General features: G+C 41.8%; 5 protein-coding genes, 1 non-coding gene and 2 pseudogenes across 7 annotated transcripts in view; 5 read left to right on the top strand and 3 right to left on the bottom strand.

The window, feature by feature from the left end:
* Positions 1–4,387: 4,387 nt before the first annotated feature.
* On the bottom strand, positions 4,388–4,994 carry LOC129061533 (nuclear transcription factor Y subunit beta-like; annotated as a pseudogene).
* A 4,089-nt stretch (positions 4,995–9,083) lies between these two features.
* Positions 9,084–32,755, top strand: LOC129061496 (zinc finger protein 709-like). Its single transcript, XM_054562157.1, is given in 9 exon segments — positions 9,084–9,198; positions 9,957–10,215; positions 10,313–10,438; positions 12,267–12,396; positions 12,621–12,815; positions 30,156–30,282; positions 30,488–30,548; positions 30,944–32,592; positions 32,595–32,755. Coding segments are annotated over 9 exon segments (2,823 nt in total).
* A 6,708-nt stretch (positions 32,756–39,463) lies between these two features.
* On the bottom strand, positions 39,464–39,994 carry LOC129061497 (putative methyl-CpG-binding domain protein 3-like 3). The gene has a single exon (XM_054562158.1). It carries the CDS (start codon positions 39,992–39,994, stop codon positions 39,464–39,466), a length of 531 nt encoding a protein of 176 aa, XP_054418133.1.
* A 7,125-nt stretch (positions 39,995–47,119) lies between these two features.
* On the top strand, positions 47,120–47,994 carry LOC129061380 (40S ribosomal protein SA-like; annotated as a pseudogene).
* Positions 47,995–51,740: 3,746 nt separating this feature from the next.
* On the bottom strand, positions 51,741–51,871 carry LOC129061597 (small nucleolar RNA SNORA44). The gene has a single exon (XR_008528200.1). It is a non-coding gene; the product is annotated as a small nucleolar RNA SNORA44 (small nucleolar RNA).
* A 1,574-nt stretch (positions 51,872–53,445) lies between these two features.
* On the top strand, positions 53,446–63,989 carry LOC129061377 (putative KRAB domain-containing protein ZNF788). Of its 2 annotated transcripts, XR_008528190.1 has the most exons (4): positions 53,446–53,569; positions 62,862–62,988; positions 63,167–63,227; positions 63,883–63,989. XR_008528190.1 is itself a non-coding variant. In XM_054562008.1 (3 exons), exons 1-3 carry the CDS (start codon positions 53,567–53,569, stop codon positions 63,169–63,171), a joined length of 135 nt encoding a protein of 44 aa, XP_054417983.1. In that variant the 5' UTR covers positions 53,446–53,566; the 3' UTR covers positions 63,172–63,236. The 2 variants fall into 2 exon arrangements, 1 of the variants encoding a protein (XP_054417983.1); XM_054562008.1 differs by lacking the exon at positions 63,883–63,989 and having other exon boundaries at positions 63,167–63,236.
* Positions 63,185–65,542, top strand: LOC129061498 (zinc finger protein 709-like). The gene is given in 5 exon segments (XM_054562159.1): positions 63,185–63,227; positions 63,990–64,086; positions 64,258–64,905; positions 64,990–65,238; positions 65,414–65,542. Coding segments are annotated over 5 exon segments (1,128 nt in total). The 3' UTR covers positions 65,505–65,542.
* Positions 65,543–69,902: 4,360 nt separating this feature from the next.
* The window catches only part of LOC129061589 (zinc finger protein 564-like), a 12,393-nt gene continuing 10,790 nt past the window's right edge, over positions 69,903–71,505 (top strand). The window contains exon 1 of the mRNA XM_054562298.1: positions 69,903–70,026. Coding sequence (XP_054418273.1) covers positions 70,024–70,026 — 3 coding nt within the window. The 5' untranslated portion in view covers positions 69,903–70,023. The remainder of the gene's footprint in view (positions 70,027–71,505) is intronic.

Consider the following 71,505-nt stretch of genomic DNA (forward strand, 5'->3'; position numbering starts at 1 on the left):
AGTCTGCGGGGCACCCCTGGATCGCAGCATGCCTGAGTCCTCTGTGCTGCCTCCACGCAGCCCGCCTCTCCAAAGCAGCCAGGCAGGCCCTTTCTCCAACTGACAGCTGCCTCCAGTACCAGGCAGAAATTTCAGTGAGTGATGATGTCATCACTGATCAATTGGATTCCTACCATCTTAAACAGTTTCAGGAACTGGTTGGGTGTGAAAGTGAACAGAGCCCAGCAATATAGAAAGTCCTGCATTTTTGTAATTGACAAGAACAATTCCCCATAAAGATATAGACATCATTTATCTTCATTTTAACACTTGATAAAATTTTTGTAGAAGTAGGAAGAGGTTGTCACTGCAGATTTAAAAACAAGCCATGATATAAGTATATGCTGTTTACACCACACTGTGGATTTAAAGATACAAACAGATTGAAAGTAAAAACATGGGAAAGATGCACCCATAAGATAGATGGTGAGATGATACAAATATCAGCAAAATAGACTTGAAAACAAAAAATATTACTAAAGATATCGAGGGACATTATATAAAGCCTAAAATGGCCAAAGATTATGGCTTGCTTCTAAACAACATGAAAAACAATGGTAAAAATTATGCCAATTCTAGGAAAAATTCTCAAGTCCGTAACTTAACCTTTTATTAAACAGACTTGGAAAGGTAAGGTACTATATCCAAAGCAAGGAGGAAAAGAAATAATTAAAAATTGAGCAGAAATTTATGAAATGATGAATAGAAAGTCAAACACAGAAGTAGGCTCTATGGAAAGATTAACAAAATAAACAAATCTTAAGCTAGATTGATCTAGAGAAAAAGGGGAATGATTAAAATTCATACGATCTAAAAGAGGGATATGACTACCAAAAACACAGAAATGTAAAGAATTATAAAGGAATTCAAGGAACAATTCATGGTAACAAATTAGGTAAATAAGAAAGAGAAGAATTCCTAGAAAGGCCAAAATTACTGAAACAAACTTAAGAAAGATGGAAACATGAATAGAAGCTATAACAAGTGAGGTGGTTGAATTCGTAAACAAAGAAGCAAAAAAACACTAAGCAAGCCTAAGTTTACTTCACTTATTTGACAAAGTTGAGTACCATTTTACGATTAAAACGCTAAGCATACCAAAATAGAAGGAAAAATTTTAATCTTATGATGGAGAAACATCTATGGAAACCCCCCACCTGGTACTATATTTAATGGTAAGACTAGAAGGCTTTCCCCTGACATAAGGAACTGGAGGAGAACGTCTGGCCTTGCCCCTTCTGTTCTAAAATGTATTGGAAAGTTTAGTCAGAATCATTAGACAAAAAGAAAGAAAGAGAGAAATACATACATACATACATACATACATACATGCAGGTACATTAGGAAGATGTAAAATTATCCCTATTTCCAGACGAGGGAACTTGTGTTCTCAATATTTCGCCTCAGGATATGGCATATGGGTGTACTGATTATTTTGAATTAAAAGCACTTGAGAAACAACTAGTGCAAGTAGGGCAATCTGACCCTCCTTTGTCCTTCTGAAAGCAGATGAATCTCCTATGTGAAAGGTGCCTGTTGTGCCTCAGGAGGGTAGATAGCATTTTTATTATCAGAGACAGAAAATTTAGGATGTGAATGCTGTATAAAGCAGTCCCACTTCTGGGAATGTATCTGAAAAAACCAAAACACTAGTTCAAAAGAAAATAAACACCCCTATGTTTGTTGCAGCCTTATTTACAATCACCAAGATACAGAAGCAGCCCATGCGCCCATCAGTAGATGAGCGGATTAAACGTCTGTGGGACATTGGCACAATGGAATACTACCCAGCAGTACTGGTCAGGGTTGGACAGTCCTCATTTTTAAAAAAATTCTCTTTTCTTTTTGATGCTGTTTGGGTGCTTCCTGTTATTTTGTCCTCTAAATCACTGACTTGATCCTCTGCTTCATCTAACCTGCTTTTGATTTCTTCTACTGTAGCCTTCATTTCAGATAGGTATTCATTTCTGTCTTTTTTTCTTTTATGACTTCTATGTTCTTTTTAATGCTTACTATCTCTTTGTTTAAGTTCTCATTGAGGTTATCCATTCTTCCCCTAAGGTCCTTGGGCATCTTTATAACCATTGTTTTAAACTCTGAGTCTGGTATTTTGGTTGCTTCCATTTCACTGAATTCTTTTTTTTTTCTGGGGTTTTCTCTTGTTCTTTCATTTGGGGCATATTTCTTTGTCTCTCTATTTTGTCTGACTTTTTGTGCTTGTCTTTTTATATTAGGTAGAAATCAATTTGTTACAATACGATGACTTTGTGATGTAGCTGTCTTGTTGGGCTCAGCGGCAGAATCTTCAGATCACCTGAGCTCAGTGCTCCAGGAAATGTTTCTCGTGGACTATGTGCACCCCCCTGTTGTAGTTGAAAGTTGCCATTGGCGCTTTCATGGGTGGAATTGATGCCTCAGGCTGGCTGATTATAAGGAGAAACCTCCATCACTGTGTATGAGTCACTGTGCAGGGGTTGCTCCACCTTCCCTGAGGTGGGGCCGTCCCCAGCAGGGTCTGGTGCCTGCCTGAATCCTCCTTTGGGTGTGCGCCTATGTGGCTATTTGGGTCAAGCCCTGGTGTGGCCTGAAGTCCTCTTTTTTAATTTCTGAAAAAACCTTTCAAACTTTATTCCATAGCAGCCATACTGATTTGCATTTCTAATATACTTGTTATTTTTTGTCCTTTTGTTAACAGTCATTCCTTCAGGTGTGACTTTTTCATTTGCATTGCTTGATTAGTTGAACACTTTTTCATGTACCTATAGGCCATCTGCATGTTTTATTTGGAAAAAATGTCTATTTAGATCTTCCACCCATTTTTAATTGGATTGTTTTGTCAATTTGCTATGAAGTTATATAAGTTTTTAATATATTTTAATATTAAGCCCTATTTAGATATGATTTGCAAACATTTTCTACCATGCAATGATTTGAATTTTAATTTTATTAATGGCTTCCTTTGTAGTGGAGAAGCTTTTCAGTTTGAAATAATCCCACTTTTTTTTTTATTACTTCTGTTGTCTTTCCCTTTTGTTAAATTCAGAAAATTACCACCAATGTCTACGTCAAGAAGCTGCAGCCTGCTAGCATTTTTATAGTTTCCAGTCTTAACATTCAAGTCTTCATCCATTTTGAACTACTTTCTGTGTATGGTATAGATAGTGGTCCATTCTCATTCATTTGCATGTAGGTGTCCATTTCCCCCAACACCGTTTATTGAAGAGACTGTCCTTTGCCTATTGTATAGTCTTGGCTTTTTTGTTATAATTTATTTATTATTTATTTACATGATCTAAGTTTAGTTTATTGCAAAGATCAAGTCAGCACACTAGGCGTTGGCAGCTTCTATTTCACACTATTCATAGCACTCAATTCTTCACTTCATTTACTCACGCACGCAAAAAAAAAAAGTCAGTATACACACAATGATGTCTGATGTTTCTTGGTTTCCATAGCACAATAGGAAACTTGACATTTCAATTTAAAAGGTAAAATGGGGATATTTATCATCAGACTATAAAATTCCTTTTCTGGAAGAGGGATACTATGGTGTCGAAGACGTTTTGGAAAAATTATATGCAAAGTGAAAGGGGCACCATTTCAAGAACAGCAGGACTACATTAAACTTAAATAAATCCCAACACTCATAGTAAACAAATCTAGTCTTAACAAAATTTCTAATAAGCTACAATCATCTTAACAGGCATGACGAACAGTGTAAACACTGTTATGGTCACCAAGTTTAATAGAGCAGACAATAATTGCTTCTGCGTTTACACGTTCTTTTTTTCAATTACATTTTTTAAAAAATGGTGCTGCTTAAGCTATGAATGTTTTAAAAAAATTAATAAATGCATCAAATGCTAAAAATCTAGCCAGATTATCATGCAAGATATTATATAACCAAGACAAATTTATAATAAATGCAATGTGCATTCAAAGTGAACTCTATATTTTATTAAAAGGGCAAACATCATGAATTGACCTAGCTGCTTACTTGGATTACAAAAGTAACATGACTCAGTATGAAAATAAGAAACTATCTACAAATCTGACAGTAATAAATGGCAACATACAATGCATACAGGAGTCATACAGAGCAACAAACTCATACAAAACAAAAATATTTTAATACCTGTAAAATCCAAATTTTTCTTCAAAATCATTCATGAAAAAGATTTTCAAGTCAGAATGAACACCTCAATTAGTCAAGCATCAGGAAGCTACATTATAATTATTTAATATACAAAGAGACATCCTTTTACTGGTCCTTTCTTTCCAATGTCGCTGCTTTGGAATCATACAGACTCTTGCTTCTCTGTATTTCCCCCTCCATCATTTCTTCTGATCATGAGGACTGAATTGATTGAACACCAGAAACCTGTTGATACGATGTGTAAACTATAACATTTTGTTGTTGACCATATGCAGCTACTAAGCCAGCTGGTAGCTGGTTAGTAAATGCCTCCTTGTTAGCTCTTCACTTAGTCCATCTGCAGCTGTGGCTGCTCTGCCGCTTCCTTTCTCTTTTCACTGCCTCTCAATTTCGAAAGGTATAATTTTAGAGGTTCTACATAACTGTCAAAGGCTAAGGTAGACATGGTAAAAAGAATATTTTCTCCATTGATTGTCTTCTGTTTCTCTTGATGGCATCTTTCACTTGCTTCAGGTGTTAATAAAGCTGATGAACTCACACATTCTTGAACACGCTCTTTGGCATCTTTTGCAATCTTTCCCGTGTGAGATATGCATTTTTAATGATCCTTGCCACATTTGTAATAGGAAGATATGTGTCTTGTTCTCTGAAACTTTCTTTTGAACCATTTGTGTCTTTGTGATCATTCTGTCCTCAGTGTATCATCATGAGGCTGTATAACAAGACTTCCTCCAATATAGTCTGCAGAAAGTCCTGGTTGAGAAGCATCTGTGGTAGAACTGTCACCATCCATTTTCATGAAATACTGTCAGAACCGTGTTGTTAGTGGTGTTCAAGAACTCACTCCAGTCTGAATCGGGGCCTAATCTTTGCCCCATTTCAACCTCCAGTGCAGCCCTGCTTGGCTCCCATCTCCAATCGGCTGTTTGGCTGGACAGAAAATGGCTGCGAGGGAACCAGTCCCAGCGTGGGGCTCCGCTTCCAGCACTCAGCATCCGCTTTTTTTGTTATAATTAATTGACTATATATAGGTGTGGGTTTATTTCTGGGTTCTATTTTTGTTGTTGTTGATCCATGTGTCTAGTTTCTTTTTGTTTGTAAATAAGGATTGTAGTGCCATTGGCGGAATCCCAGCCTATGCCCAATCCTCGCTAGGGGAGGACCTGAGACTTACTGGCCCCTTAGATTTGCAGCTGGGCCCTGGAGCCCCTCTGGTTTGGTACGAGGACACTGCTCCACCTGGAAACTGAGTCTGGACTTCCCTGTGCACAGCTGTACCCCACTTGAGTTGGCAAGTTGGCTATGCAGAATCTTGAATAATTTGAATAATTTCAAGATTCTGCATAGCCAAAACAAATTTGGCTCTGGCTGGTGTGGCTCAGTGGATTGAGTGCCGGCCTGCGAACCGAAGGGTTGCTGATTTGATGCCTGGTTAGGGCACATGCTTGGGTTGAGGGTCAGGTCCCTTGTAGGGGGCACATGAGAAGTAACCACATATTGATGTTTCTCTCCCTCTCTTTCTCCCTCCCTTACCCTCTAAAACTAAATAAAATCTTAAAAAAAAAAAGAAAAAAAAAGAGCGCTGGCCTGAGAACCAAAGGTTTGCTGGTTTCATTCCTGGTTTAGGGCACATGCCTGGGTTGCAGGCCAAGTCCCCACTAGGGGATGTGGGAGAGGCAACCACACATTGAGGTTTCTCTCCCTTTCTTTCTCACTCCTTTCTCCTCTTTCTAAAAATAAAATCTTTAAAAGAAAGAAAATATTTTTTAAAAACTCACCAAACTTGGAACAGAATCTAGAGCCCAGATATAAACCTTCATATACATGGCAAAGTGTTTTTCTACAAGGGTGCCAAGACCACTTAATGGGGAAAGGACATACTTTCAACATATTGTATTGGGAAAAGTGGCAAACTGAAAGTAAGGCATGAGGATTCCGCGCATACAGGGACCAAGGCAGAGTCCCTGAGCGAGCTCAGTCCACAGGTGACCAGCCCTGAGTGGCATTGCTAATTTGGAATATTTTAACCATGGAAGGGGCAGTGTATTGTTCTTCCTGGGATAGACACTTACTCTGGATACAGATTTGCCTTCCCCACATCAATGCTTCTGTCAAAACCACGACGCATGGATTTGGAGATGTCCTATCCGCTGTCACGGTGTTCCACACAGCATTGTTTCTGATAAAGGAACTCATTGCATAGGAAATGAAGTGTGGCCATGAGCAAATGCTCATGGGATTCACTGGTCTTCCCATATTTCCCACCGTCCTGAGGCAGCTGGACTGATATGACAGCAGAATGGGCTTTGGAGGATAGTCAGTGTCCTCTGGGTCGCTTTGCCTTGCGGGTCTGGGGCGATGTTCTCCAGGAGGCTGTGTGCGCTCTAAATTAGAGTTCATCATATGGCACTGATTTTCCTGTAGCCAGGGTTTTCCAGGGATCGAGGGTGGAAACAGGAGTGGCGCCGTTCACTGTTGCCACTGTGACCCCCTAGTGATCCATTAGCAGCATTTTGGCTGCCCATCATGTGACTTTATGCTCTGCTGCCCTAGTGGCCTTAATTCCTGACCGAGTCTTCGACCAGGAGACACTTTGATTTCACCGAACTGGCAGCTAAGCCTGTCCCTGACCACTTTGGTGCCCTCAGGCCTTTGAATCAGCTGGCAAAGGATAAGATTTCAGTACTGACAGGGGTGACTAATCCCGATTACCAAGTGGAAATTGGTCAGCTGCTCCGCTATGAAGGTAAAAAAAAAACACAAAAAAACAAGGTCTGCCATTCAGAATATTTCTTAGGGTATCTTGGTAACACCATGCTCTATGATTAAAGTCAATGGAAAAATACAAGAAACCAATATCAGGATAACCTATCGCCCAAAGATTTCAGGAATAAAAGTTTGGGTCATTAAGTTAGGCAAAAAAACATGACTAGCTGAGATGCTTGCTGATATGAATAATGGAAGCAGTTACTGGTGGTTGCAGATCCCACCTGTGAAAAGCTACAACCGCCCCCCCCCCCACATGAATTATATATATAATTTACAGAAAGTGAAAAAAACTGGCGAACTAAATCTTTGCTGCAGATGTGGGCTCCTTCTTAACTCGCAGAGAACTTTGATCTTTTCACCCTGCAAGCCCGCCCCCTTAGCTCCTTGTTAACCTCCATTTCCACCTTTTCTCATGCTGCACTACCTCCAGGGCCCACCAGGGGGCAGACACTCCCACTAACAAGACCTTGACCTGGGCCGGGCTCTGGGCTACAGAAAAGCGGGGACTGGAACTGAGGCCAGAGGCTTTTCAGCCTAGTCCTCTCTGATGACAGATAGGGAGACTGAGGATGAAATCTGCCCAGTACCGAGAGCTCAGGGTTCAGTGCGGGGCTTTCTGCTTCCTAATAGTATCCTGACCCCTCATGCCCACCTTGAGACTCACCCCCTGACAGTCGTCCATCACACTGTCCAGCAGCTGCAGGTAAGTGAGGATGGTGCTCGAGGAGGAGGAGGAGGGCGCCCTGTGCCTTCAGTGCCGGGCGGTGAGGAGCAGCCACTCAGCCTTGGCCTCCTGCCCCCACCCCCACTCCAGGGTCCCCGCATGGACCTGCCTAGGACCCTTAGCAGCCTTTTCTTCATTTCGCCTTCTCTTCCCTTCCAGGGCACCAGAACCACTCCAGTCACCTCCAGGACCAGCTTTGAACAAATTCCAAAGTAAATGGTTCCTGCCTGCCCGCACCTCCGTCCCCCCGATTCATCCTGTATCCCGCTCTTCCAGGCCAAGAGCAATGCAGGCCTCCCAGGCTCCGTGGCACCAAGGCACCGGGCGCTGGGCTGGAGAGGGAAGGCCTGCTCTCTGAAGCGGGCCTCCAGCGGGGACCGAGGGGGGCCACTCCGGGGCCCTTCCCCCACAGGCACGCTTTTATTTAAAAGGCAAATCACTTTTATCTAAGTAGCCAGAAGATCCGACCAGCCTAGATGAGGGTTTCACTGGGTCCCCTGAGCCCGGAGGTCTCGTGGGACTGGGCAGGGGGCGCTCATGTTGCCACCTGGGGCCTCCATTCCCACTTCTACAAAGCAGATCTGTTTCTACCAGTGTTGGTTTCAGGACAAAGTTCTCCTGATGCAAAAGATGCACTTGAAAATCTCCCGTTTGGCTCAGCTCGGGGTCTGACGTTTAATGAATGTGGTTCCTGAAGCAGGACCGCTGACCTAAAGTCCGGGGAGAACCAGAGACCCCGCCAACCAGGTCAGGCCCCGCCCCCAGCCTGCTGCCTCCCAGGAGGTCCCAGCTGACTGAGGGCAGTGCCAGTGACACAGGGGCTCCTGGTCCACCCGGGAGCTCGGACGGAGAGCGGCCTACACACCAGGGCACTGTCCCAGGCCTTCTCCAGACGGCGAAGCGAGGGGCTTTGCCGACCAGATGCAACGACATGTGAGGAGGAGAAGTCCCCGAGGGCTCGGCTGAGAGGGGGGAACTAGAGCACGCTGCTGCCTGTGGCTTCTGTCCCCTCGCTGACTCCTCCTGTCCTGGATGACACAGAGAGCCGAGAGAGGGCACACCTGGGACCCGAGGAGTAACCCTCCCAGAAGGGAGAATTCTAGCTCAGCCCAAGGAAAGAGCCAGTAGGAGGTGAGCCTCCAGCAGTGGGGCTGGGAGTCAAGGGGGCCAGACCCCAGCCTCCAATCCTGAGAGCAGGGAAAGTGAATGTGAATTTCCCAGGGCTCCATAGATCCCTGGGCCACCTTGATCCACAGCTCCACCACCCTGTCCCTGTCCTGGGCCACCATACTTGGGTCCCCGAGAAGTGTAGTAATGACACAATTGGCCACGTTGTTGAAGAGGGAGACAGTGGCACAGATGGGGCACCAGGTGTTCATTGCCCCTGCTGGTCCCATGGGGACAGATGGAAGCCCAGCAGTGAAGGGGTGCCACCTTCTTGAACAGATCCTGAGAAGGACAGGGAGGGTCGCCAAACCTCATAGGACCGGCTCAGCATCCACAGTCCCCGGTGGGTCACTAGAGCCCATGAAGCTGAGCATGTGGCACGTGGAGTGAGCTTTGTGGGAATTTTTGTTTTGTTTTTCCTTTGTCCACTGAGGGCCCTGGCTGGAAAGGGAGAGTGACATTTGCACCAGCCCAGCTTCATTTCCTCTAAGTGCCAGATGGTGGCTCACCCCTGCCCGTTCTAAGCGGCAGCTTCCGCCCATTCTGATGACTCTTCTACTCAGACTCCCCCTTCAGATGCACATTCTTTTGTGGCAGCTAAAACCAGGGGCTTTGTTTGACTCTCATGTGGACAAGTATACACTGGGTGCCTAATAAGTGCCCAGGCTCTTGATGCCCCCTGGGCAAATGGGTGGCTGACCCAAGGACCAGGCAGCACCTCAGGGAGCCGCCCTCCCTCATGAGCAGGTGGGGCCTTGCCCACCTTCTCTCTGTGCCACCTCATCGATGTGCTTGGCCCCTCTGCCTGCCAGGTCCTCTCAGTGTCCAGCTCTACTGTCCCTGTGTGGACACTGAAGTCTTGGGGGTTAAGAAAGTTGCCCAGGTCACACAGTAAGAAAATGGGGGATCTGGGATTTGGGCAAAATCATACATTCCAGATCAGCAAATGGCAGGTATGGGGAAGCTGATGGCAAAGGGAAGGCCTGTCACCCCAGCCCAGAGGCTCACTGCATCCATCAGCGTCAACCACCCCGCCGCCAGCTGAGGAGGGAACCCGAGAGGTTAGGCTTCCTCTTGCTCAGTGGGTTCTTGTGGTCACAGCCCCGGGGCCAGAGGCTCTGGGGCTGAAGCTGGCTCTGTCGTTACTGGTGCAGCTGGAGAGGGAATTTGCTTTGAAGCCAAAGGTCCAGCTGGCTCCAGCTCAGCAGCGGGCCCTGGGGCTGGAGCTGATGTTGGCACTCACTCCAGCTCCACAGGGACTGATGGAGGTGACATTGGCTCCGGCCCTTGCACAGGTGGCAGAATTAGAGCTGGAGCTGGCGCTAGCCCGGGGCTGGTCCTTGCTGTGGCGCTGGCGCTGGTGTGGAACATGCCTGACTTTCCCTGGGCTTTTCCGGAGTCAGAAAAGATGCTACCGCCTTAGAGGGAACTCCAGCCCCTGGCCCCACCTCAAACAGTTTTCCCATCACCACGAGCCACGGGAAGGATCGAGGCCTGGAGCTCACCCAGGAGCTCCCAGCCACTCAGGGTTGTGTGCGGAAGGACAGTAGTGGCCAAGCTGAAAAAGATTCTGGGCTTTCAAAGTATAATTTGAGTTTAGGGGGCAGGGAAGGATTATGTAATCATTCCCTTTAAGACTTTTTTTTTTGGTCTGAGGAAAGGCCTGTGTGCATTAATAGTCTGTATTAAGAGCATTGTCCCAACGAACAACCCAATTATAGAGATGAGAAAGCAGTGGCTTAGGGATGTCAAGTGACCGCTCAAGACCCTGCAGGACTAGGCTGGGAGCTGTCCAGAGCAGGGCTGCGCCATGTTCCCTCTGGGCCACTGAGGCTTCATCTGCCCCTGCCGGGGACCGAAAGCTTCTGAGGAGCGTCACCCCTCCCCTGTTTGGGGACCTTGTACAGGGCAGACACACTCTCTGAGAGCCCTCTTAATTTCCATAAGAATGCAGATCGTTCTTCCTTTTATATTAAATTGCGTTTTGAGACCCTCTTTATGGAGGTTCCAGATTTAGCAAAGGGACGACTGCTTGGAGATTTCAGGAAGGAAGACAGTCCATCCCATGGAAAGGATCTGGGCAGATGACTCGGAGAAGAGTACATGGTAAACAGCTGACAGGTGACAGAAAGTATCACTGGGGCCATTGCAAATCAAGGACAACCATGACAGCATTGGACAACCTGACACCACGTTGGTTTCAATTTTACAAAATGATAACTTCCAAGTCGGGCTGAAGGCGAGGAAGCAGCCACCACCAGAGAGTACAGGGGACAATGTCACTGCAACAGCCTTTTCTGTTCGGAATCTGGCTGTGGCTTCGTATCCATGAAAATGTTACACATGCATAGCCTTCCACCAGCAGTCCTCTCCCTGGGCCACTCTTCAGCCACGGATTAGTGTGTGTTAAGAGCTGAATTTTGTCTCTCAAACTCACGTGTCGATGTCTGAAGGCCAATGACCTCAGAATGGGCCTGTACAAATACATGGCCCTAAAGGAAATAAGGTTGAGTGAGTTCATTGGGGTGGGCCCTAATCCAATATGACTGGTGTCCTTATAAGAGCATGTAGGGTCACAGAGAAGCACAGAGATCAAAGCCGCTCCTTTACAAGACAAGCAGAAGGGCCTCTGGAAGAACCGGAACTGCTTGCACCCTGATCTAAAATTTCTAGCTTCCAGAACTGTGAGAAAATAAATGTTTGTTGTCTACCCCAACCAACATGGAACTACGTTATGGCAGCCCGAGTAAATTAATAGCGCCCGTCAGGACACAGAGGTTCCCGACAGGCCTGCAGACACAGCGACTGAACTGACTCAGGCCGAGGGGAAGCGGCGCTGGGAGACCACATCAGTGCGGCTGACAGCCTCCCTGTGGGACATCATGGGGCAAGCGAGGCCCCAGCTCCTGGCCGTGGGGAGCCCTGGTCTGTGAGATGACAAGTTGCACAGAAACCTATGCAATAGTTTAATCGTTTTCCTTTTCATGTACAAACCATCCTATTAAGTGTGATGTGTGTGAGGCTTGGAGAAGTTCTGAAGGGACAGTGAAACTGACTGCTACACAGGACACCTGGGGCAGGTAGTTCAAACAATCAAAACAGCAGCAAAATACAAGATGCTCATGGCCTAGGGTGAAGTCAAACAACATACCGCTTCTTCTAATCTCACAAATATGTGAGGGCTGCTCTCTACCCTTTCACGTAGCTGGTGGTGGGGAGAATGGAGGGTCGGGTTCTTCTGGGAGTGGGACAGTGGGACACTCTTGTGGAAAAGCCTGGGAGGGCCCCAAGGAGGCCCCGGGTTTGAGTCCAGGTTCCGGGCCCACTGAGGTCCTGGGTGTGCACACCCGTCTGTGCCCACTGTCCCCTCTACCTGGCACTGACTGTTGGTGGCCTGTTGCACCTGCCCAGGGAGATGGAGGAGCTGCACCTGTCCACCTGTCCCCCCGCGGTCTCCTGGGTTGAGCTCTGTAGAGACACTGTCTGGTGTCCCGCACAGGGACCAGCAACACTAGAGACCGGCCTGGGCATGACCGCAGAGGTAAACTCATCATAAATCCTGTCCCCCTGATCAGGGTCAGAGGGGCATCTGCGGAGACCTCCAGCTGGGAGGGAACAAATGACACCTCAAGGGCCCAGGATTACAGGTCGGTAAAGAAGCTTGTCCCAGCCCTTGCTTCTTATCTGCCAACGATGACTTGGGCTGTAACTTGACAGACCCACCGGGCTTCCAACACCTAAGAAATTGCTGCTGCTGTTGCCCAGGCAGGGCCCCCCGCCGTTGTCTCCCACCCCAGTGCGCACACACAAGAAGAGGCGAGGGCTGAGCGGCTGCCCATGGGGGATCACAGCGGTGGTCTTACCTCGACTGGCCTGCCCTGCGTGGCCATACGTTACCAGAGGTTACATGCTGCTCGAGGAGCGCGGGTGTTGGAGGGGCGGTCAGAGCCACTGTCTACAGTGAGTGAAACAGCTTTCCCAACCAGCTTTCCAGAATCCACAGCCTTGGGAAGTTGGGAGGGAACTGGGAACATGCTGCTCTCTCATCTGCCTCCAGCCAAGTGAGCCGGAGAGAGGCCAGTCTCCAGAATGTGCGTACCTGGTTACCAGAGTTCTATCTTCTGTCTTCTTCTGTCACCAAGGATATGAGGTCACCTTCCTCAAGAGTCCATTATCTGGCCCCGGCTGGTGTGGACTGAGCGCCAACTTGCAAACCAAAGGGTTGTGTGTTCGATTCCCAGTCAGGGCACATGCCTGGGTTGTGGGCCAGGTCCCCAGCTAGGGACATCAAACCACACATTGATGTTTCTTTCCCTCTTTTTCTCCCTTCCTTTCTCTAAAAATAAATAAATAAAATCTTAAAAAAAAAAAAGGAGTCCATTAACTGGGCCCCTTCCTTCAATCAGACCCACTCAGAGCCCCCTCTGGGCCGGTGACGGCTCACCCTCCTCACCCATGTCACCTCTGTAACTGTACACAGGCGTCGGACACAGCCTTCCACATTGCTCTGTAGAAATGTACCCAGGGTCCGAGCTTTGAGGAGACAGAGCTGAGTTTAGACCTGTTATATTCTGACCATTCTGTGTCCTGGAAAAGCCGTTGTGCCTCTCAGGGCCTTTGCAGTGTCCCAATCCGGGCACAGGGGAATTAATGCCAGAGACTAATTCCTGGGGACATCGGCAGGTGTGTATGACATAAACCTACAACACCTGTGGGCTGGTGTCCCCTGTGCCTGAGGCAAAACCTCAGAGACGGCAGAATTACAGAAGCGGTGGGACGGAGCATGAACACCAATCAAAACAGGCCTGGGTTTCTGGTTTGTGATCTTGGGAATGTCCAATGCTTCTGAACCACCTTAAGGTCTGCACTTTTAAGGGACTGAGATTAAGGAAATTCAGACATTGCCATCTGCTAGCATGGAAGCTTCTGTGGTCCCCTGTCACACCTGAAATCATACGTTGTACCTCCTGTGAGCATCTGGAAGGACATGTCCTAGATGTCTCTTGGGATGTGGAGCTCAGGCAGCACAGCCCTCCCATAGCCCTCTAGGAAGTTGGGGACTTACCTGGGGCAGGGGACAATTCCAGGGCCAGTGGTGGCTCTGGGCATGAAGCTCCTTGCACTGTGGCTGGCTCTGTATCTGTGGAGAGAGTAGCGTGTGGGAGCTGAGTGCTCTTCTCGGGCAGGATTTTCTTGGGTTTTAAGGGTGTGACCAGGAGAAAGCACCAATGAGTCAAATTTCAAACACCCGCGTGTGTGTGTATGTGTGTATGTGTGTATTATATATAATGATATTATATGAAATTCTGAATTAACATATTACTCAAGGACAAAAAAATAAAGATCTAGAAGTGTATATCTCATTTGAGAACATAGATATAACAGCTCTTTAATGAAATATTATGTTGGAATTTATTGGAATACTAACACCCATAAAAACATTATCCATTCTGAATGGGTAGGTGTGCGCTCTGACTGTGAGGGCGAACCCTGGAAAATTGCACGACTTGGATCATTCTCCACTGGCTTCGCAATACAAAAAAAAAAAATGTACATAGCAAATGAAAATGAATATGAAAAACTAATATGTCCATTCTTTCCTCACCTAAAACCCAATCTCTCACCTCAAAAAAAACCATAAGCAACTAAGAAAAGGCTTCCAGCTGCCCCGGGAGGTCCTGTCCTGGCCCCGCACGGAGCCCTGCGGCTCACACTCAGCGACATGGTTGTGCTGTGCACATCCTGAGCTCCTGTGAGGACCTGGCGTTCCCTGCCCACACCAGGGGGCCCATACCACGTGGGAGTTCAATACTGAAGACTGAACTATTTTAGCCCAGAGAGCAGAGCATGTGCACGTCCCACGTGAAGAAGAGGAGGGGGAAGCTCCACTAGGCCTCCAACTCCCCTTGGGACCCTCAGCACGCTGCATCCTGGGCCTCAGCCCATCTTCCCTGAGCGCCCTCTTCAAACCTCCGTCCAGGCCCAGGCCACTGCCCCCCAGAGCTGCTCTGGGCTTCCCGAGACAAAGCTGGCAATGCGCCCCTTGCCGGCTGAATTCAGCCTGGACCACTGCAGCCTGGGGCCCTGGCCCTGCTCTGCATTTAGACCTCTGCCTCCCGCCCTGAATCTGCAGATCATCCAGGAGGCTCAGAGATGTCTCTCCTAAGGGGATTGTCCCCGAGGACCCACCCCACAATCAAGAACTGGCACGCGCAACTCAGGGGCACGGAGCCCCTGCCCCTTCCAGTGCATCTGGACAGACTCTATCTTACTCATCATTCTGGTCTGGGTTACACTTCCAATGGGAATGTTGGATTTCTTGAGTTTTAATATATTGTTATAAAAGCGCACTGGCTCTATTTGTGTTTACTTTTAAAATGTTTTTGTTCAAAAATTTGAAATCCCATATGGTGTAGTATTGTTTCTATTGGAATTGGCTGGACAAAACGTAGGAGAGCTAAGCCCAATGAGTGGGCAGTAATGAATTCCCAAGACAAAGGAAGCTCTGCCACCTTCCAAGAAGCTGCAGTTGACCCCACAGCACATATGCATGCGCGCACTCATACTGTGAGGTGATTAAAAAAACTAACATATTGTGGTCAGCATTTTACAATATACACATATATCAAATCATAATGCTGTATACCTTAAGCTTACACAATGTTATATGCCAATTATATCTTGATAGATCTGGGATGAAGGAGATAAATCCAGATAGATCTGGATTTATCTGGAGTTTCATAGGAACCACATTTGTAGTTATCTTGGTAGATTTGTAGTAGTGGGTGTAGGTGGTGTGTGTATAGAGAGTGTGTGGGTAGTATGTATTATTCCACTTTGGTTGAAGATCAAAACAGGTATTATTTTAGCAGTTGTTTTTTTCCTTTAAGAAAGCAGATGTTTGTATTTAAGTGCTGATGAGTAGAGAGGAAGATATCCACTGTCTTTAGTACCGGGCATATCATAGGTGCTTAATAAATTTGTTCCAAAATTTTTTTAATACAGAAAAAGAGCATTGTTACTATGATAAAGTTAATATGATTTGGAAGAGAGTTCATGGCACCCTTAAATGTTTTTCAATCTTTTCCACCCAGGGCAGTGAGTCCTGTCTTCTCAGCATGTCAAAGCCAAGGCCCACATGAGGGGGGAGACTCTGTGGGCAGCGGGGGCAGGGCCTACTATCCAAGCCCAGGGAGGCGCCCGGCTGCGGGGACCCTCAGTGAGGGCTCAGCGTCCCTCTGACCCTCCCACTGTTGGTGGGAGTGCAGCCTGGTGCAGCCACTGGAAAACAGTATCACGTTTCCTCAAAAAATTAAAAATGAAACAGCCTTTTGACCCAGCAATCCTACTTCTGGGAATATACCTTAAGAATCACAAAAAACCAACTCAAAAGAATATATGCACCCCTACGTTCATAGCAGTGTTATTTACAATAGCCAAGATTTGGAAACAGCCCAAATGCCCATCAGTAGATGAGCGGATCAAAAATCTGTGGTACATTTACACAATGGGCTACTACATGGCTGTAAAAAAGAAGGAAATCGTACAGTTTGCAGCATGGATGGACCCATGCTAAGTGAACTAAGCCAGTCACAGAACAACAAATGCCATATGATCTTACTTATATGCAGAATCTAACAAATAAAAATAAACGAACAAAACAGAAACAGAGGCATGGATGCACAGAATAGACTGACAGCTCTCAGAGCGAGGCGGGGTGGGGGGCCGGGATGCATGGAGGTGAAGGGGTTAGCCGAGGGACACGAATAGATAACTCACAGACACAGACCACAGTGTGGTGAGGGCCAGAGGGAAATGGGGGCGAGGGGAGGGGGAGGTGGCCAAAGGGGAGGGGGAATGGGGTCAGAAGGAGGCTTTGCTTGGGGTGATGGGCACACGGTGCAGTGTGCAGATGATGTTTTATTGAGTTGTACCCTTTAATCCTGTATGGTCTTGTAACCAATGTCACCCAATAAATTCAATTAAAAATTTACAGTCATTTCTGCTAATATTAACAAACAAAAAAATAAAATCAACAACCTAAACTATTATCTTACCAGACTTGACATGATACCAAACCCAAAGAAGCGGGAAGGAAATAATAAAAATTTGTGCAGAAATGAATGAAATAGGAAATAGAAAAAATCATGCAGAATGTCAGTAAAAACAAAACGGGTTCTTCTGTTGGGCGGGACAGGCTCCCAGGGACAGTGCACGCAGGCGCGCCTGGAATTCATGGACGACAAAGCTTCTCCATCACCGCAACTTGAAAGGCCCCCGTGAGCGAGGGCGATGTGCTCACTCTATTGGAGTCAGAACAAGAGGCTCCAGGCCATGCTGAATTTGTGACTAGGTCCTGGATGTCTGGGTGGACCACATGGCCCATAGGTATGATGCTCGACTGTTAATAAAACATTTATACAGAGTATTTGTATGTAAAAACAAGACAAAATAGAATGTCTAAGGAATCCACTAAAAAATTTTTGGAACTAATAATTGAGTTAAGCAAGATTATAGAATTCAAGGTCAAAATATAAAAATCAATTATATTCCTATACACTTGTAATGAACAATCTGATAATGAAATTAAGAAATGCATTTACAATATAATCAAAAAATGAAATACTTTAAAAAATTTAACAAAATAGGTACAAAACGCATACTCTGAAAATGACCAAACATGTCAAAAAATGAATAAATGTATAAATAAATGGGAAAACATCCCAATTTCATGGATCAGAAGATTTAACATTGATTAAGTGCCATGATCCCACAAAATGATCTAGAGATTCAGGGCAATACCTATCATGATCCAGCTGTAATCTTTATAGAAACTGGCAAGCTGCTTCATAAATTTATGTGGGATTGCAAATGAACCAGATTCACCAAATCCATTCTTGAGAAAAACAAATAGGTCTAACATTTCTTGAATTCAAAACCTTTTTATAAACCAAAGAGGATCAAGATAGTTTGGAGGATCAAGATGGTTTGGAGGATCAAGGTGTTTTGGAACTAACACTGGGATAGGCACACAGATCTGTAGAATAGATTGAGATTTGTAACCCCCTACATCTATTGCCAACTAATATTTGAAAAAAGTACCAAGAATGGGGAAATAATTAATTTTTTTCATTACTTTTTATAAATTGGTGCTGGATCAACTGGACAACCACGTGCAAAGAAACAGGTTGTACTGTATGCATCACACCACACACTCATAAGTTACCTGAAAGGCTCAAAAACCTAAACATCAGATGTAACTAAAACAAACCTAGATAAAAGATAGAAGAAAATTCTGGACCTTGGATTTCACCAAATGGTATTAGATATGACACAAAGGGCAATAGTGGAAAAAAATTAGTAATTTAGACCTCATGATATTAATGATTTTTCGTACTTCAAAGGACACCACCCAAAGATGAAAACACCCATTGAAACCCTTGTGCAAAACTGCTGGGAACATAAAATTGTGTTGCCACTTTGAAAACATGACAATTTATCTAAAAATTAAGTACTGAGTTACTATTCCATCTAGCAATTCTACTTCGGCGTAAATACCCAAAAGAATTGAAAGCCAGAACTCAAGCGGATATATGTCTACTCATGTTTACATTAGTGCTATTCACAAAAGCCCAAAGGAGGAAATAACCCAAGCATTCATCATCAGATGAATGGGTCAAAAAAAACTGGCACATCCATACAACAGAATATTTTCCAGCTTTAAAAAGAAAGCAAATTCTAACACATGCCGCGACATGGAAGAATTTTAAGGACACTATGCTAACTGAAATCAGCTTGTCAGAAAAGGCCGAACACTGTACAGTTTTATTTGTATAAGGTAGACAGTCAAATTTATATAGACAAAAAGTGGAATGCTTGTTGCCAGAAGCTGGGCTGAGGGGAATGAGAAGTTTTGTCTTACAGGGTAAGAGGGTCACTTTTGTAAGATGAAAGTAGCCCTGGAGATTTGTTTTAAAATGTCAATATTCTTTTCTCTACTGAAAAACACACTTACAAAAATGTCAAAATGTAAATTTTATAGTATGTACACGTTACCACAGTTAGAAGTAAATTTTTAAGGCAAGAAAGTGAAAACACAACCACACAACCCACAGACTGGAAGAATTTGACAAATATATCTGATAAGAAACTTGCATCAAAAATATCTGGAGACCTCTTATAACTTAGTTATAGAAAGTCAAAAAACTCCAATTTAAAAATGGCAAAGGGTTGAATGCACCTTTTTCCAAGGAAGATAGACAAATGGTCAAGAGCCCATGAAAAAATGTTGGACGTCATTCCTCATCCACCAAATGCTAAAGTGAAATGAAGTCATCAATCAAAACCCCAATGTGATATCATTTCACAGCCACTAGGACAGCTGGAATCAAAGTGAGACAGTAACAAACATTGTCAAGGGCATGTGGAGAAAAGTGAACCCTTACACACAGGCGGCGTAATATAAAATGGTGTAGGCACTATGGAAAACCTCCTGGGAGTTTCCTCAAAAATTAAACCTAGAATTACCATATAATTAATCAATTCCTATCACAAGTATGTGCTCAAGAAAAATAAAAACATGTTTAAACATAAACTTGTATATAAATTTTATAGCAACATTATTCACAGTAGCCAAAAAGTAGAAATAAACTAAAGGTATATAATGGGTGAATAGATCAATTTATCCATCCAGTGGAGTACTATTTGGTCATAAAAATAAGTGAAGTATTGGTACATGTTATGACCTGGATGGTTTTGAAAAAATTATGCTGTATCAATGAAGTAATTCACAAAGACCATAGGTAATAGAATTCCTTTTGCAATAAAGCCCTGGATAGGGCAATCTGTAGAGACAGAAAGTAAACTCACAGCTTCTCAGGGTTAGGGATTGGAGAGGAAGATGAAAAGTTTGGAAGTCATAGCTTTGCTTTTTTAAGGTGACAAAAAATATTCAAAAATTGATTGTAGTGATGATTGCACATACATGTAAATATCCTGAAAACCATTGAATTGTACACTTTGACATGTACACGTTAGGTGTAGTGCATAGTATGAAGATTACATCTCAGTAAAAGTTGTTCATATAAATAAATAAATGCATTCAGAGTTTTGCAATCCAATCTCTCAGGCACATTAAAGTTTCAGGGTTAACACATCCATCACATCATATAGTTACTGTTTTCTGTTGTGGTGAGAACACTTAGTTCACTCTTTAAGCAAATTTCAAGTATAAGATACAATATGTGTATCTTAAATCATCATGTTGTAATCTTTAAATATAGACAACTTTTTTCTTTTATCCAATTTGGCTTTTACTTTATTGGAAATAAAATGATCCAAAGCCAAAGTGTGTTACTTTTGGTGAAGCACTTGCAAATAGCCACCTGAAATGCTGTCTCCTCTTTTAGAAGCAAAACATGGAAACTATAATAACAAAGTAATAGATTTTTAAAAGTGCAAAATTCAAGAATTCCAAATATCAGGTCATGGAAACAGTTTGGAGGGCTGTAACACACAGTTAAATATCAGTCTACATATTAATACACATTTGGTCCCCAAATACAATATTAATATGTCATTTTGACTTTGCAGATAAACCATGCTCTTTCTTGCACACTTAATTAAGTGACATGTATCACTTGTTAAGTGAGGAAAATACAAACTTTGTCTTTATATTATGAATGTTATTAAAGAATGTATTAAATATAAAAGTTATAATATAACCTTTAATAGTATACTGATCTAAATTCATTTTTAACTTAAATTTGCTTCCTTTTACATACCATACTTTTTAAAATTTATTTTTCAATTACAGTTGACACAATATTATATTAGACTCAGGTGTACAACATAGTGATTACACATTTATTAAGTACTGTACAGACAATTTTATTTTTCAATTCTACCTCAATAAAGCTGGGAGAAAAGTTTCCATGTGCATCCCACATCTACATAATGATTTATTATTTTTCTTATATTATTAAATATAGGAATAAATTGCCTTAAGGATGTTATAGTTTGCATTTTAAAGTTCTCTAGGGACACAGGCAAAAAGTGATCTAAATTAAATTTCCTTCCAGTGTGAAATGTACATCTGAGAACGTAATGGACACATTTAACCCTGTGGTTTGACTGAGAAGAGTCCTTGCGCCCAAGCTCATGCTTGGGGGTTTGAACTTCCCACGTTAGCTAAGTGCTCTGGGATTCTTTCTCTTAAGGACAGAATGGTGGGGGTGGGGAAGAGATGGATGGAAAGTTTAGGCTTGCAAGGATCAAAGACTAAAACGGAGCCAGACGCAATTACAGTTGGGGAAGTCATATTTAAGTGTCTGCATTTCTAACAAAGGGTCACAGTCCCGTGAGTGGACTCACAGAATTGACCCCTAAAGGACATAAGACCTTTTTGTTCCATTGTGGCTTCGCTTGGGTCACCTTCGTGTCTGTACTTACCTGTTCCATCTGGAAACTGAGTCAGGATTCCCTGCACACAACTGTGCCCTCGCATTCACAAAGCGGTGGGTCTACTACATGGGCAGCCCCAGGATTAGAACAAATTCTGTTTATGCAAACATTCCAAGCAGGGTCAGCTTCCAGTTCACCACGCGACGCGGTTTCAGCAGAGCCAGAGTTCTCCTTCTGGCTGTCACTCAGGCTTGGGACCTGTCCAATCAAGAGCGCGCTGGGGCAAGTGGGTGGAGCAACGCACTGCAAGGGCTAGTACATCCTTCTAGCTGCAGAAGTGCCTAGGATCCAGCGTCGCCCGCTTTTCACCCTCCCGAGTGAGCCTCCTGCAGCGTCTGTCGCGCTGTAACCTATCTTGGGAGTCATAGGAAGAACTCAAGGAGACCCAGGACCTAGAAATGGTGAGTGCCCAGCCTGGGCCAGTGGGGGATGGGAGGAGGGGCTGGTCGGAACTGGTTGGAACCGGCTGTGGAGGGTCTCCACTCTACGCACCCCCTCAGTCACCTCGGAGTCTTGAGTACCCAAGTCCCTAGGGGCGCTGCCTGGACTAGGTCCCCTCAGGCTCGCGAGGTGGGTGCTGGGCCGGCAGGGGCAACCCCAGGCGTCCTGTCCCGTCACTGCGCGAGACTTCAGCCCCGGAGCCTCTCTCGGCAGCTCTGCGCTCCGCAGCCGCGCGTCTCCCCAGATGGTGCGGTGACCACGGGGACGGTCATCAGGGGACAATTGTGACTCGGTTTCCGGGGTTCATTTATGAGAGGCGCTGTGGTCAGCGGAGTCCCCAGTGTGGAGGAAAAAAGGGGCCCTATAATAAATCTAACCGAAAGTAACCTAACAGGGTGATCAAATCATAAATTCCTAACTGGGCAGGTCATGGGCACACCCCAGGCACACAACTCCTTTAGGATTATCTTTGTCTTAAGCAAGGCGTGTGCATTGTTCTTGTGCATCTAGGTTAGCATACCTTTGAAACGCCTCTTTTTCAGACATCTTGGAAACATAACCACCCTCAAGGGAGCACACAATCTTGTTAAGTATCGTGTAATTCAATTCCCACCTTGCTTTCTCCCACAGTAATGTAATAATCTTCCTTCGGTTCCCTCCTTAGTTCCAAATGCATAAAAGAAACTGCAAACTGGAAGAAATTTGTAAAGGTCTTTTACTGAGAAGCAATGTTCTCCGTCTGTAGAGAGCTTGCTTTTAGGCAGATCCTCTGTTTGGAGCAAATAAACTCTAATAAACAAAAAATATTCTACAGGGACATTTCTTAGCCTGACATCAGTCCTTTCTGTGTCCCCAGAAGACTCTTTTTGTCCCGAGTTTTCCAAATACTTGGGGAGCAGGCTCTCAGTGTACCTCCAACTTAGCTGTTTCTGGGACAAGTCCTTAAATTTTTAAAGATTTTTTTTTATATGCCTGTGGATATTTTACATGAGAGGAAAACAGAGAACAACCACGTGGAAAACTTGAAATCCTTGACATAAGATTGCTTGAAATCCCCAGGATCTTTGCTGGACAGGGACATCCTATGGACAAGCCCTTTGGGTAGAGGCTCCTCTTTGGAAAATTTCCTGGGTGATCTCCCCTGTCAGCACTGCTCCTCCCGGGGTCTGTCACCTTGAGAAGATCAATAGGGATAAAATGTATTCAATCAGTAGAGCTTGAAACAATACAGATAGTTTCAAACAGGCAATAAAGAGGTGTGAATTTCAGAAAAAAGAAAATAATTCCAGTACTACATTCCATTTGTATAGAATTCTTCTACTCTTTAGTCCCCTAAGCATGTGTAGTAAGTTGCTGAGGTCTGTTTCTTACTTTAGGGTGTTTTCAAATCAAATTGCAGATTAGAAGCATTTAAGTATGATTAATTATTTACAAACCAAGTATTTTCCCTGGAAATACAATTAACTGACATTTTTCTGAAAGAAGCATTATAAGTTTTCTAATTGAACTAGTAAAAGACCCTTTACGGTTTTCTTTCTTTCTTTCCACACATAAGGCTGGGTTTATGTGATTTCGGCAGATTTTTAAAACACTGGGCTTTTGTTGTTTAAAATATCAAAAGTGGTCCAAAGCAACTCAGGTGGGGGTTAGAGACCGGTGGTCAGTGACTCAAGCTGAAGCCCCTTGGGCCTGCACGGGGGAGCGCTTGAGGGCCCAGTTACTCTTCCTGGGGAGCCTCCCCCTGCAGGTGTCCTGCCTGCTCTCTCCCACCAGGGAAGCAGCCTCTTTACACCGAGAGAAGGCACAGCCCTGGGAAGCTGGGGTGCACCTGCACGTGGGGGAGAGGGTGGTGGGGAGGGTGATGATGGGCTCTTTGAGGTTATAGCTTCTTAGGCCCAGACATTTTTAGACCTGAGGTTTGAGTTTTGCACCCACAGTGTAGGTGCACTCAAGTGTAATTTTTGCACATTGAGAAAGTCTGTGAAGATCAGGGATTCTGACTTCTGGATAAAGGTTTGATGAATTGGGGAAGAATTTGGTTCAGGGCCTTAAGCTGAATCAGGGTGGAGTTCCTTCACGGTGAGAACGGAAGCCTGGGGGACGGAACGCCTCTCTGCTTAGAGGAGAGGGGAGCGTGTGGAGCTCCCAGAGTTCGCTCCTGGGGCTGCTAGGGTGTCTCCCCCTCCTTTCCACTCTGGGGGTTCTGTCTCAGAAAGGGGCGTCCAGACTCCAGGTTTGTGATTGTGTTCAGCCTCCTCAATGTGGGTTTTTCCTTAGCTGTAGGGAAGCAGGCTGCTTCTCTGTTTTGATTCCACCATTGCTGTCTTTTCCTTGGATTCTTTTTTCTCTTGAATATTGCAGCCCTTTAGCTCTCATTCCCATTAGTACTTGGATTTTAAAATACAACTTCATTGAGGGAAATGATGTGAATAAAGCAAGATTGTGCAAATAAATAAAATTTCATTTTTGTTCAGGCAAGAAAGCATGAAGGTATGAGATGGGTGTTTTTAAGTTCTCAGGTGCACTTTCCATTTGTACGTCAGTTTTGTATGTGCCTGTCCCTAGGGAACTGTGACATGTAAAAGGTTATACTATTCTTAAAGTAAATAAAACTCCTATTTTACAGGATGGGAGGAAAACAACAATTGTTTTTTGATTTTCATTGCTATGAAGAAACACATCAAAGCTTATGTAAATTTTTGAAATTTCTAGTATAGGGCTGAGTTGCAAACTCTTAATGCATAAATGCCCAGAGTGTGAAATATAGCGGATGGAAAAATATTATAATTCCCTTTGGGTTTTTTTTTTTTTTAAGAAAGGGATTTGTAAGTTTTTCATATTCTTGCAGATCATTTAATTTTTAAAGGCTTAAACTTTAAAGTGGTTTGTAATGTAGAAAAGTTTAAAACAATTAATTTAAAAAGCAAAGTTGATTAACCACAGGAAATAGGGTGTATATAAATTTCTGTTCTTGTTTTAAATAAATAATGAATGGGAACGTTTTTTAAAACGCCTGAAAGGAAGCTAATCGAAGGTTGCTGCCTCCATACCCTGCTCTGCTCCAACTCCCTCCACCTTCAAATGACCAGTTTTGATCGCTTCTTGCTTACGCTGTTAGTGTGTCTTTCTGTGTCTTTATATAAAAACAAGCTAGTAGGATTGCATATTTTTCATACTTGTGTTTGTTCTTGTCGTGGGTGGTCAGGCTCCACGTGTTTGTTTACTGACAACTCCTGCCTCAGCCTCCCTCTCCCCCTGGTCCTTGTCTGCCAGGCTGCCGAGAACCTGGTGGCTCCTGCTCTGTGAGCAGCTGCTTGCTGGGTGCCCTCCCGGGAGCCGTGCTGCCCTGGGTTGTATTGCTGACCCCACCGAGCCTGGGTGCTGTATTCAGAGGACTCTTGAGTTGACAGTTTAAGGCAATTTCTCATCCTTTGGGAGCAGGAGTATGGGAATCAGACCCTCCTTAAAGTGGACCTGGGTCAGTGTCTTGGCTGGAACCTATATGTGTCATTAGCATGAAGGTGTGAATGAGGCTGAGGTCACGGACAGGACAGTAGGACATTCAGGTGGGTCTGTCCTAGGAGGGGTTTAAGAATGATTATACCCCAAGAATGAGAGGAGCCCATCAGATGGTCACTTTTTAAAGAGCAGGTATTTCAGAGGGAAAGAGCAGAGATGGAAAAGGCAGCCCATAAATGGTAGGCCAAGTCCACTTCCCTAATATGAGGACTTCCCAGGACCCTTAAGTACGTCTGCTGCTGCACCTGCGTCTGTACTGCATCCAAGATCCCGACTCTCTGATATACTGGAGTCAACACCCACAGTCTCATGGTGGCACAGCAAAGGTATTAGTTTAAACTAGACTTAAGCCCAGGGTCCTTAAATCCTGCATAGCAGCCATTTCCATGGGGGCGGTCTCTCACTCAAATGGACTTGAGGTCCTCTAGACCTTGCTCCAGGAGGACAGGTATGATGTGACACTCATGGCACTTTGTGGGCATTCGTTTGACATTCAGGGCATACATATATGGGAAAAGGGGATCAGAAAAAGTGGATGAGCTGTTGCCCCACACACATGGTGAGGCCCTAGGCCTTGGTTACATTTAAAAAAATTATTTAATAAACAGAAGACGATTCACTTTGTGACACCATGAAGAAATAGCTATAGTCTCTCTCAGCTCCCACACATTGTCTAGATTCTTTTGTGTTTGGGAGGCAGCATATTCCTTATTTACTAATTTTATTTGAACCCATTTATGCTGTTACTCACAATCTGCTCCACCTTGAGTGGGTGTTCCTACCATAGAAGGCTCTAGACCGTTTCAGTTGTCACAGGACAGGCACCCCTGATGGCATCCTCAGAGACCCCTTCACTATAGACACTTCATTAACCACCTCTCTGAGCTCCTTAGACTTACCCGTGATGGCCTTACGTTGCAATTTTTGTCTCCCTTTCCTTCATTTTGTTGAGTAGATGCTTGTCAATTTTATTAATTGTCTCAAAAAACAGCTTTTTTGTTTTGTGTTTACAATTGCATTGATTTTTTCCCCCTAATTTTCTATTCTAACTTTTAGCACTTATTTTGGGTTTAATGTGCTTGGCTTTTTATTGCTTCCTAAAATAGATCCTTACATTATATGATTGTAGATCTTTCTTTTGCCCAGTGTATTTGTTCAATGGCATAAATTTTTCTTTAGGTATTGCTTTTGCTGCATCCCACAACCTTTGTAAAGTTGTAGTTTCATTTCATTTAGTTCAAATAATTTTTCATTTATTTTAAGGCAACTTCTTTGATCCTGTGTATTATTTACATTTATGTTGCTGAATCTCCACATATTTGGATGTTTTCCAACTCTTTTGCTATTACTGATTTCTAGCTTAATGTCTGTGGTGTAAGAGCTTATTTTGTATGATTTCTGTCCTTTCAAATTTGTTAAGATGTGTTTTATGTCCCAGAATGTGTTCTGTCTTGGTGAGTGTTCCATGTGAACTTGAGAAGAATGTGTATTCTCTTGTTGCTGTATGAAGTAGACCCATAATTTAAATTTTTAAGGCATAGATTTTAATCACATATTATAATTTTTAAATTAAATTTTGTTGTTACATGACAGTGTTCAGTTAAACCCTGTTCTTTGTGATTTCTTTCTGCTGGAATTTATAATTTGTGATAGAGTGTTTAAATCTACAGCAATCCTAGTGGGCTCAGCTATTTCTCCTTGCAGTTTGTCTGCCCCTGCCTCAAGTATTTTACCCCTGTACTGTTATGTAGAAGCATATAAAGAACTGCTGTGCCTTCTTGGAGAATGGACCTCTTTATCATTATGTAATGTCTGTCTTTACCTATGAGTTCTTTTTCTTTTGGTCTGAAACCTGCATTGTCTGAAATTCATATATTTATGCCAGCTTTCTTTTTTTCTTAATTGTTGTTCAATTACAGTTGTTCCCATTTTCCCCCCATTACTCTCCCCTGCCTTACCCACCCCCCACCTCCCACATTACATTTTTTTCTATGCCTTTACCTTTCACCTATCTGGGTCTTCATATTTAAAGTGGGCTTATTATTGTGGGCAACATATAATTGTCATTTTAAAATCTGATAGTCCAGTACTTTATTTGTCTTTCAGTTGTAGTGAGGCCATTGATGATTAAAGTGGTGATTGATACAGTTGGATTAATATCTGCCATAACTTGTTCTGTGTTTCATTTGTTGCCCTTGCTCTTTGTTTCTTCTTCGTTTTCAACCTTTTTTCTTCATTCTTTGACTTTAATTGAGCATTTGACCTGATTTATTTTCTCCTCTCTTACATCAAATACACATATTTTCTTAAACATTTTAGTGGTTGCCTTTGAGTTTTGCGGATACATTTACAACTTCGCCGCCACCTTTGTCAAGTCACATTGTACCCCTTCACTGGTTGTGCAACCACCTTACACCACTATTCCCAATTCCCCCGCTTTGTTCCTTGTCACATTGCTTTCATTTATTTCAGTTGTCCATAGCTTGAAATCACTAAATACATGATTTCTAATATTGTAAACAAGATGTCATCTATTGTATGATGTGTTTAGTGTTCTGTGTTCATCCTGTATCTGCAGTGTGCCATCTGTCATTAATTTGAGGAAATCTCAGTGAGTGTTACTTTATTGTCTTTCTGTCTTTTATGTTTCTCAGGTAGTTCCATCAGGTGTATTTAACCTTCTGTTTAAAGAAGGTATCTAGGGATTATAGATATTGTGTTCTGCTTTTTTGATCCTTTTTTGTTTGTTTGTTTGTTTTTGGCCTTTGCATTAGACTTTGCTGAGATAGATTTTTTTAAAGATTTTATTTGCTTTCAGAGAGAGGGAAAAGGAGGGGGAGAGAAACATCAGTGTGTGAGAGATACATTGATTGGTTGCCTCTCACACAACCCCAACTGGGAACCTGGTCTGCAACTGAGGCATGCGCCCTGACCGGGAATCAAACTAGCAATCTTTAGGTTCACAGGACACTGCTCAATCCACTGCGCCATACCAGTTAGGGCTGAAATAGATTTTTTTTGAGTACAGGCCATATTTACAACAGAATATTTGGGATATTTTTCTAAATGCCAAGTTTATTTTCTCTTTTCCAATTTTGGTGACATCGAGTTGCCCTGTGACCTAAATGCTTTGATACATCTAAGAAGAGAAGTTCCTTTCAAATTTTTTAGGTGGTTTTTTTTTTTTGTTGGTTTTTTTTGTGAGTTTGGGAATGACAACTTCTAAGTTACTTAAATGTCAGGCCAGAAACCGTCAGTCTCCCACTCTGATTTTTTTCTTGCTCTCATTCTTAATTTCCTTCTTTTATTGATTTTAAAGAAAGAGTAAGGGAGGCAGAAACACTGATGTGAGAAACATCGATGGGTTGCCACCTGCATGCACTCTAACTCAGGACGGAATCTGCAACCCAGGCATGTGCCCTGAGTGGGAATCAATCCGACCTTTCATGTCTGTGGGATGATGCCCAATCCACTGGACCATACCAGCTAGGGCAGCCTGCTTTAATTCTTGATGATCGATTGCTGAGAGCTCTAGAGCCTCATTCCTGCTCTTTTTGCTTGTGCTCCACGTCTATATAAGGTGATGAGAAAGCCTCAGTGCGCCCTCCTTGTGACTAAATCCTCACAAGCTTCTGCTCCCGTGTGCTAATGCTCACCCTAGCTCACCCTGTAACCTGCACCTCTCTTCTCTTGCAGGCTATTCAATACCCTCCTGAGAGACCTGCCTTACTCTGTCCAGTCACCTCTTTTGGGACAGTAATAAACCCATACATACCCTATAGGTTGGGTGTGCTGCCATCTGCAGAGGGTTCTCATGCTCAAGGTTGAGCTATGCTGTTCCTTGACTCCACCAGGAGTTTGGAAATGACAGAAGGGAGGGTGGCCCACAGAGTGGCTGTTCAGGAGACACTTCCTGCTGATTGGAGAATGGATGTTATATGCTCTTTTGAAGGAAATCACTGCTGCAACCTTTACATATTTTATAATCATGAGCTCTCTTGCACCCTAAACCTCTTATTCTGATCCTCCATGTCAGCAGCTCCCATGAAAGAGTATTATAGTTGTGCTGGAAAGAGCTCTTCTGCTATATTATTATCTCAGCGTGTGCCTGTGTGTGCCGAGAACCAGCCCTGAGGCATGTGTAGGGATTTTGTTATGTAATTTGTCATGCCTTCTACTTTGTGTCTGAGCTTTAAGTCTGAAATAACTTTTTAGGCCATCAAATGAGACAAAGAGAAAGGAAAAACAGTCTGTGGAAAATACTTCACAGGGTAAGAGCAGTGCTTTTCCACAAGGAGATTTCCATGCAACCAGCTGCCTGTGGTTACTTCTCACATCCTGGAGGAATTTAGGACAATATGGCCAGATGGGCTTTGTTACAAGTTGGATTTCCACACGCCTCTTGGATGCTCATGTTTGGGAAGGAACTAGAACAAAAAGCTTGTAGCTCTTCACTGTGTTTTTATTCATTAAAACCTCATTGCAGATGTAAACATCTGCCTCATGGAATGCTGTAAATGGTGGGCAGAGAGGAAGGAGATGAAAAACCGTTTCTCAAAAAGAATTGATGGCCTTACAATGATAATATTTCATTTGAATAGTAATGCTGTTATTTTCAAACATGCTCTGAACCCTGCCATTAGAAAAAAAAAAAAGGTGTGAGTATAGTAACAACGTGTAAACAATTTTCATGCATTCATGATGGTGTTAAATTTATGAGGAAACAAGTGTGGACAGAGAGTGAGTTTCTTATAATCAAATCATAGAATAGATGTAGGGAGACAATAGAACTATACATGACCTTCCTATAAATGGGGTCTAGGTGTCCACTGCTGTCATTCTCACCCATTGAACAGTACACATATTTTGGGTTTTTAGGATTTGGTGGCCTTTGAGGATGTGGCTGTGAACTTCAGTCTGGAGGAGTGGGCCTTACTGGATTCTCCACAGAAGAAACTCTACAGAGATGTGATGCAGGAAACCTTCAGGAACCTGGCCTCCATAGGTAAGCATGACAAGTTATCTTTACTTTGTTAATCAGAGGACAGGTGTTTTTTGGCCATCAACATTGATCTTAGATGCGGGATGTGGGAAGGGAGGACATTGGTAACCAAACTGGGCATGGTCACAGCTCATCATAGAACTAGAATCTAATGATTTTTCTAGAATTTCTAATACTTTGGAATCAATTTTCTGGGTCTGCATTTTAGGAAAGAAATGGGAAGATCATGGCATTGAAGATCAGTACAAAAATCAAAGGAGAAAACAAAGGTGAGTCACACTCACAATACAAAGCACTATCTTTTTTTAGGAAATTGTTATGCTACCAAATTTAAAAAGAAGCAACCAAAATAATTTCTTCTTCGAATTTTATTACTTCTCAGAAAATTTCCACGTATTTTCTTATATATGACAAAGTTCAATGTTTGAAAAGTAATTTGAATCAAAAGAGTGTTGATAAACCCCTTAGATGAATATCACTGTTTTGATAGTAGCAAAGGTAAACTCCTCTTGCAAAGCATTCAGTACATTAAGTTTCTAATCATTCATTCAGACAAGGAGAAAATCTATATTTTTGCTATAAATCTTGAAAATATAGTTCAAATATTGTACTAATAATTTAAAAATCATTAATGAAAAAGTAATGTACTTCTCAATTTTTATAGAAATCCAACATTAGAGAGAATCTGTGAAGGGAAAGAGAGTAGTCAATATGCGGAAAACTTCAGCCTTATTCCAAATCTCCATCTGAAGAAGAAAACTCCTCCAGGAGGAAAACCCTGGGAATACAGCATGTGTGGGAAAGTCTTCATGCATCATTCATCCCCTAATGGGCACGTCCGATGTCACACTGGACACAAAGCATGTGGTCATCAAAATTATGGAAACAAACTATATAATTATGATGCATGTGAGAGAGCCTTCAGTTATCTTCAGTGTTTTGACAAACGTGAAAGAAATCCCAATGGAGAAGAAGCCTATAAATGTAAGGAATGTGGGAAAACCTTTAGTTCTTCAAATTCATTTCAAATACATGAAAGATCCCACACTGGAGAAAAACCTTATAAATGTAAACAATGTGGTAAAGCATTCAGTTGTCTCAGTTCTCTTCGACGTCATGAAAAAATTCACACTGGAGAAAAACCCTATGAATGTAAGGAGTGTGGAAAAACCTTCAGATATTATCAAAATTATCGAAGACATGAAAGTAAATTTACTGGAGAGAAGCCCTATCAATGTAAGGAGTGTGCAGGAGTCTTCATATGTTATCAAAGTTTTCGAAAACATGAAAGAAATCACAGAGAAGTGAAACCATATGTATGTAAACAATGTGGTAAAACATTTAGTTGTCTCCGTTATCTTCGAAAACATGAAAGAAATCACACTGGAAAGAAACCCTATGAATGTAAAAAGTGTAGTAAAGCATTTAGGTATCCCAGTGATCTTCAAAAACATGAAAGAAATCACACTGGAGAGAAACCCTTTGGATGTCTGGAGTGTGGGAAAGCCTACAGAGATCCCAGTTCCCTACAAACACATCAAAGAACCCATATTGGAGAGAAACCCTATGAATGTAAGGAATGTGGAAAAGCTTTCAGTTCTCATCAGTGTGTCCAAATACATGAAAGAAATCACACTGGAGAGAAACCCTATCAATGTAAAATATGTAGCAAAACATTTGGTTATCCCAGTTCTCTTCGATATCACAAAAGGACGCATACAGGAGAGAAATCCTATGAATGTAAGGAATGTGGGAAAGCCTATAGATATCTCAGTTCCTTACGAATACATGAAAGGATTCATACTGGAGAGAAACCTTATGAATGTAAGGAATGTGGAAAATCCTACAGATGTTATCAAAGTTTCCAAACACATGAAAGTAATCACACTGGAGAGAAACCCTATGTATGTAAAAAATGTAGTAAAGCATTTACTTGTCTCCATTATCTTCGAAAACATGAAATAAATCACACTGGAAAGAAACCCTATCAATGTAAAAATTGTAATAAAACATTTAGGTATCCTAGTGATCTTCAGAAACATGAAAGAAATCACACTGGAGAAAAACCCTTTGAATGTAAGGAGTGTGGGAAAGCCTACGGAGATCACAGTTCCCTGCAAACACATGAAAAAACTCACACTGTGGACAAACCCTATGAATGTAAGGAATGTGGGAAAGCCTTCAGGTGGTATCGAAGTTATCAAACACATGAAAGAAATCACACTGGGGAGAAGCCATATGTATGTAAAAAATGTAGTAAAGCATTTACTTGTCTCCGTTACCTTCGAAAACATGAAAGAACTCACACTGGAGAGAACCCCATATATGTAAGCAATTTGGAAAAGTCTTCATTTATCACACAACCTTTCAAAATGTGAAAATGCACACTGGAGAAAAACCATATTAATGTGCAGAATTTGGGAGAGGTACACTTTTCCCAGTTCCTCTCAAGATCATAAAAGGACTCACTGGATAAAAACTCTAGAATGTAAACAGTTTGAGAAAAGATTTGAGTTGGTTCACAGTCTTACAAGTGAAAGTTTCCTTCAAAAAAGAAATTAAAATGTTAGTAATGTGAGAAAGCTTGATAGAAATTAGTCCACATATAATGTGCCAGAAAGTTTTCAACGTGAATGAGTTCTCCTTAATGTTATAAATATGTTGTGTTTATTGAAGCTTTTTCTGTACTTCATTATTGGACTGTGGATTTCTACTAATTACTTTCAGAAATGAATACTCACATGAGACAATAATGAGAATCTTTCAACAATAGTACATAAAGTTAATAGGTAGTGCTGTTTTCTTAAAACATTTAATATTTTGTCTCTGTCTTGAAGCCTGTTATTAATAGATACATAGATGAATTGAAGTCTGTTTTTTATATGCATTTAGGTTAAATATCTTTCTATAATCTTCTATTTATTTATACTTATGGGACCATTGGAAAATGACAGTTTTGTATTAGGGTTTTCCCAGTGCCTGAGATAGTCCTTTATATCCCTAGTCCATTATATACATTCTGCTTTTCCCTCTGACAAAGCTCCTTTTTTGGCATGGTAAGTGTAGGAGCCTTTTTCTATTTTCTATACTGATAAATATTTGGGATAAATTTCATGTATGGCAAGTTCAGGAAAGAATATAGTTATATGTGAATTATTTTAATATTTGGACCTTTGCTTTTTGTTCCTCCTTTGGACTGATGTTTGGTGAAGACACTTCGAATGAAGAACAGGGACCTGTGATAGGGCAGCAAAATCAAGAGCTGCAGATTTCCCCTCCTGTTGGGTAATGGTAGGACCTTGATTTTCCAGAGTCCATCTTCTTCTTGGTCTCTGTTAGAATTCCTTATAGCCTCACTTGCATGAGATTTGGAAGGCAAAAACAAAGGCGGCCAGCATTCCCACAGACAGACACAGGAGCTTCAAGGACAAGATCTTCTACCCTGTTCCCTGTATTGTTTGACCTTCCAATAAAGACTAACCTCAAAACCACCACCAACTGTTGGATGACCATTTTCTGAGGAGTGTAGGTTTCTGCTGATGTCTTCACGAATTCCACATCAAAGATCCATCAGAGCTTAGATTTTTCTGTAAACCCTCTTGTGTCCACTAGGAAACTGATTCACACTTCATGCTCATGTCTGATTCGCCTCTTCTCTAGATTATAGAGAAGATCTAACTCGTATAGGAAACACCTTATGCACTTAACAGTGCTAATGAATGTGTTTCTTACTGCAACGTCTACAATGGTGCCGTCAGAAAGTGACACCTGTCGGTAAGGTTGTAGGTGTTTCCTATTGTAGCTGCATGTAATTCTTCAACATGTTTTCAATCATGTTTGATTGTATGTGATTAAAAGTATGTGTACTGTCAAATGAACACTTCTGCAGATACTCTATTGAAGTATTTTATTAACTTTTTTCTAAGGTCTTGTATGCTGACAAATCTGTGTTTTTATTTCCTGAGAAGGTATGTTAAAATGTTCCATAATAATTATGGATTTCCAAATAAACTTTGTAATTCTCTTCATTAATTATACTTTATGGGTTAATTTTATTATGTGCATTTATGATCAGGTAATTTTTCCTCAGGCATATTTTGCTTTTTTTTTTTCATAGTTACAGCTTTTGTCATGACAGAAATTGCCATTCAATCTTAATACCAAAACTCTAAATCATGGTTTTTTCAATGCTCTCTTGCCAGTGACCTGTGTGATTGAGGCTGTAATTAAAAAGGAATGTAATGAATTCTAACAACAATAACCCACAAAGTACACATGACTGTGGGGTGTAACATAAAGGTTGATGAGGACTTTTATAGGATTTGGTCTGTGATACATGATATTATGGCTGTTTAAGGTATCAAGACATTTTTGTATACTCAATGCTCTGAGGAGGTAAATACATTTATTATGTTACTGGTAATTATAAACCTTATTTTTTGGAAAGCATTGTAGTGGAAATTTGTCAGAAGCCCCAGTGAGTCACATTAGTAAGAAGAGGGCAATATTGGCCACTTTTATAATTTGGCATTGTCACCTTTGTCATTTTGTGAGCCACTGTCCATCATGGTCACCAAGGACCTTTGCTGAAGGTGTGAGACATTGTTCTCTTGGCAGGGATGAGGCTCGGCTGTGCAATGACTGCAGCTCCTGTCCTCTGAGACAGCCTGTGGCTTTGGTACTTACCTCCGAACACTGGTGTGTTTCCTACAGTGCGTTACACCATTTGCTATAGTGTATTTCAGTTAAAATATGTAAAGTCACTTCTTAGTGTACTGCATAATACTAATAATGCATTTCTGACTCATCAGAGCCCTCTACGTGTAGGTAAGTTGTGAGAGAACACAAACCTAGCAAGGGAGAAAGTCAGGACCACTGGCCTGTCAGGCCTCTGTTGCTCAGAGACTGCTCTTGACGCCAATGATTCAATATCCTTCCTTTCCATGCACTTAGTCATCGTGCGTAATTCAGCACAAATAATCAAGGCCCTGTAGAATTTGGATACAGTAACCTGAGACAAACATGTTCTTGCAGTCCTGGTGCTTATATTTTGTGGGAAAAGAGAGATGGTTAACAAATGGTAAAGCTTTAGTTTATAAGAAGGAAATAAGGGCTATGAAGGAAAGTGAGAACTGACGTGATGTAATAGGGAGTGTGTGTGTCTATGTTATGAGAGTAGGAGCCTCACTGAGTGAGGATGTTGTTATTGATCACTTGTAGTTTGACCATGTAACACATCTGAAACTCTGTTTCAGAAGCTGCTTGGTTATGGAAATACAGGATGGTAACACAGAGTTTCCTGCTTTCACTGATTCACAGTAAAGATTCACCATAAAGATAAAGATACAAACATGGTTTATCTTTACATGGTTGTTACAGATGTGTGTCTATAACGTGGTCATGAGTTTGGGCATTGTTTTGTGGAACTTGAGACTTCCTATTGATTTTAGCCACAGACTTGTGGTGTCTTTCTGTGCTTAATTCATTTGAAAGGATTTACACTTGACTTTAAATATTTAATATCTTGTATATGCCATTTTTATATTGCTGCTGTACACACTGACACAATGTATATACACCAGTGCACCACAGAGTCCTCCCAGTTGAAGAAAGAGTTACGTTCACCTGCACCGTTCTAGGCCATCCTGAGTTTACTTTATGTGTGGATGATACCCATGCCAGTCTGCTGTGATTCCCCCGTGGAAACAGCACGAAGAGTTGTGCATATGTAAAGGCAGTCGTCCAAGGAAAAATTGATGTGAGTTGCAGAGAGAGGATATTATTTTGAGTCATATCCTAACTGAGTATGACAGGAGAGATGGGAACTTCATGACATCTTTTTCTTGCAAGAGTAGAGGGAAGTCTTTTGTTTCGTGATCCAGCCCTGTGGCCCGTTTGCTGTTCACATGGCCCATTTGCTGTTGCAGAAGTGAATAACACACTTGCTTTCTTTCATATGCTGAGAGCGTGATCCTATCTCCTGCCCTAGCCAGATGGCTTGGTGGGAGCATCATTCCTTAACTGAAAGGTTGTGGGTTTGGTTTCCGGTCAGGGCACTTGCCTAGGTTGTGGGTTCAATCCCTAGTCAGGAAGCCTAAGGGAGGCAACCAATCTCCGCTTCTCTCTCACTTCAGTGTTTCTCTCTCTAAAAAGCAATTTTTAAAATGCCCCCTGGTGAGGATTAAAAAAATAATAATGCTCAGTTCTGAAACTTGATTTTTATGTGTTCAGAACTTCTTACCATGTAACTGATGCTCATCTGGGCACATACGATGCCATCCAACAAATGCACCATTTATGCCAATGGAGAAATGTCGAACACACTCAGGTTACATGTAGTAGACAGCTAATGCTTTAGATGATTTCTTGAAGGAAAAGTCTGCAGTCATGGTAGCTGATGGTCACTTGGCTTTGGATTACTTATTAGCAGCCAGGGAGAGTTCTGTTCCCCTAAAAGGACCACTGGCTGCATGCGGGCAGGCTGCCCTGGCAAGGCGCCACCAATAACACATGAGACAACAGATTGAAATAAGCACATTTCTAAAATATTTAAACAGAGTTCTGGAATCATATTAACAGTTTCCTGGATCATCCAAACACTCTGGGATGACTAGATTCAAAAACTTTTTAAAAGCTTCATTTTTTAAATTATAATGTTAATACATTGCTTGTGCTTTTCACATGGCTTTTTAAAAATGATTTTTAAAAAAATTTTTAGAGGAGAAACAAGGGAGAAAGACGGCTTAGAAAGTGATGTGCAAGGGAAATAGGGATCAGTTGCCTCATTCACGTCCCCAGCTGGGGTCCTGGCCTGCATCCCAGGCCTGTGCCCTGACTGGTAACAGAACCGGCAGCCTTTCAGTCTGCAGGCCAGCACTCGATCCATTGAGCCACGACAGCCAGGGCTTCACATGGCTTTTAACTTAATGTTCAAATTTAAATTTATGAGTTTTGGCTAATTCATCGATTGAATCAGGTACTTTTTGAGGAAAACGACCCCTGCAATATTGCTACCACTCGGACCTGACTGGGCCATGAAGGTTGTCTGTGTACTCCGTGTAGCTGATGCTGATATAACCCCTTCAGGTCCACCAGGCAGAAGGTGGTCACTTCCAGGGTGGATCTCCCACCACCCGCGGTTGAGTGGGGCGGGGGTAGTGGATTGAAAAATGTCTCCCAGAAATTCATGTCTACCCAGAATCTTAGAATTTGACTTTATATAAAAACTGAGTCTTTGCAGACATGATTAGTTAAAGATATGAAGATGAACTCACCCTGAATTTAGGGTGGGCCTTATATCCAATGACTGAGTCCTTACAAAAAAAAGAGAGGACACAGAGACATGAAGGGAAGACCACCATGTGAAACACAGAGGCAGAGGCTGGAGCTCTGCTGACACCAGGCAAGGAATGCAGGCTCCGCCAGGAGCTGCTGGTGAAGAGCTGTGAATCAATGTGCAGTCTTCCATTCATTCTTAACTCAAACTATCGAAACCTAATAGCACCTTGTCTTAAAAAGTCTAATTATCACGTGGCTTATCATGTGGACGTCCTGAAGATCATTAATCATACTGGATGCCATCATGTGATCACACCTGAACGCTTTCATTTTTCACTGTGACTCACTGAAATCATAGTTTACATCTGGGGAACACTCAGGAATAATTTAAATACATGAGAGACAAAAAACCCCAACTAAAACTAAGATAAAATAATTTAACAGAATGTAAGAGAGGTGAAGAAAAGATTGAATGAGGGGAAAAATCAGCTCACATTAACAGGAGTAGGTATGCCCAGGCACAGGGGCAGGCGCTGTACAAATGCTGGGCAGGTCTTCTCCTGACCACCCCCGATGCCCACCTACTGTGCTCTCCTCCCAGTCATCTCAAAGCCTGTCAGCTGCTTCTACACTGTGACCTCACACAGCTCCACTTGTCAGAACTCCAGGTCTGACACGTAAGAACCCTGTGTATACCTGGCTCCACCTGTTTCTAAAAGGGTCCTGTGCCTGGATTCCACTGGACCATGGAGGGCCATGTGACGCCCCTCTCCCCCAGAACCCCTGCTAGAACTGTGCTGTCTAAAGCCCAAGGAAGTCCAGAAAATGCCTGATCGTTTTAAACTCCCATCACTCCTTTTCTGTCTTGGCCCAGTGAAAGAATCTCCTTATTCTTGCTTCTGTAATTTGACATTTTTTCCCCACCAAATACTGTCGATCACCTGTTGATTGAAAGATGATAATGTGTCCTATGCTGCAAGCATATTAACAAGTTTCTTGACTCAGGACCTAGGACCAGGGCCAAGACAATGAGCCTGCTGCCAAGGTTCTCTCTGTGTGAAATGTTCCCAGAAAACACGTCCTTCTGAAGAATCTGAGGTCAGCTCTAAACAAATCACCCAGGTAATTTTTAGTAACAGATAGCAGAAGTGCTAATTAAATTATAGTATAATGTCTTATATCCGAATTAGCATTTGGCAAAAAACAAAACAAAACAAAACAAAAACAAACCCAGAAAGATACAACTTATGTTAGAATGAGATATAAAAGCAAGCTTAATAAAATCATATTTGTATGGAATCAAATTAATTTACCATTAAAACAATCTCTGTAGCCCTAGTAGGTGTGGCTCAGTGGATTGAGTGCTGGTCTGTGAACTGAAAGGTTGCTGGTTTGATTCTCAGTTAAGGCACCTGCCTGGGTTGCGGGCCAGGTCCCCAGCTGGGGGTGCGAGAGGCAACCAATCGATGTTTCTCTCTCTTCCCTTCTCTCTAAAAATAAATAAAATCTTTAAAAAAATCTCTGTACGGTAGATATCACCTTTTCCTAAAGTGTAAGTATTATAACAAGAAATGGTAACTGATCCATCTCCAAGGGACCTCTGTAGAAAGTAATGTAAAAGTGAATAAAAATCATAGGAAACAGAAAGTAAGGTGTACGAAGACAAGATCTCCTTTCTTGTCTCATGAAACCCAATCTCTCACCCACAAAACCATCTCCTCTTCATATTTTTGTCTCTCAAAAGAGTTTTATAATGTACAATCTTACTATAACAAAGCATCGTAGCCCAAGCAAGAAGCAGGACTGACAATAAAGGACACTAGGACACTGAGAGCAGTCTTGGTGGACCACTTCCCAAAAGCCACGCCCCTGGACTTTTTTGGCACAAGCTCCTCATAATTTTCATTCAGTTTTCACAGTGTCTTTCTCGGCTCCTGGCTCTCTCTGCCTCCCTGGCCAGCCTGTCTGCCCTCAAGGCCACAGCCAGTCTCTCCCTGGCTTTTTTCACTTTCAGAGTCTGTCTCCGGATACTTGTACGGGTAACTGGTTGTCTGCAGAGAAGCTGTGGGACACAGAGACCGGCTCCTGGGATCATCTCTGCCCAATCTGAAGACCACGCTGTGGTGGGCTTGGGGCTGGTGTGTAGAGGCCCAGGACGAGCGAGGCCCAGGGATTCACCTGCACTTTTCAGTGCACTTGTATTCACGGTATTCATGACATTCAATGCACTCAAAGGCTCTCCTTCACTGCCGCAGGCCTGGAGTCCCTGCAGTCTCCTGTATGCACAGACTTGTCGGGGCCTCTCCAAGGTCTTCTCCTGCCGCTTGCGCCAGACCTCATCGCCAGGATGGGAAGTTATCCTTGTGACGGGCCTCTTGAAAATGCAGCTGGTCAGCCTCATAGGAAGTTCAGTCCTTTCATGACGCCTCCTCTTCATCTTGGATAAATGTTGTCTCTTCTTCTCTAAGGTCTGGGGCATCATATTTCTTTTGAGTTTTCCCTTTGAAAACAAAATAAAAGTTAAATAACAAGGAAGATAAAGGCTTTCAGTTCATTTGGATCCTCTACCTGCCTCTCTTTCTGGAGAAATGTATCTGTCCATCACAGTCATCTGGAAAGGTGTTAAAACTCAGTTTTCTGGACCTCAATCCAAGTAGGCCCAGGGTAGGGTCACACATTTACATTCCTAAGGGTTCCCAGATGGTGTCGATGTTGCTACACAGGCACTGCACATTAAGAGCCAGATTGGGGACATCAAACAGATATGAGTCAAGAATAGAAGGCTCAAGGTGATTATCCGAGTTCAGGTCTAGACCATTCCATCACCACCTTCCTCTGAAGATGTTTCCCTCTTGCCATTCTTGTCAATGCCAGCTACGCATATGCTGGTACCTCTAACCCAGTGAAGTTATGGGCCTTTCAACCCCTCAACACGCACTTTCACTTGCACACCCAAGTCCCATCTTTCTTTAAATATTCTCTGGTTTAGAATAAATAACAGACATATCATATTTCCATCACACAGTTTCTTTTTTGCACAGAGACCTTCAGTGTCAATCACCATTTTTATCCCGCTGACTCCCTCCTTCTCTCCTTCTGCTCCTCCCTATTAATCTCAGCTGCTCTATCTGACTTCACCCAATTGGTGCTTCATAGAAATCAGTCCTGCTCTCACATTTGTTCTACATCCGCACCCTTTCTAGGCCATCCATCCATTTCCCTGGCTACAAATACCATTAATGAAGTAGAAATGCCCATAGAATCAGTGCAATCTGACTTCAACCCTGGGACTCAAATATCCATCTGCCCACTTAGAACATCAGTGCTCACATCCTTAACTCACAGTGACCAGGTGTCACGCTGAACCAACCAGTTCCCAAATAATGCACCACTATCCCAGTGTCCCCGAAAGTCACTTGTTGATGGTAAAATCCTGTTTAAAACTGAGTGTCATTCTGGACACTCTGCCACCCCTCTGAATCCATGTAAATTTTCTCAACTTTTGAATAATTTTTGAACATCTTTCTTTCCTATTTCCTTCAAAATACTGTTTACACAGAACGACCTTCCCTGATCCAGCAATCAAAATTAATATTACATTTTCTTCATCACTACAAGTCCAACGCGCTATCCATTGCGCCACAGAGCCCACTTATATTACATTTTCTGTGTTAATTTTTTCAATTTTTATTTGTATGTGTATTATTATCTACTTCTTTTATATTACTTTTCTCACTAAGCTGGACTCTCCATGAAGAGAAGTTTAATGTGGACTTTAATGTTTTACACTGCTATATTCACTTCTTGCTTTGCTCTTAGATGGTGCTCAGATATATTTATTGGAAAAAAAATTATTCAAACTCCAAAAAGCTCTAATTATTTCAAACACATTTACTCAACCAGAATTACACAATGATCTGCAATTATATTATCACTGCCTGGGAGTTCAAATCCTTTCCCTCTGTAATCCCTTATAAAACTCTAGTCACAATAATCTATTTAAAATGTAAATCCAATCAGCACACCTTTTGTTTTAAATACCTCATTTCTGTTTTCAGAGGTACTTTTTAAAGGAGAAACCATAAATCTCATTGCATTTCTATTATCCTGCCATAATTAATACTGTCCCTTCCATTGCCCAAGAAGTCTCAGTTTGGAGGGAAAGTTATGTGATTTCCCATTTAGAGAGCCTCTATTATATACCAAGTTGTGTACTAAAACCTATGATTTAGAATTTAACTTAAAAGTCACTGCCCCTGTTGATTTTAATCTGGCTTGGAGGAACGAGTTAATAGACTCATGAATGTCTAATATCGTGTTAGGTATAATTAAGTGCTGCGAGAAACAGTAAGGCCAACACAGAGACAGAGAGAAAGAGGAAGAGATGGAGGATGAGAGGTTAAAAGGGGTAGAGAAAGAAAATAACTACAATTATTGCTGACAAAGAGACTAACTGATGACAAGATTTTGAGTACAGAACTAAATTTTTGTTTAAATGACCACGCACACTGTATATAAATAAATTTCCAGAGAGGAGAACAACTTAAACAGTGCAGGGTCAAATATTACTAATTTCTAGTGATGTTTGATATTAGTTAAAAACAAAGCAAAACCAGGACAAAACAAAAAAAAAAAAAATCAGGCCTATTATCCCAAGAAAGCTTTATGCACAATCAAATGTACAATCCCTTGAACATTATTTAACAAACATTAACACCTAAGAATTGACCTTTAGTAAGATGCTTTCTTGTCTTAAGGTCAACAGTCTACAAATTTTAGGAGGTTTCACAAAAGGAAAAGTATACAGATGGGCACTCTTGCTATCGATACGGAATCTGTACTCACCAGAATAGGCTGGTTTGTAATCCAGAGCGATGCAGGTTCCCCCATAGCTGCAGAGCTGTCTTGCTGACCCACTTCTGAGATGCAAAAAGCCAGTGGCTTGCTGAAAAATGCACTGACTTTTGCCGCTGATTCCCCTTTTATGGAGGAAGGGAGTGGATAATCCAATTAGCAGAACCTCTGACATCTTGTCTTACATCAATGGTATTAGAGAGGTTTCTTTAGAGATCTAAAGAAATCTAAATCTTTATATAGAAACACAAAAATATGGGAGTATTGACACTGTTAAAAACTGTTATAGATTTTAAAAATTAATGCATTCATATGTGTGCGCTGGCTGGGGACTGAACCCGCATGGGTTTGATTTTGTGTACGGCCAGGGGCTCTGGTCAGCTGGGCCTCTGAGTGGGGGCGAAATGACCAGCTTTTAAGGGTTGCACCAAAAGGAGGGAGGTCCTGCATCTAGATAAATGTACTGACCTCTTTTCTTTCTTAGGAAATGTATACTATCAAATGACATTTAAAATATCAGTATGAAAGTCCTTTTTACTGTGGCTGTATATAGCAAAATTAGGTAAATACTTTATTAACAACTGAAAAAAATCAACGCATTTGTTGGTATATTTTCAGTTTCTAGCAACATTTGAATGATTTTTATCACCCACATGGTTACAGTCTAAATGGACAAGAATGGAAGTTTCTATGCCCAAAAATTTCCATGCAATTTACGTCTTAATAGAAAAACATAGAGTGTTTAAATACACAGTCATTAAAAGTAAATCAATGCATATTTGCATTTCACTTAATTACCAATAAATTTGAGATTATTTCAATCATCTCACTCTTTTCCTTCCCTTTGACCTAATTAGATAATATCCCTTTACTCTCTATTTCACTGACTTTGATTTAACTATTTTATTATTTCATTGTTCCATCTATAAATTTGTTAGTTGATATCATGTACAAATCTTTGTGTAATTACACTGATGATTAAATCGTGCATCCTTTAATATACTATACTACAATTAATTACTTTTCCCACTACCCCAAATGCTAATGCCTTAGAATGTTTTCAATTCTATTTTTAACCTTCCTAACTTTTGCATTACTGTTGTCATTCATTTTAATTCAATATGCTTAGTCTTTTAAATGTGTTTTCTTTCAAAAAATTGAAATCCCATATAGTGCATTGTTGTTTCTATTGCACTTGGTTGGACAAAGCATAGGATAGATAACTAAGCCCACAAGAATGAATTGTAATGAATCCCCAAGGCGAAGGAAGCTCTGCCACCTTCCAAGAAGGTACAATTTATGCTGCAGCACAGGTGTGTACACACACACACACTTGAAAATGTACATGATTTTGTCAACGTAAGAATCATCCAAACCTGTAGAGAATTATTTTAGTTCATTTAAGCCAAGGTGATGACATATGTCAGGGACCAAGACCTCAAATGCTCCCAAGAATAACAGTTTTGCAGCAGCTTTTATGCATTTAAAATTAAGGAGGAGATGTAAGGAAGATTACGTGGAGGTGGGAGAAAGCAAGATAGTGAAGGATTGGATTACAGAATAGTTAACAAGGTTATGTACTTTCTTGAGGGTGGTTACCGCTTAGTCCAAAGGTGTGCTAACCTAGATGCACAGAAACAATGAATAGGGCTTGCTTAAGGCTATAAGCCTTTCAGTAAAGACTTTACATACATGGGGCATGCCAACCCACCATGACCTGCCCAGTTAGAAATTTATGATCACATCATTCTGTGAGGTTACTTTCCACAGAACCTTTTTTTATCCACAGGCTCAAACTTTTTTTCCCTTGGTCTCTCTCTTTCCCTTTATCTTCATACACCGCCCCTCCCTCATACTGTGAGGTGATGGATGTGTTAATTAACCTTATTGGGCTTTTCATTCATATATATATACACACACACACATACATACATTGCATTTTATACCTTAAATTTATACTGTGTTATATTTATGTCAATCATATCTCAATAAAGCTGGGAAACAAAGATTTAGCTGGAGTGTTATAGAACCCATATCTGTAGTCATCTTGGTAGGTTTATAGTAAGTGTGTAGTAGTATGTGTATGTGGCATGGGAGTGTAGAGCATGTTTGTGTGTAGTATGTACTATTCTATTTATTTGAAGACCAAAACAAGACCTGTTTTACCAGTCATTTGTTTCCTTTAAGATAGTAGATATTTGAGCATATTTAAATGCTGATGAATTTATGAATGTCTCATACGTGAAAAAATTAACATAGAAAAGGACCATTGTTAATATATTAAACTTAATGGAATTTAGAAAAGAGTTCACTGGACCCTTAAACTTTTTTCAGCCTTCACATTTGCTTCACTCTTAGGATATAGTCTGATTATTGGTCAGTATAGGGTAAACATGCTGCATTAACAAACACATACCACCGCCCCCTCCCACAGCCTGGCCCCACCCCAGCCTGGCCCCGCCCACAGCTGCCCTCCTCAGTCTGGTTCCCTTCCCAGCAGGTAACCCAGCCCAGGGCCCAACCTTGTTCAAACTAAACAAACTAAAACACCTGGGCCTGAGGCAGGGCTGGGAAGGCCAGTTACACCGCCCATCGCTTCAGCTGAGACCCCTAAAGCTCAGCTCTCAGTGCGGGGAGGCTGAGGCCGGAAGCAGAGGTGCGGATGCAGAAGGTGTTGCTGTGGGGCTGGGGGCGGGAGCAGAGGGGTGGTGAGACGCCGGGGATCCCACCCAGGATCCCGACGCCTGTCGTCGCAGCACTACCCACCAGAGCCTGCATGAGGGGCAGGCTTTGGTCAGCGACAGGGGCCGGGTTTTCGTCAGAGCCAGCGATGGGCTTGGACCACAGACATTCCACGTCAGGGCCTGGAGTCCCTCCGTCCCTCCCGGGAGCTCTGTTTCTCTCCAGGAGCCTCTGCTGTTCCCTCGGGTCAGCCCGAAGCTGCTGTGTCCTCCCAGCTAAAGACACAGTCCACCCCTCTTCCAACAGCCTCTTCTGTCACCCTACCTTGGGGGCATTCTGTCCCCCACCCTTCCCCTCCCCGCCTTTCTGGCCACGTCTGGAGACACTGTTAGTTCTCACGGATAGGGAGGAAGCGGGAGAGGTACTGGCATCTAGAGCGTGGTGACGAAAAATGCTGCTCAGCGTCTGCAATGGGCAGGACCACCCCACCACAGAGACTTATCCTGCCGCCTGAATATCAGTAGTGCTGGGCTTAGGAAACCCTGCTCTCGGGCCTTAAAATGTGTAGAGTCCTTGAATTAACTGTGGAAGTCCTTTACAATTCAGCATTTAGTCACTTGTGGACCCCTAAGTGATAAACCACGTTTCAAGTGCCTGGAGTCACCATAAACTCTAATCTAGCCAACTGAGTTCAGCCAGTAAACGTACCAGCTTGAAGCTGCTTCCTCTCATTTGGGAGGTAAATCCAGCCAAGGCTGGCAGGCTGGGTATTACATCTTAAATCAGGTTAATTAAATTATTTGATTTAATTATAAAATAATTAATATTTACACTTCTGTTTAATTTTTTCATTTGTTTGGAAACTAGGATGTGTGTAATATGTTTACCAGCAAAGGCACAAAGGACATGGACGTGAACAAAGTTGTATCAGGGTGAGGAAATTACTACAGATCGTTAAAAAAGAAAAGTGTACTTATTTTGGCTAAAACTGCCATCTTCCAGTAATAGGCCAGAATGACTAACACAAAGGAAAAGAGGAGACACACCTACTACATGGAGTTGTTCCTTTGGCTACATACATACAAATCTACAAGAAAGGTGATAGTCTAGACGTCAAGGGAATGGGCACTGTTCAAAAAGGAATGCCCCACAAATGTTCCCATGGCAAAACTGGAAAAGTCTACAATGTCACCCAGCGTATGGTGGGTGTTGTAAATAAGTTAAAGGGCAAGACTCTTGGCGAGAGAATTAATGTATGTATTGAGCACATTACGTATTCTAAGGGCCAAGATAGCTTCCTGAGATTAGAAAGAGAAGGAAGCCAAAGAGAAAGACACCTGCCTTTAACTGAAGTGTCAGCCCGCTCCACTCATAGAAGCACACTTTGTGAAAAATCAATGGAAGGGAGTGCAGGCTGCCGGATCCCGCTCCCTATGAATTCATGGCATGATGAGGGTAAAAATAAAAGATGGCTGTATTGTTGAAAAAAAAAGTGCAATATATTGGGTTACATCATTAATAGACACAATCTCCATAACAATAACACCATAAAAATGGCAGAAGGAAATAGAGCTTGATGAGAAAATTCTGAGATGTTCTAAAAAAAAAAAGACACAACTGTTAGTCTGTTAATAGCTGTAAGCCACTCAACAAATACTAACAAAGATGATCCAGCAAAATATACAAAGAATTATATATCAGGACCAAGTGGGATTTCTTCTAAGGATGAAAGGTTGAGTTAACAGCTCAAAATTCATTAATGTAATACATGAGATGAGTAGGGTTAAAACCCAAAGTGCAACATTTTCTCAATAGACTCAAAGAAAATACATTGACAAAACCCAATGCCCTTTCATAATTAAAATACTCAGCATACTCAGAATAGGAGGACATTTCCAAAAATCATTGTGAACATCTGTGGAAAACCTACAGCTAATATACTTAATCATGAGCTTTTCCACACTACGTAGAGAGGGGCCTATTCGGCGTTCTCAATTCCCCCGTAACTTACAGGAAAACTTTCACAATGTCTGGAGTCCTTGGTGTCCTGCAAATGAAGAAAAAGGATGCCCTCAAATTCCATGCAGCAAGAACCCACTTAGGTGGCACCAACTTTGACTTCCAAATAGAACAGTACATCTACAGAGGGAAAAGTGATGGCATCTATACCATAAATCTGAACAGAACCTGGGAGAAGCTTCTGCTGGCAGCTCATGCCATTGCTGCCATGGAGAACCCCACTGATGTCAGTGTCATATTGTCCAGGAGTACAGGCCAGCGAGCTGTGCTGAAATTTGCTGCTGCCACTGGAGCCACTCCTGCAGCTTCACTCCTGGAAACTTCCCTAACCAGATCCAGGCAGGCTTCTGGGGGCTGAGATTTCTGGTGGTTACCAACCACAGGGCTGACCACAAGCCTCTCACAGAGGCGCCTTATGTTAACCTGCCTACTCTTGCTCATGCAACACACTCTCTGGGCTATGTGAACATTACCATCCCTCGCAACAACAAGAGGCTCACTCAGTGGGTCCGATGTGGTGGATGCTGGTCGGGGAAGTTCCGCACATGCGTGGCACCACCTCCTGTGAACACCCATGGGAGGCTGTACCTGATCTCTACTTCTACAGAGATCCTAAAGAGATTGAGAAGGAAGAGCGGGCCACTGCTGAAAAGGTTGTGAACAAGGAGGAATTTCAGGGTGAATGGATGGCTCTGGCTCCTGAGTTCACTGCTGTTTGGCCTGAGGTCACAGACTGGTGTGAAGGAGTGCCAAGTGCCCTCTGTGCCTATTCAGCAGTTTTCTACTGAAGACCGGAGCCCTCAGCCTGACACTGAAGACTGGCCTGCAGTCCCCACTGCAAAGGCCACTGAGTGGGCGGGAACAACCACTGAGTGGTCTTAAGCTATGCTTCCACAAGCTCTTAACAGGACAGAAATAAGGTTGATGGAAAATAAAGTTTCTTTAAAAAAAAAAATCATGAATGGTTGAGTGCTTTTCCCTGAAGATAAGGAACCAAAGAATGATGTCTACTCTTGTCACACAATTCACCAGTTTACTGGAGATTTTAGCCAGCACCTTTAGACAAGAAAAGAAATAAAATGCATGCAAATCAGTTAGGAAGATGTAAAACTATCTTAACTCCTGTATGAAGTGTCTTGTATATGGAAAACTCTAAGGAATCCACAAAAGAGCAACAACCAAAAAAAAAAACAACAACAAAAAAAACCAAAAACAAAACCCCAAACTATTCAAACTAAGAATTGAGTTCAGCAAGTTTGTAGGATTCAAAATTACAATATAAAACTCAACTGTATTTCTATACAGTGGTAATGAACAACCTGATAATGAAATTAAGAAAAGAAATGAATACACAATAGAATCAAAGGAATAAAATATTTATATAAATTTAACAAATGCTCTGAAAACTACCAAGTATCATCAAAAAGTGTTTAATAAATGTATAAATGATTAGAAAGCATTTCAATTTCATGGATCAGAAGACCTGTCGAAATGCCACTACTCCACAAAATAATCTAGAGATTCAGGGCAGTATCTATTAGATCTCAGCTGTAATCTTTCTAGAAATTGGCAAGCTGTTTCATGAATTTATATGGAATTGCACATAAACCAAAATGACCAAATTCTTCTTGAACAAGAACAAAGTAGTAGAACTAACATTTCCTGATTTTGAAAATTTGTGCACCAAAAGGAATCAGGATGGCGTGATACTGACACAAAAATAGAAATACAAATCTATGGAATAGATTGAGATTTGAGAAACAAACCCCTGAATCTATGATCAACTGATATTTCAAAAAGGTAACAAATACTGGGAAAATAATTTCTTCATATACTGGTGCTGGACCAACTGGATAACCACATGCTAAAGAAAGAGGCTGTACCATTACATCACACCATATAGTATCATTTCCCAAAAAGATGCAGATGCATAACCTAAACATTAAACAAAGCTATGATAAAGTTAGATAAAACCTAGAAAAAAATTCCTGACCTTGGATTTGGCAAAGCATTGTTAGATATGGTACAAAGAGCTATAATTTTAAAAATTGGTAATTTAGACAATCAAATTAGCAACTTTTGTACTTTAAAAGACACCACCCAGAAAGGGAAAACACCTCTGAAACCCTTGTGCACCATTGCTGGGAATATAAAATAGTGTTGCTGGTATGAAAAACAACATGGCGGTTCATCAAAAAATTAAGAATGAGTTACCATCTAATCTCGCAGTTCTACTTCTGGGTATATATCCAAAAGAATCAAAAGCTAGGACTCAAGCGGATATATGTCTACTCATGCTCATGATGCATTTTTCCCCATAATAACCTAAAGGTAGAAGTAACCCAAGCATTCATCAACAGATAAATTAGTTTCAAAAATTTGGCACATCCATTCAATAGAGTATAATTCAGTATTTAAAAAAGCAATCTCTGACATGTGTTACAACATGGAAGAACTTTAAGGACACTATGCTAAGTGAAATCAGCCTGTCAAAAAGGCCAGACACTGTATGATTTTATTTGTATAAGGTAGATAGAATAGTCAAATTTATATAGACAAAAAGTAGAGTGGTTGTTGCCAGGAGCTGGGCTGAGGGGAATGAGTTTTGTCTAATGGGATAGAGTGTCCCTTTTGCAAGATGAAAGTAGCCCTGGAGATTCGTTTTAAAATGTCAGTGTTCTTCTCCCTACTGAAAAACACACTTATAAAATGTCAAAAATGTAAATTTTATAGTATGTACACGTTACCACAATTAGAAGTAAAATTTTAAGGCAAGAGAGTGAGAACACAACCCAGAGAATGGAAGAATTTGGCAAATATACCTGATAACAAACTTGCATTAAAAACATGTGGAGATCTCTTATAACTTAGCTACAGAAAGTAAAAAAAAACTCAATTTAAAAATGGCACAGGGTTAAATACATCCTTTCCAAAGGAAGATAGATGGTCAAGAGCCCATGAAAAAAATGTTGGATGTCATTCCTCATCCACCAAATGCTAAAGTGAAATGAAGTCATCAGTCAAAACCCCAATCCGATTCCACTTCACAGCCACTAGAATAGCTAGACTCAAAAAGTGAAATCATAACAAACATTGTCAAGGACATGTAGAGAAATTCGAACCTTCATACATAGGTGGTGCAATACAAAATGGTGTAGGCACTGTGGAAAACCTTCTGGGAGTTTCCTCAAAAATTAAACCCAGAATTACCATATAATTAATCAATGCCTATCACAAGTATGTGCTCAAGAAAAATGAAAACATGTTTGAATGAAAACTTGTATATAAATTTCATAGCAACATTATTCACAGTAACCAAAAAGTGGAAACAAACCAAATGGACATTAATGGGTGGATAGTTAAATGACATGTGTTGTACCCGTCCAATGGGATATTACTCGGCCATAAAAACAAATGAAGTATTGGTACATTTACAACCTGGATGACTTTGAAAAAATTATGCTCTATCAACGAAGTCAATCACAAAGACCGTAGATATAAAATTCCTTTCCTATTAATGCCTGGATAGAGATAGAAAGTACATTCGGGGTTGCCCAGTGCTGGGGACTGGAGAAGAAGATAGGATGTTGGGAGTTATAGCTAAATGAAAAAGGGTTTTTTTTTTTCAGGTGTTGAAAATGTTAAAAAATGGACTATGATGATGATTGCACATATATGCAAATATGCTGAAAAACATTGAATTGTACACTTTGAATTGTATACTTTAACTAGGTGTAGTGAATAATATGTGGATCACATCTCAATGAAAGTTGTTCATATAAATAAATAAATAATGAGCTTTGCAATTTAGTCTCTCAGGTACATTAAACGTTCCAGGTTAAGTAACAAATCCATCACCTCACTTATTTATGGTTTTGGTGTGTGGTGAGAACGCTAAATTTACTGTTTCAGCAAATTTCAAGTATGTGATACAAGGAATGTACAAGAGGGGACCCCCCCAGAAAACACTGGAATTACCTTCTGGGGAGAAGGCCCCTTGTAGTACAGGTTTCCTGCTCTATGTGAGCATTCTGCCAGCTGGTATTGTTGTGAGAGGCTGAGTTTGGCTTCAGTAAATTTTTTTGGATGACTCTTTCAACACATTCTCCCAGCTCGTGATGGGTGATTTATAGGCACACCCACTTCCATTGTGCCGCGTGTTCAGTGTTTCAGTATTTGACTAAAAATGGCATGACCCCTGTACCCCACCCTCCCTATTCACCTGATCTCACTCCAAGTGACCTTTTTTTGTTTCCTCTGATGAAAAAAGTCCTCAAAGGGAAACGTTTGGCTGATGTGGAAGAGGTGAAACAAAAAAGGGAAGAAGCACTAAAAGGCATGAAAATTGATGAGTTCAAAAACTGTTTTTGAGCAGTGGAAAAAAAGTCTCTATAGGTGTATTGCAGCAAATGGAGAGTACCTTGAAGGTGACAGAAGTTTAAACATGTAAACATACACAATTTTTGATAAATAAATTCTGGGTTTTTTGGGTCTCCCCTTATATATCCAATCACATTGTAATCTTTAAATATAGACAATCTATTATTCCATTATACCACGATAAATCTGATGGGGAGAAAAGTTTCCAGGTGCATTCCATTTTACATAACCGCTTTTTAAAGTATACATAGAACAGGAAAGGTGAGTGGTAGCTGCAGGTATTATGTTGAAATGAGCTGGCAAAGACTCTCCAGATTGTTCTCGTGTGCAGTTGGTGAGCCAATGGTTACAACCAGCCACAGCCCTTGGAAATACGCTGTACAGTTTTTCATATATACTAATATTAATCAGTGGTCATTGGTGATAATTCAGTGCCAGGAGGAATCCCCAATTTGGGGTGCAGTGAAGAAGGAAACTTGATTCAGTGCAAATGCTCAATTGTGATACAGCAGGGCTGAGAAAACAGCATGGTGGTTCGTCAGCCCTAGGCCCATGGGCCTAAGGGCCAGGCCCCTCTCTGGCTAGATAGGTCTGGTCTGCTGCGTGTCATCTTTGGTGTTTTCACCTCCAGCAGGGAAACACAGTTTTTAGTCTTTGGTGAAAAGGGAAAGTATGTTCTCTAAACCAAAGGGGAGCTGACAGATAGAAGTCCCTGACTCCGGTCCCTGATCGACCTGTCCTCATGCAAATGAGGACTCCCAATTTTTCAAAGTTTGATTGATCCAAAAGGCACTATCCTGACTGGTCAGAATGGAGCTTCTCTGATTGGTCAGTGAAGATTCTAATGTGGATATAGCTGCACAGCTCCAATTGAATGGGAAAAAAAAAATCTCAGTTCTGTTGGTTAAAATAAGATTCCTGGAACTCCTCTACAACAGCTGACGCAGATGGCAGGAACAGAGTGCAGGCAGATAGTTCAGTGCAGGCAGATAGTTCAATGCAGGTTTCTACCTGAAGTGCAGTTTGCGTGACAATCTCCTGTGTAGAAATGTCTGGTAGTCTGTTTCTTTGTTTTTGTTTTTTGTTTTTAATTTGAGGCCAGTTAAGCGACCAGGAGCCCTTCTTGGTAGGTATCTTCTTTCTCAAGGTCCACACAAAGAAATAGGAATCAATTGTCTAAGGGATAATATAGTCATTGGCATTTCAGTGTTCCCTAGGGAGTAGACAAAAACTGGTGAAAATTAAATTCCTTTCCAGTGTAAAATGTACACCTGAGGATGTAATGAACACATCTCACACCCTGTAGTTAGATTGAGAAGAGTCCTTGCACCCCGGTTAGGAGTTCAGGGTTTCAACTTCCCACCACAGCTAACTGCTCTGGGATTCTTTTTCTTAAGGGCCAAATGATTAGGGGTGAGGGAGGGATTGGGTGAAATGTTTCAGGCTTGCAAGGAGCAAGACTAAAATGCACACCTAGACTCTACTGCACACGGTGAAGTTACATTTAAGTGTGGGAGTTTCTAAACAAGACTCACAGTTCCATGAGTGGGTTTACCAGCCTTAAGCCAAGCCCTTCACACCTAGAAAGCAAGACGTTAAGACCCTCTTATTCCAGTTTGGCCCCTCCTGGCCCACTATATTGTCTGTATTGACTCCATTTGGAAACTGAATAAGGAATTCAGCGTGTCCCCATGTGCCCCGCTGTTCACAAAGCGCTGAGAAAAAACAACACAGCTCCAGGACCAGAAAAATTTTTTTATGTAAGTATTCCAGGCTGAGTCAGTTTCCCTCCCTCCCGTTGAAAGGCGTTTCCTAGGAGCCAGAGTCCTCCTGCCGGTTGTCACTCAGGTACGAGGGGGCGGGGCCTTAAGAGTTGCTCAATCAGGAGCAGAATTGGGGCAGGTGGGTGGGGCGACGCTAGGTGAAGCCTTGGTGATCCGAACTCCATCTAGCGGCGCTGAGAATGGGATGTCGTCTGTTCTCTGATCTCTCTGCCGCAGCCTGTGTCGCACTGTAATGTGCACTGGCCGTGGGGGTCGTAGGCAGTACTCAGGGAGAACCAGGAAACCTAGAAATGGTGAGTGTATGGCCGGGTGCGGAGACGGGGAGGAGGGGCTGGTCGGAACCGGCTTCCCCTCGGTCAAGTCAGACTCTCTGGACGTAAGTCAGCGGCGCCTGTGGAACATCTATTCCCACCTGCAGGCAGCCTGGGAGGTGGGCCTTCAGCCAGGCCAAGGTGTCCTGTTCCGTCACTGCATGCGATGTCTTCAGCTGGCCTGCAGCTCTTCAGGCATCTCTGAGCCCCCAGACCCACTTCTCAGTCTTCCCAGATGGTGCCATGACCGAGGAGAGCGTCATCAGGGGACAATCTGACTCATTCTCGGGTTGGTGCATGGGAGGAGCTGGGGTCCCTTGGGTCCTCAGTCCCTTCTTTCTCCCCAGGGAGTGCCCGTTTTCTCCTGAGTTTTCCAAATGGAAAGCAGGGTCTCAAATCCAGACCCTGTCCCTCCAGCCTAACTTTTCCTGGGCCTGGCAATAAATCCCTAAACTTCTAGTTTTCTCCTGTTTCTCCCAAACATCAGCTTACCCTCTCTGATTCACGAGTCGTTATCAACTATTCGTTTATTATTTTTCTGTAGAGCCACGGATGGCTCTTTATAAAGATTTATATTTACAAATCAAGTTGCTTGTAATCCCTGTTCTTCTCCCTCAGGACCTTCTCCTGGGTACAGACATCTCATAGGAAGGCCTTTGGGTGGAGGATCCTCTTTGGAAACTTTCCTGGGTGTTTTGGCCTTGAGCACCTTTCCTCCCTGGTTTTCTCACCTGAAAAAATTGACCTACTTATGTATGTCTTTGTTTTTCAGTAAGGGTATAATATATTTAATTATAGAGCTTGAAAGACAGTAGTTCCAAACAGGCAAGAAAGACATGAATTTCAGAAAAAATAAAATATTCCAGTATTACATTTCATTTGTATAGAGTTTTTCTTTCACACTTTTCTTCCCTGAGCACGTGTAGTAAGTTTCTGAGGTCTCTCTCTCTCTCTCTCTTTTTTTTTTTTAACTTTTGGTTGTTTTCAGATCAAATTCCAGGTTTCGACTTGCAGGGCGGAAGTGTTCAAGTGTAATATGGGGGTGGGCAAAGGGTAGCTTTATACTTGTGAGTGTACAAAACCCAGGGTTTATTCTTGTAGTATTATTTATTAATTATTATATTATTTAGTTGTATTACAACTGTAAAATTACTTTTGCCTACCCCTATATTATTTACAAACCAATTACTTTCCCTGGAAATACAATTAACTGACATGTATTTATGACAAGAATAGCTATTAGAGGTTTTCTAATTGAACTAGAAGAATTTTATCTCTTTTCCCCATAGACTCTGGGTTTAAGTAAATTTGATGGATCGTTCATACACTGGGTGTTTACCATTTAGAATATCAACAGTGGTCCAAAGCAACTCTAGTGGGAAGCAGAGGCCTGTGGTCAGTGACCCAAGCTAAGGCCCCCTTGATGCTGCACCAGGAAGTACTTGAAGGCCCAGCTATTGTTCCTGGGGGGCGTCTCCCTGCCGGTGTCCTGCGGGCTGACGCCCACCTGGGACTGAGCCTGTGTAATGAGGGAAGCTACAGCCCTGCGAAGCTGGGGGTGCACATGCACATAACAAAAAGTGATGCCCTTTCTAAAGTTGAGGTTGTGGTTTTCCTAGGCGTAGACATTTTTAGACACTGGATTTAAGTTTTACATCCACAATGTAGGTGAACTCAAGAGTGTAATTTGTGCACATGAGAAGTCTGTGAAGACCAGGAATTCCGTCTTAGAGAAAAGGGGTTCATGAATTTGGAAGTACATGGTGGGTCAGAATTTAAACTGAATCGGGCTGAGAGTTCCCTCACTGTGAGGACGGAAGCCTGTGGAGGGAACAGGAACGCTTCGATGCTTTCAGGAAAGGGGAGGGTGTGGAGCTCCCGCAGTTCACTCCTGGGGCTGCTCGAGTGTCCCTCCTGTCCTTCCCCAGGGACCGACCAGTTCTAGAGATTCTCAACAGCGGGTGCCTCGACCCTCAAGCCTGGGAACATGTTCAACTTTCTGAGTGTGCGTTTCCTTCTGAACTGTAGGGAAGCAGGCTGCTTCTCTGTATTGATTCCGGTATTGCTGTTTGATCTCATTGGATTCCTTTCTCCCTTGAATATTGCAGCCCTTTGATTCTAGTTTCCTTTAGCGCTTGGGCTTTTAAAATAGAATTTGGGAGATACTGTGAATAAGGCGAGAAACTTGGGCAACCAAATAGAATTTTGGTTGCATTTAGGCAGGAGAAATTGAAGATGTGAGATGGGCGTTTTTAAGATTTCAGCAGCTTTTTCCATTTTCGGTCATTTTTTTGTGTGACCAGGTCTTTAGAGAACTTTGACTTTTAAAAGCCTATACTAGTTTTAAGTGTTAGTGCATGCAGAGCCAGGGGAAAACCCCAATACTGGAAATTACCTCCATAAATGGGAGGCAGAAAAAGATCAATGGAAGAGGCTGTCCACTTCAGTCTGGTGATTAATAAGAGTTCATACGAGGCATGTCTTCTTGATTGGCTGTAAGACAAAATGAATTCCCATGCCTCTTGGCAGGTGCCAAAGAATTTTGTAGGGTAAAAGGGGGGAGTAGTCCCTAGTACTAGTAACTGAATGTGCCCAGGTATGAAAAATTACAGGCTTGACCAGGTCAGGACAACAACCTGGCCCAAGAACCAGCACATAGCAGGAGACAAGGATGGGCTGCCGATTCAAGAACGTCAAGTATGGTCAGTGAGACAGCCTCTACAAAGAGATGGAGCAGTTGCAGAAAGCAGCTTCCTCGCTGGTTGGGTCCAGCTTGTTGGATAGATAGTAGACATGTCATGGAACAGTTTCTCCTCCACACTAAGACAAATGAATTCCTGTGTTTTAATGGGTGTGAGCAAAAAGCAACGACATATGTGTTCTCATTAACATGAACGAAACACCTCAAGCTTATGTAAGTCTTTGAAATTCATAGTCTATTTTAGGGCTTTATGGCAGCCCCGAGTGCATTATAATATGCCACTCAATCCTGAAACTATCTCCAGTGTGAAATACAGTGGATGGAAAAAATGTTATATAATGCCCCTTGGGTTTTTTTTTTTTCTTTTAAGTTAGAAAGGGATGTGTGAATTTTTTATGGTCTGGTGTTTTATATCATTCAGGATTAAATCTTAGAGTTGTTTCCTATGTAGACAAGTTAAAATTCAGTTTTAAAAAGCAAAGTTAGGTAATAATGATGATTAATCATAGGAAAATAAGGTGTATGTCAATTTCTATCCTTGTTTTAAGTAAGTAATGAATGGGAAAGTTATAAAAAGAAATTTAGGCACTAGGACGCCAGTTTAAGGCCGCTCTGCCTGCAGCTCCTGCTCCACTCCTGTGCGCTCTCTTTCTCCAGTCACCTTCAAAAAATACATTTTGATCACTTCTGTATCATCCTGTTAATGTTTCTTAAAAACAAGCCAGTGAAAATTCATATTTTTCTGGTTTGTTCTCATAAAGAGGAGTCAGAGTCCACATGTATGTTGCTTGTTTATTGACAACGTAAGCCTCAGCCCTTCCTCTCCCCTGCAACCTCCCTGGCCCTTCTTACCTGCCGGGCTGATAAGAACCTGGCTGCTCCTGCTCTGTGAGCAGCTGCCTGCTGGGAGCCCTCCCGGGAGCTGTGCTGCCGCTGTGTTGTATAGTTTACATCGCTGAGCCTGGGTTCTGTATTGAGAGGACTGTGGGTTGAGAATTTAGGTAATTCCTTGTCATTGACACAGGAAGATGGGAGTGGTGTACTTATTAAAAACAGTCCTGTGTTGGTCTTGGTTGGAACCCTCCCATGTGCTTTGCTTGAAGGTGTGACTGAGGCTAGAGTTGCCCCAACAGGAGGGCTTCTAAGGGGGATTTCCAGGATGACTGTACCCTGTGAATGAGGTGAGCTTACCAGGTGGTCACTCTTTAAAGAACAGTTATTTCAGACAAAAATAGAGAAAGAAAAGAGAAGGGGAAATGTAGCCCACAGCTGACAGGCTGAGTCTACTCTCCTAATACAAGAGAGCTCACTGAGACCCTTAACTACCTCCGCTGAGCTCTGCACCTGCTTCTGTGGCAGCACAGAGAGTGACGCCCCAGGCTATTGGGGACAACACCCAAAGTCTCACTGTGTCACAGCAAAGGCTCTAGTTCAAACTGGACTTTTAAGCCCAGAGTCCTTAGATCCTATACAGCAGCCATTTCCATGGGGGAGGCCTCTAACCCAAGTGGCACTGATTCGATGCCATTAGAAGGAAAAAATGTATGGGTACCGGGGTAAAGGGGATCCTTTACCCTGTCCCAGTCCCTCAAAGTTTATCCAGTGATCTAAATATAAAAGGGAAGGGAATGAGAGAAGGAACAGGAGAAAAAGGATATTGAAAAAGGTCTAAGATTTGACCTAATGGGAAATCCAAAATATACTAAAAGTATTTACGTTACAGAAAGTCAAAGGGCTCTCCTTGGCTTTTAAGCCTTAAAAATGTAAGTTTTGAATCAATGTTATCTTCTTCTGTAATAGTAATTCAACAAATGTTCATGCAATTACTCAGTGCTAGGTTAAATTACAGTTATACCTGGGATCTCAGTAAATTTAAGCAAGGTACCCCATGATATTAGGGAAATTCTGATTATTTTATGTAGGACAAAATGGTGTGCTTTGCCTTAACGATCAGATGTCTTTGTCTTTTCTCACAGGCAAAGCACCCATTGTCTTAAATGTCCCATAGTGAGCTGGACAGCTCTGAACCAATAATTCATCAATTTAAATTAAATTAAATCTTCACTATTTCCTAATTGGTTTCACGAATTGGGACTCCATGGTCCCTACCCCTCACTTTAATTACTTAATATGGCCCCGTGGAAATTAAACAGGGCCTTCAAGAACTGAACACTATGGTGAGAAGCCTTTTAGGAAGAAGCGATTATCCCCAGTGCTTCTTTGAACAGCTGAGTTTGGTCTGGTCTTAAACCTGGAGAGAATGAGTAACACCTCACACTGGATTACCGCAGCCTTGAGGCAGTGGTGCCACCAAATTACCCCCGATTCCCAGTCCCCAGCATTGTGGAAATTACTGCCTCCATCCACTCAGCAACTGGTACACATCCTGCTGCCCTGGATTTAGGTAAGTCTGTTCTGTTCGGTGCCTACGTCAACAGTCTCATCTGCAGCTGGCCTTCACCTCCCAGGGACATGCTGCACCTTTACCAGGTTCCCGTCAGGGAACCTCAGCGCCACTGCCACTGCACACAGCCTCTGCGGGCAGGACCTGAACTGCGTTTACCTTGCTCCAGGAGATACGACATTACATTCATGACAGTCTCTTTTGTGCACATCTGTTGGACATTTAGGACATACACGTATTGGAAAAGGTAGGCTCATAGAAAGTGGATGTCCTGTGTCCTCACACATATTTTGCAGCCCCGAGCCCTTGGTTACATTTTTAAAAACTATTTAATAAGCAGAAGGTCACTCCCTTTTTCAGAACATGAAGAAATAACTATAGTTCCTCTTAGCATCCCCAGCATATTGTCTCAATTATTTTGGTGTTGGGAAGACAACATAGTCCTACGTTACCAATTTTCCCTGAGCCCATTTGTGCTGTTATTGGTGCACTGCACACCTTGTGTGGGCGCCTTCACCACAGCAGGCTCCAGGCTGATTATATTGCCATGCAAGAGGCACACCTGGCCGTGTCCTTAGAGGCTCCTCAACTGTAGAGGTGTAGTATAGAGTTTCCCATGACAGCCTTAGGGTGCAATTTTTTTCTCCCTCTTTTCTTAGTTGTGTTTACTAAATGCTTATCAATTTTACTAATCTTACCAAAGAACAGCTTTTTTATCTTTCTCCATTGATTTCCCACAATTCCATTGATTTCTAATTTTCTTTATTATGCTTTGAGTTTCATTAGCTCTTCTTTTCCTAAACTAAATGCTTACATTATTTGATTATAGATCTTTCTTTTTCTAGTGTATTTTTTCAATGGCATAAATTTTCCTCCAGGCATTGCTTTTGTTGCATCTCACAATCTTTGAGAAGTAATTTTATTTTATTTAGTTCAAATTATTTTTTATTTCTCTTGAGACTTGTCCTTTGATCCCATGTGTTATTTAGAAGAGTGTTCTTGAATATTCACATATTTGGATGTTTTCCAACTCTCTTGCTGTTACTGATTTCTAGACTAATGCCCATAGTGTGAGAGCATATTTAATAGGACATAGATTTTAAATCATAGATTTTATCACCAATTACAATTTTAAAACTGAATTTTGTTGTTACATCGCGCTGTTCAATTTAACTCTGTCCTTTGTGATTTTTTTGCTGCTGGAATTTGTTGTAAGGGAATGTTGATATTTGCAGCTATAGTAGTGGATTAATCTATTTCTCCTTGCATTCCATCATCTTGCCTCATGTATTTTACCCCTGTTGTTATGCACCTACACCCAAAGGATTACTGTGCCTTCTTGGAGATGGACTCCTTTGTCATTAAGTAATGTCCTTTTATTTCTGAGGGTTGTTTTTTTTTTTTTTTTGGTCTGAAATTTACACTGTTTGAAATTTATATACCCATGCCAACTTTCCTTTGATTACTGTTGGCATATACATTTTCTCCATGCCTTTACCTTTTACCTGTCTGTGTCTTCATATTTAAAGTGGGTTTCTTGTGGACAGCATATAATTAAGTGTGATTTTTAAAATTTGATATTATAGTACCATATTAGTCTCTCAGTTGTAGTGAGACCATTGATGATTAAAGTGGTGATTGATACAGTTGGATTAATATCTACCACAATTTGTCCTGTGTTCTGTTTATTGCCCATATTCTGTGTTTCTTTTTGTCCTTTACTTTTATTCTTCCTTCTCTGACTTTGAGCATTTTCCTGATTCTTTTTCCCTGTCTTTTCATATCAATTACAAATAACTTTAAAACTTTTTCTAGTGATTGCCCTTGAGTTTTTGGTTACAGCTAAGTCACTGCCTCTGTCAAGTTACACTGTACCATGTCACTGGTCATACGAGTACCTGAAAACACACTGTTCCCAATTCCTTCTTCTGTGTCCCCGTCCTATTGTCATTTAGTTTAATTACTCAGCTTATAACTGACAAACACATTATTATTAATATTATTTTTTTAAACTTTCATCCACTATAAGAAATCTAAAAAGATTTTACTTTCATTTACAAATTCTAATTCTTCACCTTCATTACTTATTTATTCTGATGGATATTTGAATTTATTTTCCAAGTAGGTGTATGAATGTCAAATTACTTCAGAGTTTGTCTCAGAAAATATTTATTTCTCCTTTATTTTTGAAGAATAATTTTGCTTGACACAGACTTTTAATTTAAGAGAGTATGTTTTTTTCTTTCACAACTTTAAATATTCTACTCCAATTCTTGATGATTGATTGCTGACATCTCTAGCGCCTCATTCCTGCTCCTTCTCCTTGTGCCCCATGTCTGTATGAGGTGATGAGAAAGCCTGTGCGCCCTCCGTGTGGCCGCGAGTGACTGAATCCTCGCACGCTGCTGTGCACATGCGCAACCCTCACCCTAGCTCACCCTGTAACCTCGTAAAAGAACGTGTCCCTGCGCCTCTCTTCTCTCCCAGGCTATTCAATGCCCTCTTGCGAGGCCTGCCGTACTCTGTCCAGACACCTCACTTGGGACATTGATAAACTCGCTCCTACCCTGCAGGTTGGGTGGGCCGCCATCCGCGGAGGGATCCCATGCTCGGGGTTGAGTCATCTATGCTGTTCCTTGACTCCGCCGGGAGCTTGGAATGGAAATCGTAGAAGGGAGGGCGGCCCCCGGAGTGGCTCGTCAGGAAACGCTTCCTGCTGACCGGGGAGTGGACGTTATATGCTCTTTTGGAGGAAACCACTGCTGCAACCTTTGCCTATTTTATAATCATGAGCAAGTTTATTATCACACCATTGTGGATGTCTGGATGTTAATAAACTCCCTTGTAATCTAAAGCTCCTAACCCATCCTGAGTGTCAGCAGGACCCAGGACAGACTGTTCGGGCTGTGCTGAAGAGAGCTCTTCTGCCATATTATTTTCTCAGTGTGTGCCCGTGTGTGCCGAGAACCAGCCCTGAGGCACGTGAGTGTAGGGATTGGTGATGTAAGTTGTTGTGCCTTCTTCCTTTTCTCTGAGCTCTAAGTTCCAAATAAATTTTTAACCTGTTAGATAAGAGAAAGACTGAATCTGTGATAAGCATTACATCAGGTAAGAGCAGTGTTTCTCTACAAAGATGTTTCCATTCAGCCAGCTATAAGCAGCTACTTCCGATTTTTCTGAAAAAATGTAGAACAAGGTGGCCAGCTGGACTTTGTTAAAAGTTGGATTTTCACAGTCTCCTGGACTCCCATGTGTGGTGACAGGAATAGAACAAAAAGCTTGTATTTCTTTAGTATGTTTTTATGTATTGAAACCTTATTGCAGATGTTAACATCTGCTTTATGAGGTGCTGTAAATGGTGGCTGTGAGGAAGGAGATGAAGGTATTTTTCTCCAAAGGAATTGATGGTCTTAGAGTGACGATACCTGTTTCACATGAATCACATTTCTGTCACTCCCAGCGTGCCCTGAACCCTGCCACTAGAATAATGCAAGATGTAATGTGATCACAGTAAAGGTGTGTTATTTCCATGTGTTCATAATGCTGTCAAACTTTTGAGGAAGTAATTGTGGACAGAGAGTAACTTTCTGATGATCACGTTGTAAGAATAAATGTTTGAAGATAAGAGAATCATACGTAACCTTCTGTGTGGCATGTGAGAACATGGGCCCCTTCCCAAGCTCCAGCTCCGCCTCCTACCCTGTGGGACTATAATGAAGGCCTTTTGTAAGTGCAAGTGGGACCTTGGAAGCCTGGCCAGCTCCTTGGTCAAGGAATGACCAAAAAACAAACAAAAAACCTCTTCCTGGTTGTGAGCCTGCATTGTCAACAGCTGGCGTTTTGATCTCATGCAGCTTGCACATGAGCACGTCCACTCTGCACACATGATTTATTGCCCTGTCTGCTCTGTTTTCTGTCCTCTTTATAACCCTGGACTGAGCAAGCCTGTGTTGCAGAGACTTCACTGGCAGGCCGCCCCTGGTGCGCACATGAGTCCTAAATAAACTCATGTTGTTCTCAGCCAGTCTTTTGGGTTATTTCTTTGGAATGGGCAAGCAATACGCTGTGGCCTTCTCAGACCTTGGCTCTACGCTTAACACTTTCCTATAAAAGGGGTCCATGTGTCCAGTGCTGTCAGCCTCACACATCACGTATTTGGGGTGTTTTAGGACTCAGTGGCCTTTGAGGATGTAGCTGTGAGTTTCAGCCTGGAGGAGTGGGCTTTACTGGATCCTTCACAGAAGAAACTCTACAGAGATGTGATGCAGGAAACCTTCAGGCACCTGGCCTCCATAGGTAAGCATGATGACTATTCTTTACCTTGTCAAGTAGAGGACAGGGGTTTCTTACCCATCAGAACTGTTCTCATTTGTGGGAGGTGGGAAGGGAGGATGCTGGTGAGTAAACTGGGCATGGTCACAGCTCATTGTAGAATTAGAATGCTTTTGAATCCTAATTTGGATCTTTATTTTAGGGTAAACATAGGAAGATCATGACATTGAAGATCAGTCCAAAAACCAGAGAGGAAAACGAAGGTGAGTCACAGTCACAATAGGAAGCAGCGTCTAACATGACAATCTCAGTATTCTATAAAATTTTTAAAAGAAGCAAACAAAACAGCCTCTGCTTCAAATTTATTACTTCTCAGAATATTTCTACCAGATTACTTTCTTGTATATAAGATAGATGTTCGGTTTTTGAAAAAATAGTTCAAATGGACAACCCCATTAAAAAACCCTATGTGAATATCACTGTTTTATATTAGCAAGTATGAAGTTTTCTTGCAGAGTTTTCAGCCTATGTGTGCAATTTATTTATTATCCTTAACTGAGGATATGTTTTTTTGTCATTTATTTTTTGGAGAGAGAGGAAGAGAGAGAGAGAGAGAGAGAGAGAGAGACATTGATCAGTTGTCTCTGGTACATGCCCTTATTGGGCATCAAACCGGCAACATAGGTATGTAACCTGACCAGGAATCAAACCTGTGATCTTTTGGTGTACGGGATGATACTCCAACCAACTGAGCCAGGGCATGTATTCAATTTTAAATAATTCATTCAGACAAAGGGAAAACCTACAGTCTTGTTATAAAAACTTTGGTATAAAAATATAGGTTAAGTATTCTAATAAATATAAAATTACTGGTAAAGAAATAATTAATAAAATACTTCCTTTTTTTTTTTTTAATAGAAGTCATGTGGCAGAGAGAATCTGTGAAGGGAAAGAAGGTAGTCAACATGGAGAAAATTTCAGCCTTTTTCCAAATTTCAGTCTGAAGAAGAAAACTCTTCCTGGAGTAAAACCATGGGAATACAGTGTGTGGAGGGAAGTCTTCATGCATCGTTCATCCCATAATAAGCACATCAGAGATCATACCGGACACAAGTCCTCTCAGTATAAGAATTGCAGAGAGAAGCCATATAAATGTAATGTATGTGAGAGAGTCTTCAGTTACCTCCAGTGTTTTGAAAAGCATGAAAGAAATCACAGCAGGGAGAAACCCTGTGAATGTGAGGCATGTGGGAAAATCTTTAGTTCTTCAACTTCACCTTAGATACATGAAAGAACCCACATTGGAGAGAAACTTTATCAATGTAAACAGTGTGTTAAAGCCTACATGTATTACAGTGCCTTACAAAAACACCAAAGAATTCACACAGGCGAGAAACCCTATGAATGTAAGCAATGTGGTAAAGCTTTCAGTTCTCATCTAGGTTTTCAAATACATGAAAGGAGTCACACTGGAGAGAAACCCTATGAATGTAAAAAATATAGTAAAGCATTCAGTTGTCTCAGTTACCTTCGAAGTCATGAGAAAATTCACACTGTAGAGAAACCCTATGAATGTAAGAAATGTGGAAAAGTCTTCAAGATATTATCATAATTACCAACACATGAAAGAAAATTTACTGGAGAGAAGCCCTATGAATGTAAGGAATGTGGAAAAGCCTTCAGATGTTATCAAAGCTCTCAAAAACATGAAAGAATTCATACTGGGGAGAAACCCTTTGGATGTGTGGAATATGGGCAGTCCTATAGATACTACAGCATATTACGAAGACACAGAAGGACTCACACTGGAGAGAAACCCTATAAATGTAAACAATGTGGTCAAACCTACAGAGGTCATAGTGCCTTACACGCACATGAAAGCTCTCACACAGGTGAGAAACCCTATGAATGTAAGCAATGTGGAAAAGATTTTATTTCTCATCTAGGCTTCCAAATACATGAAAGAAGTCACACTGAAGAGAAACCTTATGAGTGGAAAATATGTAGTAAAGACTTCAGTTGTGTCAGTTACCTTCGACATCATGAAAAAATTCACGATGGACAGAAACACCATGAATGTAAGGAGTGTGGGCTAGCCTACAGACATTATACTACTTTGCAAAGACATGAAAGAACTCATACTGGAGAGAAGCCTTATGAATGTAAGAAATGTGGACTAGCCTACAGATATTTCAGCACCTTAAAAAATCATGAAAGAATTCATACTGGAGAGAAACCTTATGAATGTAAAGAATGTGGGAGGGCCTTCAGATGGTATCAGAGTTTTCAAACACATGAAAAAAAATCACACTGGAAAGAAACGCTATGAATGTAAAATTTGTAGCAAACGATTTAGTTGTCTCCGCTATCTTCGAAGGCATGAAAGAAATCACACTGCAAAGAAATGCTATGAATGTAAAAACTGTAATAAAGCATTTAGGTATCCTAGTGATCTTCAAAATCATGAGAGAAATCACACCGGAGAGAAACCCTTTGAATGCAAACAATGTGATAAAGCCTACAGAGATCACAGTTCTTAACAAACCCACAAAAGGACTCAGACTGGAGAGAAACCCTGTGAATGCAAACAATGTGGGAAAGACTTCATTTATCACACAACCTTTCGAAGACACATATCAATACATACTAAAGAAAAACCATAGAAAAGTGTAGAATTTGGGAAAGGCTTCATTTATTGCAGTTCCTATCAGAATAAGAAAGGACTCACTAAATTAATGTTCTTGAATGTAAGCAGCTTGGAAAAGTCTTGAATTGGTCCACATTGTTGCATGTGAAAACTCTAACAAAAAAAAGAAGGAATAAAAAGGTAAGTTTTGTGAGAAAGCTTATTAAAAATTCAGGTATGATGTCTTAGAAAACTTTCAACATGAAATAGTTATTAATGTTTTTGTTTGGTTTGCAGGCTGGCACTCAATCCACCAAGCTACACCAGCCACAATTTAATGTTTGAAATATATTGCATTTGTTGAACCTCTTCTAATAGTGCATCATTGGACTGTGGATTTTTTTCTAATTACTTTCAGAAATAAATACATGAGATATTTCAGGGAGACATCTTACAAAATTAATACATTAACAGGTAGTGCTTTTTCCTTAAAATTTCTAACAATATTTCCCTGGGTTTTGAAACCCGTTAGACCCATGAATGAATTGAAGTTTTTTAAAAAATATATGTAGTTAGGTTAAATTTTTAAATAATATTTTATTCTGTTTCAGGAGCCTTTGAAAAATGATAGTTTGGTATTAGGGTTTTCCTAGTGTCCTGCGGCAGCCCTTTACATCCCCAGTCCACTACATACATTCTACCTTTCCCTCTGACTAAGCTCCTTTTGGGTTGTGATATATATTAGGACCTTCTTTCTATTTTCCATACTAGTGAACAGTTGTAATAAATTTTATGTATGGCAAGTTTAGAAAAGAATATTGATTCACGTAAATTTTTATTTTCATATTTGGATCTTTGCTCTTTCTTCTAACTGATGTTTGGTGAATAGACTTTGAATTAAAAAGAGGGACCCGTGATAGGACAACAAAATTTAGAGCTGGAGATTCTCTCTCTGATTGGTAATGGTAGGACCTTGATATTCCAGAATCCATCTCCTTTATGGTCCATGTTAGAATTCCTTAGTAGCCTCACTTGCAAGAGATTTGGAAGGCAAATACAAAGAAGGCATCAGACTGGTTTTGGAGCCACCATTCAGACTAACAGACAAATACATTGGATCTTTGAAAACATCTCCCAGCCCATCATAATTGAATGCTTTGGCCATCCAAACAAGACTACCCTCAATGCCACCACCAGCTGCCCTATATCCCTATATCCATTTTCTGAGAGGTGTAGCTTTCTACTGATGTCGTCACAAGAGCCACACCAAAGATCCATCAGAGTTTGGATTTTTCTGTAAACCCTTTTGTGTCTACCAGGAAACTGGTTCACACTTCTTGCTTATGTTTGATTCCCCTCTTTTTTAGATTTTACCAGTATAAAGTCTAAATTCTGTAGAAATACAGTGTTGTCACTAGGTATGTTTCCTGATTGCCCATGACATCTGCAATGGTGCCGTCAGAAAGGACATGGGATAGTGTTTCTCTGCTGCGTGTGCAGTGGCTGCCTTCACCTGGCCCTTCCATGTAAGAATCAGCACCTTCCCTCTGTCGGGAAGCTGTGGGAGTTTCCTATTACTTATGTTTTCAGTTATTCTTAATTCAGTACATTCTTAAATTATGTGTATTTTTTTGTCATATGAACGCTTTTGTAACTTTTATAAGATATTTCATTAACTGTTTTTTAGGCTGTAGTATACTAACAAATACTGTGTTTTTCAAATGTTAAAATGTCCCATTATAATTATGAATTTTGAAATAAACTTTGCAAATCTCTTGATTTAATCAGTATACACTATGTCTGTTTTATCATGTGCATTCAAATTCAGGTAAATTTTTCAGGCATATTTTGTGTTTTATTCTTTTATAGTTACAATTTTTGTCATGACACTAATTGATATAAAAACTATAACTCATGGTTTTTTTAGTGTCCTCTTACTAGTGACCTGTAGGATTGTACATGTCATCAAAGACAAGAGTATAATGAATTGTAATAAGAATGACCACAAAGTATATACGATGGTGGGATGTAACATAAAAGATTGCTTAGAACTTTTACAGGATTTTTGCCTATTTTAGATAATTAGATGGTTATTAAAGGCACAAATATGTTTTTGTATACTGAATGCTATATGGAAGTAAACTTATGTTACTGTAATCATAAGCCTTGTTTACTGCAATGTGTTGGAGCTAAAGTTAATTTGTAACAAGCCCAGTGAGTCATAATAAGAGGAGAATGATATTGGTCATTTTTATGATTTAGACTAGAAATAGAACAAACTAAATCTTAAATTATAAAAATTTAGGAAATAAAGATTAGAGCAGAAAATAAATAGAATATAGAAAAATAGAATATTATTAAAACAACAGAACAGAATAGAATAATATTAAAACAGCAGGGTTTTTCCATGGGATTTCCATTTCAACAAGTGGAGTTTTTCAGTGCATGTAGAGTTACAGTTTTGAAAGACGAAAAAGTTCTGGATATTGGTTTCACAATATCAGTGTACTTCATATGCTGAACTGTACACTTAACAATGTTGAAAATGTAAATTTTATCCCATGGGCATATTTTTACAATTGAAATTAAACTTTTAAAACAACGAAGTGAAAACCCAACCCACAGAATGGAGGACAATTTGCAAAATTCATATATCTGATAAGAAACTTGTATAGAGAATACAGGTTTCCAGGAAAGAGAGAAGTGGAATTCTAATGCAAATGGAGGGATAACACCGGAACTAAGAAGCCAGTTTGGGAAGCTGCAGATTTCCCTTCCAGCTCCCGCTCACAGGAGAAACAGCCCTCCTGCACCCCCAGTAGAAATATCCCCCAGCCCCGCCCCCTTCCCCCACATTGAAAACTCAAGGTAAGGTGGATGTTAGGGTTTTAATCTGACACCTAAATTGCTAGCCTCTGATATTAAGAGAAGTGCAATTATAATAATCCAATCCCTGTCTCGGCTTCTTGGCTAAGCGGTGACAGGCAGCCCGGCCTCGGTTGCCCTCCAGTTTCAAAAATGAGCAAATGGCGGGGGTGTGTGGTTGGGATTAGTTTTTGGTCTGCTATATTGTTTTACTTTCATCTTGTGTCTGTCTGGCTTTTAATGGTTTTCTTTTCTTTTTTTTTATTATTTGTAACCCTCACTTCATCTGTCCATGGGTTTAGCTGGCACAAACGATATTAATTGGGTCTCTGTTCTCTATTTCCCCAACCGGGGAGGCTTAAGCTTCATATTCTTTGGTTAGGGAGGAGAGGTAGAAACCATTTGCACTCAGGTGTTCTTGGTTAGGGGAAATAGGTCTTGTGATTCACTACCTGGCTGCAAGTTGCTTTGTTTGGCCTTGTTCATTTTACTTCAGTTTCCCCATTCCACTTGCCCAGGAATTTTCCTTGCTTTTTACTATCCTGTTACAAAAACACAATCACTGAATCAGAGTAGAGACCACAAACCCTCTCTTTGCTTTTATTATTATCATGTTAATTGTTAACTGTTGACTATCCTGTACCTACCTATGTAAAGAAGTTTGTCTCTTTTACTTTTTATCCAGTCCTAGGGACTTCCTTGCTTTGTTTTCTCCTGCCTCCCTAATCTACCACCAGTGGGTTTTATATAACCCTCTAACATCTTCCCCTTTGATTCTGATCTATAAAATAAGTAATAAGACTGTAATTTTCTGAGGCATTTTGCTCAATCCCTGGAAATTTTGCTTCCCAGCAATTGTTATCAGTTTGGCTCAAATAAACTCATATAATTCTTACAGGTTTGGATGTTTCTTACGTTGACAATTTAAGGACCAAAGGAGTGGGGTTGGGGAAAGGATGGGTACAAAGCTCAGTGCTTGCAAGTGTCAAAGACGAGAATGGAGCCAGGCTTTATTTAAAAACGGTGCGTCACTTTTCAGTGTTTGCATTTCTAAACAAAGGTCACAGTTCCGTGAGTTGCTTCACAGCTTCACTCCAAGCCCTTGCCAGGACCTAAGGCACTTGCTCCATTAAGACCTGGCCTAACCCTCTTGTCTGTTTCTGTACCGTCTGCAACGAAGTGCCCCAGCGTTCACATACAGCTGGGTGAAAACAACTTGGACATACCCAAGCCCCTAAAAAGTTGTTTCAAGGCAAGTGCGCCAAGTGGGGTCAGGTTCCCGCCCACCAACCGAAAGTGTGTCCCAAAAACCTGTGTTCTCCCCCCGCTGTCACTCAGGAACGAGGGGGCGCGGCCTTGTGAGCTGTCCAATCAGGGATTTCGCTGGGGGCAGGTGGGTGGGGCGACGCATCCAGAGGTCGCGGACTGCTCAACTCACCTAAGAGGTTTCAACGGCTCTGGGTAGTTCGGTTGCCGAGGTTTTTGGTGACTTGGCAGCCTGTGTCTTCTGTCATCTGCCCTGGGCCTGAGTTCTCCCCAGGATTGAGGGAGACCCAGGAAACCTAGAAATGGTGAGTGTGCGGGCCGGGGTTCGGAGACGGGAGGAGGGGCTGGTTGGAATTGGCGGTTTCGGACCGGGCTTACCCGCTACACCTCGGGAGCCTGCTGATTGCAGTCCCCGGGGGGCGACGCTCGGACCTCATTCCTTTCTGGCTTGCAGCGTCGGGGCTGGGGCAGCTGCCGGTACCCCTGGCGTCTTTGTCCCGTCACTGCCTGCGGCGACTTTGGCTCACGAGACTATCTGGGCAGCTGTGCGTCCGCAGCACCGTTTCTCCCCAGATGGTGCGGTGACCATCGTGGGGTGGGGGGCGCCATCTAGGATCAGTCGTGACTGGGACAGCAGGGTTTGTGCGTGGAAACAGCTGTGGTCTGTGGGGTTCCCAGTCCTTCCGTTTCCCCCTGGGGGACCAGTTTTCTCCTGAGTTTTCCAAGCGTTTGGGAAGCAAGGTCTCAATTCCACAGCTCTCTGTCCCTAGCCTACCTCTTGTGGCTGGCAACCACGCTCCTCGAATTCCGAAGCCAACTTTCCCTCTAGGAGTCAGAGCACCGTTATCAACAATTTGTCCCCCGTAGTACGTTTCAAAGAGACCCGATATTTTATTTGTTTAATTTTTTTCCCACAGAGTTATGGTTAGCTTCATTTTTAGAGAGTTACACATTTTTGTGGCTATTTTAAATGAGTGGAAAGGCAAGAAGAACCACCTGGAACTTCCCTCTGTGAAATCCTGGTTCTCTCCCCCAAGGATCTGTCCTGGGCACAGACCTCCTAGGGGAATTCTTTGGGTGAAGATTCCTGTTTGGAGATTTTCCTGGGTGATCTCTCCTGTCAGCAAGGACCCTGTCTGGATTTCTCAACTTGAAAAGATTTAATGACTTAAATGTTTGTTTTTTGATAGGGGTATATTTTGGAGCTTTAGAGACTATAAAATAGTTCCAAACACACAAAAAATAGGTAAATTTAAAAAAATTTTGATTACATTTTATTTTTGTATCTTACACTCTTCTTTTGAGCATGTGTAGTAAATGTACGAGGTCTGGTTTTTGCATTTTGGGGGTTTTCAAATCAAATTGCAGAGTTTAGACTTGCAGAGCAGATGTGTTCAAGTGTGATTAACTGTTTCCAAACCAGTTTCTTTTTCTAGAAATATAATTGACTGATATCTTTTACTGAAAGGAATAGATATTTGGGGTTTTCTAGTTGAACTAGGAAAAGACCCTTAAAATTTTCTTATTTCCTTTCCATTTAAATACTGTATTTAAGTGATTTTGCTGGATTGTTCAAATTCTGGGATTGTGTCATTTAAAATATTAATAGTGGTCCTGAGCAACTCCATTGGAGAGCAGAAACCTATGTTCAGTGACCCAAGCTAAGACTCCTCTGAGCCTGCAAAGGGAAGTACTTGAAGGCCCAGTTGGTGTTCCTGGGGAGCTTCCTCTTACGGGTGCCTTACCTGCTTGCCTCCACCAAGTAGGAACCGTTACACTGAGAG

The sequence above is a fragment of the Pteronotus mesoamericanus genome, unplaced genomic scaffold, assembly GCF_021234165.1.
Source record: "Pteronotus mesoamericanus isolate MK-2021 breed Mesoamerican mustached bat unplaced genomic scaffold, CSHL_Meso_final scaffold_636, whole genome shotgun sequence".
Classification (NCBI taxonomy): Eukaryota; Metazoa; Chordata; class Mammalia; order Chiroptera; family Mormoopidae; genus Pteronotus; species Pteronotus mesoamericanus.

Coding starts and splice junctions, on each gene's coding strand:
- LOC129061497 (XM_054562158.1), bottom strand. CDS start 39,994: ATGAAGAGGAGGCGTCATGAAAGGACTGAACTTCCTATGAGGCTGACC.